The sequence below is a fragment of the Syngnathus scovelli genome, chromosome 8 (assembly GCF_024217435.2).
Source record: "Syngnathus scovelli strain Florida chromosome 8, RoL_Ssco_1.2, whole genome shotgun sequence".
Lineage (NCBI taxonomy): Eukaryota > Metazoa > Chordata > Actinopteri > Syngnathiformes > Syngnathidae > Syngnathus > Syngnathus scovelli.
This window is the reverse complement of record NC_090854.1, coordinates 9,938,601-10,010,472: the sequence shown is the minus strand read 5'-3', so window position 1 is coordinate 10,010,472 and position 71,872 is coordinate 9,938,601. Positions and strand designations below refer to the sequence as shown.

At 40.6% G+C, this 71,872-nt stretch overlaps 3 protein-coding genes across 7 annotated transcripts; 2 read left to right on the top strand and 1 right to left on the bottom strand.

The window, feature by feature from the left end:
• The first annotated feature begins 43,026 nt into the window (after positions 1 to 43,026).
• Positions 43,027 to 48,623, top strand: LOC125973674 (indian hedgehog B protein-like). The gene is made up of 4 exons (XM_049728116.2): positions 43,027 to 43,904; positions 44,803 to 44,960; positions 45,054 to 45,157; positions 46,786 to 48,623. The coding sequence occupies exons 1-4, from the start codon at positions 43,599 to 43,601 to the stop codon at positions 47,448 to 47,450; spliced, it is 1,233 nt and encodes a 410-aa protein (XP_049584073.1). The 5' UTR covers positions 43,027 to 43,598; the 3' UTR covers positions 47,451 to 48,623.
• Positions 48,624 to 48,625: 2 nt separating this feature from the next.
• On the bottom strand, positions 48,626 to 57,554 carry LOC125973662 (myc box-dependent-interacting protein 1). 4 transcript variants are annotated; one of them, XM_049728096.2, is made up of 19 exons: positions 57,213 to 57,554; positions 56,333 to 56,413; positions 56,168 to 56,222; positions 55,967 to 56,061; positions 55,370 to 55,465; positions 55,192 to 55,302; positions 55,026 to 55,118; positions 54,825 to 54,910; positions 54,670 to 54,745; positions 54,479 to 54,534; positions 54,283 to 54,327; positions 53,601 to 53,670; positions 53,412 to 53,534; positions 53,208 to 53,228; positions 51,705 to 52,061; positions 51,267 to 51,332; positions 51,116 to 51,190; positions 50,602 to 50,703; positions 48,626 to 50,525 (listed from the first exon to the last, which is right to left on the bottom strand). In XM_049728096.2, the coding sequence occupies exons 1-19, from the start codon at positions 57,297 to 57,299 to the stop codon at positions 50,424 to 50,426; spliced, it is 1,797 nt and encodes a 598-aa protein (XP_049584053.1). In that variant the 5' UTR covers positions 57,300 to 57,554; the 3' UTR covers positions 48,626 to 50,423. The 4 variants fall into 4 exon arrangements, with proteins under 4 accessions (XP_049584053.1, XP_049584054.1, XP_049584055.1 ...); XM_049728097.2 differs by lacking the exon at positions 53,208 to 53,228; XM_049728098.2 differs by lacking the exon at positions 54,283 to 54,327.
• Positions 57,555 to 58,593: 1,039 nt separating this feature from the next.
• Positions 58,594 to 71,360, top strand: tmem198aa (transmembrane protein 198aa). 2 transcript variants are annotated; one of them, XM_049728126.2, is made up of 7 exons: positions 58,594 to 58,981; positions 64,345 to 64,616; positions 65,801 to 66,039; positions 66,330 to 66,542; positions 67,161 to 67,284; positions 68,785 to 69,077; positions 70,162 to 71,360. In XM_049728126.2, exons 2-7 carry the CDS (start codon positions 64,478 to 64,480, stop codon positions 70,312 to 70,314), a joined length of 1,161 nt encoding a protein of 386 aa, XP_049584083.1. In that variant the 5' UTR covers positions 58,594 to 58,981; positions 64,345 to 64,477; the 3' UTR covers positions 70,315 to 71,360. The 2 variants fall into 2 exon arrangements, with proteins under 2 accessions (XP_049584083.1, XP_049584084.1); XM_049728127.2 differs by lacking the exons at positions 58,594 to 58,981; positions 64,345 to 64,616 and adding an exon at positions 64,648 to 65,100.
• Positions 71,361 to 71,872: the final 512 nt, after the last annotated feature.

Here is a 71,872-nt window from a genome sequence, read left to right as displayed (position 1 = left end):
TTGGATGCCTGTATTCTTGAGGTTGTCAGAGATTCATCTCCAACGTGACCAAGCTGGAATTTTCTGATACGTTCAAGAGGTGAGAAAGACTTGACTCACTTGAGTTGAGTTTGCTCTTCTTGGGTGCATATACTAAGTCTTTGACGAATGCCGTCCATTTCAATGTTTGTAGTGTAACTTTTTTTTTTTTTTTTGAGAGGCTGCTCTTGGACCTTTGAGCCTCAATACTTCTTTTGCAGCTCTTCCCGGAGCGATCACATTTCCTTTTCCCATTGCAGATTCCATTTCAGGGCTTGTTGGGTGATTTGTGGCAGGTTTTTTGAGAGTGTGACCAATCCAACCCTGCATTCTCTTTCTAATTTATGCTGTATGTACTTTTTTATGGGTGCACATTGTTCACTTTGTTCTTTTGAGGCAAGTGTTGATGAATGGTTGCAGCCCTTGTGTTCTCCAAGTTTTGCATCCGTACGGGAATCAGCGTATTTCCCTTGGTATTCAAGATGCGGAGAGATTTTCCACTTCCATCTTTTGAAGTGTTTTAATTTGAGTGACTGTTGGAAATTTCACATAAAGTTCATAAAACTCCCTTTTACGTTTTAAACTCTGATTATAATTCTAATCTCCGAAAAACACATTTGTAGAATACACAATGTGTCAATTGTGTTGCCAGACAAGCCTCATAATCTTCTTTTTATCATTTCTATGCGCTGTATCATGGAATCTGCTAATTGCAGTTCCGTACTGGTTGTTCTGGTTGCATATTTGGCTATTCTTCTCGTGTTTTTGCTTACTCTGACTTTTCCTTCCAAACCAGAAAATTAAATCCTGAGTCCATCGTTTATCCCCTAACGCTGTCTTCTTCAAACACAGAATTTGTGTCTCTATGCTCGTGCAAGGAAAATACACACAAATGGAGTGTGCAAAAGTAATAAGAGGTAATGAGTTTGGGGTCCGGCATGCTGAGGGTCATTGTCGGGGGATTGTGGCAAGCAAATATGATATTGACTTGCGCAAGGAGATTAAGACTGAGGAAGAGGAGTGGGTGTGAGAGATAAAGCGGGCTGGCGGCAGCAGATGAGTTTGCTTGAACCTGGAGGTTAATCTTAAAAGGCAGATACAAAGCACTGGAGGGTGATTAGAAAACAAAGCATGGAGGAAGAAGATGGTTGCCTGATATTTGCTGATGTTCAACCACAAAATATGTCATAGTTTATTCATCAAAAATTGACTGCCTCGTTCGTCAATAGAGAGCTTTAATAGCCTATTAAATGAGGAAGTCAATGTGTAAGAATGAAAGATATAATCAAAAAAAGAACCAAAATTTCATTCTCATTTAGTTTTTACTGCAATTAAAAGGTTAGCTGGATGTCAAAGATAAACCAAAATAGTACTGCGACACTTAGCCCAAGTGCCTCATGGCAAAAAGATCCCGAGTTTGATTCTGCCTGAAGAAAGACAATCATGACTAATATTAAATATAGTTGGCAGATTTTTGGCGGGTCCAAAAGTCAGACTCAGTTCAAAATCAAGAAAAATGTGATAGAACCAAAAGCTGCCTTGTCTATTTAAAACCACACATCATATCGACGAACCCTTAGATTGCACCTCAAATACCGTCACGGTGACATGACGGTGAACTGTGCCACATCTTCTCACAGCTCATAATTGCTCCCCACTTGCCTTTAATTAAAATACATAATCCCATTAACAAGCAGAAATAGGATTAATACCGCCTCTGACTCCAGCTGCTGCTCTGTGATGAGTGTGCATGCGGGAGCGTGTGAGAGGTCTTTCGAGAACCCCGACGTGTCTACTCCCCTGACTCCGAGATATCAGCAGCACCAGAGGCTTGATGTGGGTGAGAAGGAGAGAGCATGGGAGACGGTAAAGGACGCAAACACAGACAGAACAAATGTCTCGTAGTAAAGGACGGGTCATTAGATCAATAATGTTATCGAACATGTTTCTCCAGTTGTAACGAATATTATCACCGTCAACATTCTTTCAATGAAGAGTTATTTTCTTCTCTTGTGATATGATGAAGTCACAAAGTATTGCGCAGCACTCCACTTAAGCACAAGTGTATGGATTATTTAATGATGATTGCCACTCTATTTCGAGAACGACTACTCCATTCAACAAAATGTAAGTCTCGCATCTAACCCAGCCAAACCCGCTTTGTGCTTATAATAGCACAGAGTAGAGGTGGTCGCCTCACTTCAAAACGTTTGTTCACATCTCGCTTTGGGGCCTTTCTGGGAGTTGTATTTGGCTGGATTCCAAGCATTTTCTTTGACTAAAGCTTGGATTCCATATCTGGAGTTGGCTGCCAGATGCTGCATTGTAGACGACTAACCTTTGACGTTTGGTTATATTCGAAAAAAATCAGATACCCAAACAGCCCGTCATTAGTTCTGTGCACCTCAAACCGATCTACTTTGCTCAAGGACACTTTTGTCCAAATTTCCAACGAGCTATTCTCAGATCCCGAGGTCATTAAGGCCTGGAATACTGCTATCCACCCTGACATATATAATGAGAGACACGTGATTTAAAAAAAAAAATATATATACGATTTCTTTTCCCGTGAGGCATCTTCCCTCAGCGCCAAGCTAAAGGTGAGAAACAATGACCGTGAAAGGATGACATGCCAACACAACACCTCTATTGTAGCGGCAACAAAAGCTGCCGCTGAGCCACAAGGATAAGAGGACACGGCAACCGGGGAGCGTTCAATGTTCCGGAGTCGATTAGGTTGTTGTTGCCTCACAGCGGAGACTCCCGACATCTGTTTTTGTCCTTCAACATACATACCTTGCACAAGCCGCCATCCATCCGTTTCCTCATCTCTGCTTTGTCATTGTCAAATCAACTACCAGTATAAATAAAAATGGCCACGTAAGTTCTTGTTTTTGGTCATTGCAATTTTCAGGTCATCCTCAGTTTATTGTTGTCTTAACCTGAAACGTTTCATGGTGAGAAATGAACGATAAAGTTTCTGATGCTTATTTTATATTCATTCCTGCTAATATAACATCCATCCATCCATCCATTTTCTGAACCGCTTAGTCCCCACGGGGGTCGCGGGCGTGCCGGAGCCTATCCCAGCCGTCATCGGGCAGTAGGCGGGGGACACCCTGAACTGGTTGCCAGCCAATCGCAGGGCACACAGAGACAGACAACCAATCGCACTCACACTCACACCTAGGGACAATTTGGAGTCGTCAATCAGCCTACCAAGCATGTTTTTGGAATGTGGGAGGAAACCGGAGTGCCCGGAGAAAACCCACGCGGGCCCGGGGAGAACATGCAAACTCCACACAGGGAGGGCCGGAGGTGGAATCGAACCCGCACCCTCCTAACTGTGAGGCGGACGTGCTACCCAGTGCGCCACCGAGCCGCCCTAATATAACATGAAATGCATAATTTGATGGCACCTATGTTGACATTCCTGAAATGTAGAAAAGATTGAAGTGATCTTGCGTTCTTCTGGTCAGTATTCCAGCAGTGCACTCTAGCTGCCTGTCACACGCGTGTATGTGCATGTGTGTGTGTGTGTATATGTGTCAGGGTTTGAGCCAGTGAGTGTTGGGTTCAGAGGACTTGTCTCTGTTGGCCTCCCTCCACCAAGACAATGAAGTGACAAGGCCAAAGCGTGGAGCCGCACATCGCATTTATTCAGGTTTAATTTGAAAACAAAATGCGCAGGTTTTTCACCATCAATACTATAATTGTAATTTTTCTGAATTTGAGAGACATGCATCATTTTCTCAATTCTAGTAGTTTAAGATTCCATTCAGAAGGGAAAGGAAAGCTGATAAATTGCATCACCTTGTTTCCATCTCTCTTGGCTTTTATACACAGCACAATCCATGTCTACAATAAAAAATATTGTAGCCCAATGTAATAAATAGTTTTTGGGTGTTAGTTTTCCAATTGATGTTGGAAATAATCACACTGAGATTACATTTAGCCGAAACTGCTTACTCTGCTTGGAACGTTTGGCAAAATATTGTATTTTGATTTCACAACATTTTTAGCGAAGCATCTCTGCAGGATGTCTGGAAAAGTGTGTTGCAACACGACTCTTCATTACTTTTTTTGGAAGCTTACTTTGGAAGGAACTCACAAAAGTGTTGTAGCAAAAGAGGGGGCGGGCGACTAATGATGTCATTTTTGCTTGACTTTTTGTATAAAATGCCAGTCAGTTCTCCAGAGTCTCATTGAAATTGCATTAGTAGTGTGCCCCCCCCCCCCCCCCCCCCATTTACAGATGTGGAATAAAGATAAATCAAATGAGTTTTCACTGTAGTACTGTTCACCAAAGCCATACATTAATTATGCTTTTATCGTATGAAGATTGATCTCACCCATAAACTGGAGAACAAACAGACCAGTGTTTTTTCACTCCCTAAACTTGCACTTCAACAGCCCTACTCAACGCCATTTTGGCTAACTATATTTCTCTGCTGTGAGCAAGATAACGGACATAAAGCAAATGTTTGGATGTGGAGCAGAAAATGAAATGTATACGGCCTTAGCATAGAAACACGAGCGGCTACAGACTGCATTGCATAACAGCTCATGCATAACACATAAGTTTTGCATATGCACAGCACAAACAATCAGGCAGGCGCATATACTGAAGCTTCCAATTTCCATTTTCTTGACAACACAACAAACAGGCTATACCGTATATGTTATACGTGTCTAAGCTTTTACGTTCAAATGTTCATGTCAGAACGACTGCCCCGTACAGTGACAAGCTTAATTTCAGCCATCTCGTCTCTCGATGGACAAAAGCGCAAGTCCACAGATTCAATTCAGCACATGCTTGTCAAATTGACGTATGCTGACGTGTCATCAGAGGGAGGATTAGGATTTAGTAGACTCAAGCCTGAGGGTTCTCGCACCATGGCAAGCGCATCATATGGGACTTGATTAAAAAAAAAGATGGAAAATGGTTAATCATATAAAAAAAGCTCGTCGAAAGTATTTTTGCGACTCACTCTAAGAAACAACGATAATGACGACACACAGAGGCCATAAAGAGGTCACCTGGGCCCAGTAGAGTTTAAGTTTGTGTGAGAGGACACACAAACTGCTTGACAGTCATTAAAAGTGAGGAAACTTCAAAGAGAAAGTTTGAAAAAAAAAAAAAGATAATTATGAAACTTTGAGCTAAATTTTGTCCCATTTTCCCGCGATCCAGAACCGTCCTCCCCCGCCTCCCTGTCCTCGGGTTCACCTCGGCGGCTTGTTTTTGCCAAGCTGTCCTCCTCGTTACCTAGCTAATCCCAACCACTGTCAAGATTTAAATGCTGCTTTCAGCGTGTGCCATATTTTCTGCATTCAGCATCATTTCCCTGAGCCTGAGAGACAAGGAGAGAGTGGGAGGAACATCAGACGAGATAAAGAGACACACTCCACGGATTACACACACATATACACATCTATCTGCCAATACAAATGCAGGAACACATTGTATTAGCCTCTGTTTAATTAGCCCGGTGATTTTATCAGGGTGATCAGGAGTTCAACACTGTAAAGTTTCTTGGAGATAAAACAGAGTTTGTGTGTACCAGAACTAATGAATACCGAGTAGTGTTCAAAAGAGAAGGAGGAAGAAGAATTGAAGGCGAGGAAAAGAGCAAGACGAGAGGGTGCTTTGGTTTAATTGCTCACCTGATACTTTGACTTCCTTCCTTATCATTCTCTTTCATCTATTACAGCCGATGAGAAAATTGCCTCTGACACCTACATCCTACCGAGACATACTTTATTTGCTACGATGCAGTTGAGTGTTGAGAGCTTGACAGTTGACAGTTTATATTTGTCTGTACAAAAAAAAAACATGTCCACCTCTGCAGTGTCCGGAAATTATCAAGTAAAACGGAACACGCAATCAATGATTCAGTTTAAAAAGAAGCAGAAATACTTTTTAAACCGTACCATGCAGGGTAAAAGTGTAAAGTAAAAGTGTACTAGTGTAGAAGAAAAACTATCCCAAGCCAGAAAAGGCTCTTAATTATGTAAGCAATCAATCTCATCACCGAGCTACGGTTGCAGACTTTGGGTGGAAACCAAAAGAGTGAGCTCAGTGCTTCAAGAGGCCTAAATCCTTCATCAGCTGACACATCTGGAGGCAGTCGAGTGCTCACTGTTTAAAAACTGAAAGGAACCAGCCGCCATATACGGAGTTCGTTACAGGTTAGATCAAGATGCTGCTCTGCTCTATTCAGTTGACATACTCAGTACTTGCCAACAAATGGAAATTCAGTTCAGGGCATTTATGGGACAATGAACACCCTGACTGGCCTGCAAGTTGGATCATTCCCTGTAAAGTAATCATTTCCAATTAAGGTAATGTCAAGGGAGTGTCTTCATCCTACACGTGAACCCGTCTGTATTGTTCTTCATCATCACCACTTAAAAATGCATTGCTGTCCCACGTCAGAAGTGTATTGAAGATTCCTCGATTGTATTTTGAAGGAATTTCCATGGATCGTATTTTATGGGATGTTTCGGGTAATGTCTTGGCTATGCAATTGGATTATACCCTTGATTCTTGCAGAAGTTCTGACACAAGAGGTAAGCTGGAGATATGGCTTGGAAATGATAAGCAACTGAAATCGTCTCAACAATAATTTGCTACCCAGGAAGGTGGTGACGTAGCAGCAGATTTAAGTCAATAAGACGGAAAACTTTGTCTTTAAATGAGAGCAAGGACTGGTCCATTTCACAATATCAATTTACTACTCTAAGACTTCACCGTTCTTTTTCTTGGCCTCTTCCAATCAGCTCTTTACCAGATGGATTTATGAAACACGCAATGTGGTGCATAAAGTTAGTACAATGTCATCCCCAACTAGAATTACTGCAATGGATAAGCCTCTCCAGTAAAACTTTCCATGATGTGAGTCAGTTTGTTCAACATACGGAGGTAAAAAGACGTCAGGAAAGTTGAAACCTGAGAGGAACAAAGGAGTGGGCCATTTTGAATAAATATTTTCACAATAAGCTAATTTACATTGGAAACTGTGCATGGGTGTCTTTTAAAGTGCAATAGACCGTAGAGAAAAGATGGGAGATGATTTTAAGTTTAAAAAAAAAAAAAAACATTTGGGAAAACCTTGATTAGCAGTTCACAAAAAGACTCCTGAAAGCTTGAGATTCAATTCAGAGGGGGAACTGGCACAAGAAGAGAGATGGAGAAGTAGGAGAGCATCAGCCAACATGCACCATCTGCTTCCAGCATTCATGCAACACACACACACAGGCGTGTTTCTACTTTTCTTATTTTTACATGTTGTGATTGTGAGCTTTTGTCGAATGCCATATGTACATAACGTCCAACTACGTATACATATATGGATGAGGAGATAGCTGACACCATGACTCTGTTGTGTGTCAAGAAAGGTTGTTTGAAGGTAGAGGATAGATTAACAAACTTCAAAGCAACACTTATTTCTAAGCTGTCTGATGCAAAATCCGCTTCATATAAATGGACAGCTAGCACTCAAAGAAATGCGAGCCCAACGCTGAGGACAATTGACTGCACTCAGTGTGCTGATTTTATTTAGGGAAGTGTCAACTTCAATGCATCCGACGCAGTCTTGCACAGCCTTGTGGGATGTAATTGAAGTCTTTATTTGTAGTGAATGTTGTTATTTTCCCCTATGATGTCACCATTTTACTTTTGATTGTGTTCAAGTTGTGTAGAATACTTAAATAAAACACAATCCTGAGCCTTTTATAAATTATTAAAATATTGATCCTCTGTTGGCTAAGGGTTGAATACTAATGTGATCGTTGTTAAACTTTCCAAATAATTTTTTGCTCAATTTTAAGAGCCTTTATTAAGGGAAAAATCACAGTTTGTGTGTTAGTTAGCAATATTATGCAATTTATGGCAAAATATGGATCTTTTCCTATCATATTGGACTGAATACAAGATCTACACCAGGTCTTAAAAATTTGCTACCACTCATATCAGTCAGTGTCTATAACAATGGGTGGGGCAGGGCGTAAATCTTGACACTGATTTTCTTCTTGGTGCAAAGAAACGTCATGTCATAAAAGTCTTCATATGCATTACAAATTACAACTTGATCTGATGAGATTTGACAGAGATAAAAGTGTCTAAACGTCTTCGATGTACTTTTCTATGTTACATATAAATTGCTGCCAAATGTGAAATCTGGATCACGTCTGAACAAAACTTGGCTTGACATCACAGCTTCTGACCCCGCATACAAAAGACACATTCTTTTCAAAAGACAGATGTACGTAGTATGTTTTCTTCGCCCTTTACGTGAGACAGTTTTTTATCATCCAGATTCAAAATCTGCAAGGTTTGACATTCAGCTTTCATTTTATTTTCTATTAGTGTTAGCATTAGCATGAATCCCTTTTGAAAAGAATAATACTGCAGTTAGCAAATTAAGTATCATTACTTTACAATCTTTATAATGATCCAATTAGACGGCAGATTTAAAAAGTCTACACAGCCAGGGGGGGGGATATTATTCATTCCCATATTTATGCAAGAAAGGGGGAATAAAAGAAATACAGTTTTTTTTAACTTCGTTGGGGCTTAATTATAATTACATAATTATTAGAGTGGAATTTAAGACAGCACAAGGAAACCTACGTGTCTGTTTTGCTTAAATATGGCCTGGTGAATTAATTTAATATTTAACTTAAGTGCTGAAAAAGACATGAACACAAAATGGCACACAGAACTGCACTCATTTACTTAAAAAAAAAAAAAGTACTCATCTGGTTAATGTGAGAAAGTGTTGTGGTCAGTTGACTGATTCGCTTGCAAGGTGGGCTGCAGCTGTAGCTTCGGTAGCCAAGACAAACCTTCAAAAATCATCTGCAAAAGTAGATTTTTATGTAAATTAGAAACAAGTTAAAGAGATGTGGAAATTTGCTGCGTGTGCTAAATTCCCATCAGCAGAGCCCCAAATTTTGTGTGCATTGGATTTTTATTTAAAAAAAAAAAAAACTTCAATGATAATAAATTAATTAATTTACACAGGGAGTACATTCCTTTTGAAAAGACATGACCTTAACATGAAGTCAGCTGTTCCAAAATGGCCAAGATGAAGCAAGCTTGATGTTGACCAGAACCTCTGAAGTGTGTGTTTTTGCATATGGATTCCATTGGACGGCTTCTTGACATCAATGTTGTGTTTATCCAAATAGATTCAATTTCTGTCAGCTCCTCTCTTCCTGTTTCATGCTTTGCCTTCTTGGCCGCAAGAACTGGAAACTTCTTAGTGGGGTAACCTATCCCGTCTAACTTAGGAAAGCTCCCATAATGACTCTTAAGGCCAAAAAAAAAAAAAAAAACTTCCACAGCACCAGAAAATGATTCTTCCAGTCTGCTCTGAAAGTGAATGATACAGAGGAAGTGAAACCTTAAACCTATTTTGGTGCAGAATTGATTTTTGAATGGAAACATTGGAAACCAAAACAAATTGAAGCCACATTCAGATGCATCTTTTTTTTGTTCACATTTTTTTATTTCTTTGTATTTACCGTGAGAACAAAGACTTAGCGTTCTACATAAAAGTACCATCTTCTTCGTGCCAAATAATTTCTGTCGGGTATGTGTGTGTGTTTCTAAAAGTAAAGTGGTGCTTCCCCATATTCCGGATGTAAGATGCTGCAAAGGGCTTTTTACCATCCTTGCCTCAGCTCCGCTATCCGCTCAGATGATTACAGAGTAAGACCAACGCATAACTTTCAAAGCACACAAATATACACAAATATAGAACTGCAGAGATTCACTATTTCCTATATGGGCAAGTTTGATCATATACTTGTCGAGGGGTTTATCCTTTAAAGCTGCACCTGCCTTCAGTTCACACAGGAAATTAAAAAAAAAACACATCAAACTTACTTCTCAAATTTATTAAAGTTATATTGTACAGCATGGCTCATATTTAATGAATGAGCAACAATGTTCTCTCAAAGTTGCTGGTATAAACAGGACAAATGGTAGATTAAAAGACAGGCAACGTCAACAGTGGCAATTTATCCACAGTAGTTTTACGATGCATATGTTCAATTTTACACATCTGGGTTTTGTTATGGCAAATGTACCAGAGGGTGGAACCTGGAATTTTTGGTGCAACAGTAAAAATACTTGATTTGCTTTGAAAATATGTCGATATTATTGTGAAAGCGCACTTCTAAGGAAGAGAGCAAGTGAAAAAAATGAAAAGAAACAGCTCTGTAAATGATCAGGTAATGAAAAAGCAAATATGCATTAAAAGCTAAATAAACAAATACATTTTGTAAATATAAAAAGCATTCAATAAAATCAGTAATTACTTTAAAAAGCAGCCAATAATGAAATGTTTTAAAAAGAGATTTTTTCTATTTATTATTGACTGGCTCTGCGGATCCGATTTTCTTGGGCAGCTCATTTGCAAAGGTTGGGGCTGTGACTGCAAACGTTGTGACACCTCTTGTTTTCAGTCACGCCTCTGGAAAAGACCTTCACTGTGGGTCACTGGTGACAAAGAACTCAGAATTATTTCTTCGAGGGAGGCCGTGGATGAAGTGCTTAAGAAGTCAGCAACTGATCATGGCATCAGTTCGAAAGACTTAGGAGAAAATACTAAGAGTTTGTTTCCACTAGGTTGACTTTAAATAAAAACACGCAAGCTGCCGTTTTGTACGACCAGTTGAATTTTTTTTTATTTTTTTTTTGGATTCTGGCACGTAAACGTATTTCTTAATGAGGTGACGTGCAAGCGTGCCTTATTCATGTCAGTACACAGCATTCACAAAATGAACTTGATCAATCAAAATGACACACATCTTTAAAAAATAAGACAAATTATTTCCAATTCATCTTACAGAAATGTTTTAAAATATTTCTCTGTATTCTTTTCAGTTGAACGTTTATGTACTGTATTTTAATTGAATTTAAGTACTAGTACCTTAAAAAATAAATTCAAATAAGCAGAGTGCTAATGTTAGAACGGCTTAGATCTGAGTCGCTTAATTAATATCCCCAGAGTGGAAGTCACTCAAAACACATTTTTGAAATGCCACGTGTCATGTTGATGACAACATATCAAAGAATAATTATACAAAATGTGATTTAAAATGGTTGCAGATGTCACTTTGTATGATATTGATCCACGGGTCTGCATGGTGCCCAGCGTCTGGACCAGCAGGTAAGCAGCACCAGGCTTCCCCTCAGTTAGAATCTGCATGGCTGGACTGATTCAGTGTGACTATTCGGGTCAAGGGCCAATTCGGGGTCAACCCAGTGTCAAGCGTGTTGTCCAATAAAACAGCGGGACTTCAAAACTGGATCCGGCCAGTATCCTGGCAACAGAGAACGCACCCCCCCTTCCAGCCCGGATCCATGAGAGCAGTGGGCTGGTGTTGATTGAGACCACGGGGCTCCGTTCTCTTTATCAGCTTCCATTCATGTGTTCCTCTAACTTGGCCCAGATGAATTAACTTGGACAATAGAAGCAGGGGGTACTAAAGCATTCACAATGTCCACACAATGAGCAATTAAACAAGATGTTCAGTTTGCACCATTTTGGCTGTTGAAACAATTCTAATCACAATCTAATTTTATAGCACTTCTGTGACGATCTAGGAATGGGGGGAAAAATAGATCCTACTCAATAGTGTGCTTTGTCATCATAAACACATTTCTTAAAACTGACTTTGCTTATAGCGCTTCATAAAGCAGAAGTAATTTAAAAGTTAAAAAAACATTTGTTTGTTTATTTATTACGCACCAAATAAATAACAATGCTTGAGTTTTCCATTTTCTCTGGCTTTCATTCAAACATTAAAATGTATTCCGTATGACTGACATGATGATGTGTTTTGTGTCTTATAATTAAAACAGAAATATACACCCAGTTTAAAATTTAGGCTTTCCCTTTTCACCCAACATATACGTAGAGCAAAAGTATAAACAGTATATGAGTTTGTACGTTTGGGAAAACCAAGAATTCTGATGACAAGAGAAGATCAATCAGCACACAAACATTGACCAAAAAGAATAAAACCGTTCTTTTCCTGAAGAAGAAAGAAACCACCACTGTGTTAAATGACAGATGTGGAATAGGCAGATGAAGGAAAAGTGCAGTAGCTGACATCAAGTGACATCACTAACCTCTACAGGACGAAGAAGTCTTTGTGAACAAAAGCAGAGAGGCTACACCAAAAGTTCTGAATCATACTAATAAGAAATTATAAGAAAGTTTAATGGTCGGATGAAACGAAGCGTAACCTTTACCAAAATGTGGGGAAGACTAAAGGTTTGAGAACATACTAGCTGACTTAGGTTGATATGGTTTCTTCTGGAAGCATCTTTTTCGTCATCATTGATAAATAGCAAGATGGTAGAAGCAAGAAGAACTCACAAATCCACAGAAACAGTTTGTCTTCTGGTCAAACTGAAACATGTTCAGAGGTGAGCAAACATTCTTTTAAAGAGAACTGTACGGTAGACGTGCGGTTATTAAAAAAAGAAATGTGACGGAATTTATTGTAATCATCTCATCAAGTGTATTTTTTCACCTCAGTGACTATATTACAACAACACATGACTTGTTCGCCATTAAATCCAAACGAATAACAAAGTGGTCTGAAACGAAGAGGAGTTGCCGACTGTGCTGGATTACATGCATAGTTTAATTTAATAAAGCTGTGTGTACTGTAATGGGAGCCCATAGGAAAATCCACACCTACCACATCATCGAATTGAAATGTCTGCTTGCAGCATGGTGGGCTCTATGAAATCTATAGATTCTTGTACTACTAAAAAAAAAAACTGCCGCGGCAATTAGATAATAGTCAAGGGGACCAAACAATGTTGTACCTATCAAAGATTTATAAGTGCACATTATGTGTAAGTTTCTTTTGCATGTCTATTTCATTTTGTGACGCTTGTAACTGAGTCGGCAGCATGGCGATACTTCGTAATGTCTACATTCATGCATCGTAGGCTCACTACACGTGTTCTTGCAGGTTGCTTAACAGACAGTCTGCACTTGGAAGATACTGTATGTATTCCCAGGAGCCCCAAAGAAGGCCCCTGAGCATTGCACTCTGCCTCCTTGACTCCACTCATCCATCATGTGGACAATGACCCAAATGACTGTCATGTGTGTCAAGCCCGTGAGCTTCAAGGTGCAAGTACAAAATATAGGTTTAGTAAAATACAGTTATGTATACGTAAGTATATATGTATTCATATATATATGTATATATACCAATGGAACGTATATATGCCGTCAACTTGCATTCCAAAACAACAGGTGGCGCTGTAACCCCAAATTATAAAATCATTCATCCAGAAAAGTCAATAACAAAAATGCTAAACTGCGGAACTTTAGATTTATATTAACACAATTGGAACATCTGGCTCACAGTTCTTTGTTGGATTTTCCTTCCACATTCCAAAAACACGCACAGCTTCAGTGAAGACTTTGACAACCCCTATCCTTTAGATGTGACTGGCTCTTTGTTTGACTACTATATGTGCCGTGTGATTTGTTTTTCCATTGCCCTGACTAGACATGCATCCTTTTCCTCATCCCTTTTGATCGATTCATCATTCATGCTTTCTTCTTTGCACCTGACTTTGAATTGCTAACATGGGAATGCACATGCATGTTCATCACTTGAGATTTTCCACACAAGTGTGTGCGCATGTCTTTGGTGTTGGTGTGTTTGTCATAATGAAGCCATATGGCCTGTCTGTTAGGCTGCCAGCATTGGGAGCTGTGACGCTGGCAGAGAGTTGTGATGAGACGTGGATGGCATACTTCTTTCTTCTCTTTTGTTGTCTCCTAAACTTCTTTCATTTGGTCTTCTTCTCCTTGTTCTTATTCCTCTCAGGTTCTCTTTCTCTGCCCGTCCTCCTTGTTCACCATACGTACCAAGTATTTCACTCCATTACCCATCATGCTCTTTTTTTCTTTTAAACTTTTTCACTTGATTCTCTCATTCACGAGTCCTTGTTATTTTTACATTTCTCTCCATCCCTCCCAATAAGATTAACTAGTGTGAAGCGATCCATTTCCACATTTTCCTGCGAAGCCTGGAGAGAAGACTGTGGCCTGACCTAAATTTACATGTTAGGGAGGGAATCTAGATGACAGCGCACGGAGGAGGAAGAGAGACAGAGCCAGGGATGGATGGGGGGGGGGGGGGAAGCTCTGTGTGTCCATCCAAGGCTGTTTACAGAGAGTAAGAACAGATCATCTGTGTTTATGTTCAGAGAAAATTATATTTCACAGTCACACTCACTGGCCACACCATTGAATAAAAGAAAAAAAAAAATTGAAAAAAAAGATTAGCTGGGGTTTTTCTTATTTTTTTTACAAAAATGATAATATTGATTTTTATTGAGGTGTTCAGGTAAATAAATTCACCGTATTGCAGTTATAGTTTGCAATAATGTAGAAGTGAAATGTATCGAGGTATTTCTGGTAATTTAATCCCTTTACATAGCTAAATAACATAACTAAAGTGTATTTGTCATGATGTGAGTTTTTTTATTTGTCAATTTAAGGTATTCATTTTCATATCTTGGCATGTTATTATTCAGACATCTATTCAGCTGTAATTTTCTCCAAATGGCTTACTCCAACCTACAATTTTTCATTTACATTTTACAGACTATTACGGGTGTTTTGAGAATTTGGGATTATTTATTTATTTAGTTTGGGGGTTATTTGGGTTATTTAAATAGTTACTTTACAGTATTGTATTGAATTGACTTGACTTACAAAAACAGCAAAAGCAACTGCTGACAAAAATTAGAAGACTGTGAATTCAAAATCTGCTTTACATTATGTGAGTGGATGTGATCATATTTTGGGGTCTTTAAAATTGTTTTTCTTATGCATAAGAGACTGACATAATTACTGTTTGAGTTTAAAATGATTGGTTTCTTGTGTTTGCTGTGAAATCAATAGAAATGTTCACTGTGGGAGTCTTCTCAAAGCATCTTCGCTTGCCAAAACCAAAATGTTAAAATATTTGAAATATGAACTAAATAACTAAAGATGAGAATAAACAAGAAGTTATTTCAAACTTTGTCTAGGAATTATCTCCATTATTTTTTAACCTTAATGTTTACCTGGTTGTCTATTTTTGCCTGCCATGTGTCCTCCACGGGGAGCAAATGAAGTCGACTCCTTCCGCATGCATGGGCGTGTGAGAAAGACTCGATATTCCTTCACTTGCTGATACACACACACGAGAGCTACTCAATTTTGGGAGTGTTTGTGTGAAAACACTCACGCAACTGCAGCCTCCTCACTCGCCGAGACCCACACGAACAGCAGGCACCATTTTGGGCGCCTGATGCGTCAGATACACACGCAACCGTAGTCTCGCTCCTTGCTGAAAGACTTTGTCTCTTCCATTTAGCGTGTGTTTGTGTTCTTGTGACACGTGCCAACGACATCTGCATGTGTAGGTTGCTGTGATGTAGGTGGCGGGGAGTTAAAGGCCTCTATGTTTGTTCCCATTTGTGGGATGGCAGCAGCTTGCGTGATCAGAACAAAGCAAGAGAGCATGACAGAAAATCCCTCAATACCCGGCCTTTAAAAATGCAGGAGGCCAACGCACGCAGAAGCAAGTAAGGTAAATGTATAAATTATGGACCAAAAAAGTCTGCTTGAAAAAGGAGAGATCCCACACATGAGGCAGCAAACTTTATTGCACGACAAGAGCCGCTTGCTGGAGTTCCTTTGCTTTTGCTAAATAATGAGGCAGCAGCTTTTTTTTGATACAAGGATCATGTAAAGTGATGTTGGAACATAAAAATGGCATTAGGCCTTTTGAGTGTCCATTGGCCAAGCAAATTGAGGGAATGCTGTACTTTTTAAATGTGCCGTGTCATGTTGTGTAAAGCACAATTATTATTTATTTGAATTAATTCTATTGTAGAAATATGGTGTTGTGTTTAAAATTACATTTATATTGCTATTATATATCATTTTGCCATGATTTTGCATGGGAGGTTAAAATTAATAAATAGCCAGCCACATAGAATAGCTGAAATATGATTTATGCTTTGTATAGTCTTAATTTTTTACAGCATTAATTTTGCTGTTGTTTGGATCATTGTCAGTCAATTGTAAAACGGTTATATAAAATATATTTTGTATTTATTTGGAAGTTTGGAATCACTGAAAATAATATTTTGAGTACATTTTTTGTATTTCTAACAATAGTGCCAAGATGATCTTATAATAAATAGTATATTTTATTTGATAACATAAAAAACATAAATAAAGTGTAACTTAACGGTGTGATCTCATGATAAAATACACATTTTGAATAATGTAATTTGTACTTATTTTGAGAAAATGTGTTTTGTTTGTGCATGATAGATTTTTGCTCTGATTTGCTGAAGTTTGTATGTTTTTTTCTTTGTTTCGTAACTAGTGTAAAAAAAGAAATTCAAAAGTTACTCCACACATTCACACAAAGTTCTGTCAGACTAGCAAATGATGCAGCTGCTTCCCTTTTAGGCACTCAACAGTGATGTGTTGCTTATGAGTGTGTGCGTGACGGTGTGCACGCAGTGAGCATGCACATTCCCAAAACTTCCTGGAGTCCTCTTTAAAATGTGCACCAAAGCAGGACTAATAAGTCAGTGCACGCTCTACTCCGTGCAACGTCATTGCTGGGACTTAGTTGTCACCTGTCAGCACTCAGGCAGCATATGAACAATATAACGGACAATTTGCATGGTAACAGCATAACATCTCGCAGGAGAGAGCAGGCAGGAAAAAAAAAATTACTAATATTTTTTTCCCCAAAAAAATAAATAAAAGAGGAAATATTTAACAGCTTTTTAAGTGAATGAAATAGACATGAAATACAGGATACAAATATCAAATGTAAAATGTTTTACATAGAGAGGTTGATGGATAAATGCAGGGAATATTTTATTCATCTGTGAGGGAAATTAAATGGCAAAAAAAAAAAAATACAGGAGTAAAAGGATATTGGTTTTCAGGCCGCAGGCTGGTGCCGAAAAACAGTGACATGCTCTGTGATGTAGTAACTCCAGATTTAAGCGACATACTGAGTCAATGTGATGATATTGTGTGTCTAAAAAGGGTGTGGTTGGTGCAGCACATGACTCATTGATTCCAACAAGACATATTAAAGTTTGAATTCTGAGTTAATATAGAATAACGACACTTTTACAGGTGCAAGTTGCAAAATATTTGTTTGCTATATGAAAGGTGGTAAATTATTCAGGCATTATTTAATAATGCAGAGAAGTGAAGGCGAGACTCAAAGCGCGGTGCTGAAAAACTGCTAACTCTGCCCGCCTGGAGCTCGCGGCGCGGATACACAACACGCCATATGTATCAGCCTGATTGTTTCTAATTAGCAGGCAAAGCTTTTCTTCCTGCTCTCATTGCGTTCTTCTTAACATCACTCTGAGTTTACATCACCCTGTATAGTCTGTGCATTTCTTTGCTGAGAACAACAGAGGAAAATACAGATAATGTGCATTTATTTGAAGAGGAGCTCTTTCCCATGACACATACATAATAAAAATAAATAGCATGCTAACTGTCTATCTTACTAATTGACTCATTACCCTTTAAAGACATTTAAATGTCATTTTAGAATCCACACAATCAATCTCAGGAACTTATTCATAGATAGATTTTTTTTTTTTTTTCAGGACTTAAAAAGGGTCTGAAAATGGCTCGTATTGAATGAGTTAACGGTGAACCGGAACCCAGCGGAAGACGTACCAGCAGCTTTTAATTTTAGCCTGGTGCTAACCTCATAGCCTCTAGCTATTAGTGACTGTTTATTTGGTGAGCATTTTTTTGACTTTTTTCATTTTGTTCTATTTTGTTCTCTTTTGTGTTTACACTCTAATCTTTTAATCTGTCTTGTTTTTTCTATTATCTTTGTATAGTGTCCTTGAGTGTTTTATAAGGCAATTATAAATTAAATGAATTATTATTATTATTATTATTATTATTATTTAGACAGGAAGCCGCAAGCACGTCACCATCACAAACGCTAACTTCAAAATAAAAGCTTATAATTCATACACTGATGGAATGATGGCTAACCCGACTTACTTTCCCAAGCTCAAGATATTACAGCACAAATTCCAATGCATGCATACACTATGCATGTCTACTTGGGTTGATCTGTTTAGGTGAGTCACCATTTCTAAAGCAGCAGTGGGTGGAGATGGCACCACAGCATGCAGAGTGGGTCTATCTTTAGAGCTTCGCAGACTCCGACAGAAAGCGAGAGGTGAAGAAAATGACGGGAAACACGGGAAAATGAGAACGAAATTGAGCGGGGTTTATTTGTGTTGTGCTGAGTAGGGCGTGCTAAGCTGCGGGGCTCGAATCATCCCACATCCGTCATGGAAGCCGGTTGCAGGGTCAAACTCAGTACTGTGGCGAATGGCTCTGTTATCGCACAGCTTAAAATTCGCTGCACTGTTTTTTGTCAAAGGCGGTGCAAAACAAGGGTTGGAGGACGACCAAAAATAGAGATGCCCAATTAGAAGCGATCCCAAACCTTTGATGAAATTAGCAGGGAAAAGGGGGGTTGCATAACCGACACTCTCAGACAAAATGTGCAGACAGCATATGTGAGACTTGTCCTATTTACAGGAAATGAGTCCGGGGTCAATTTTCTGTGAGACGAAAGAAATACATAAAATGCAAAACGAACCTTCCTCATAAATCTTGCTTCCTTTAGTTAGAGATGCTGTGAACTGCATTAAAGTTGGCCTTATTTTGGATCTGTCAACAAATATGCTTTGTTCTATTTATTCTGACATCACCGTCTGCCATCGTTATTTGCCAGACATATTTGTACAAGTTTGTACTTCACAAGTTATGCAGAGACTGCAAAGCAACTGAAGATAAACTTTGTTGCTATAACAGCTTCCTCTGGTCTGGGATAACTTTTTACAAAACGTTCTCTGAGAATATTTGAGTCAGTTCATCCAGAAGTATATGCTTAAGGTCAGAGGTCATTGATGTTAGATGAAATGGTGCATCTTACAGTTTTGCTTCTAGTTCATTCCAAGTGACTTGCTGGGGTTAAGGTCAGGGCTCTGCCAGTCAAGTCCTGACAAGTCATCCAACCATGCATTTATAGGCTTTGCTTTGTGCCATAGAGCAAAGTTTTGATGAAATAGAAAAGAGCCCTGCCCATTTTCTGAACGATTGATCAAGAGACTTGTCTCAAGACCAGGCCCGAAGTGGGTCTTTTGGGTCATTTCCCGGTTGACCAGAATGACTAATACTCTGTTTGGACCACCGGAAATGGTGTGAATAATCTTCAAATAAGATCACAAACAGGAAGTGGCTGCCATATTTAACTGTCTAAATGTTGCCGACTCAACAGTGTCTTTGACTAAATCACCACCATTGTGAATCTACCTAAACTCACCATGTAGCACACTCCAACTATGTCATCACCTAAAAGATATATTAACAAGTAATCCCCCCCAAAAAAAACATAATCCAGGAAAATATCCAACAAGAATGATATCGGTGTTCTCCTTTGGTACGCCCGGTCCATCAGCAACCAAAGCTATAAGAGAGAAAGCGGATAAGAGAAGAAGACTGCAGCAATTAAAGGCTTTAGTCTATAGGGCAGCCCCCCTCCTGCCCCCATGCAGACAGAAGGATTGGGACATAGAGCCTGGGGATTCTTTGGAGCCTCTTCTCCTTCGCACTGCATAAGTATGATGGGGGCAGCGGGGGTCTGGCAAGTTGGGGAAGAGGGGGTGGAGGCCTTTGAGGGCTCTGTGGAGCCTGCCTAATCAGACAGGACAGTTCCTGCTTATTATAGAACCAAGCCTGGATTTTGAAATCAGAATCAAACTGCCATCTGAGAACTTCCCGCTCTTCAATTAGTAAACTTATGAAGGCATGGAGGTATATCGAGTGACATCAGTTTGAATGCTATTGTTCTCTGGTCAAACATCTCCAAATCTTGTGAATTGAACCTGTAATATAACATTATCAGTGGCTTTACACGATTCAGAAAAATAATCCTGGAGCCCATCGACGGGCTTGGGTTAGTTATAGGAGACAGCCTTACAAATCTGTTCATTTCCGAGAAACCCGTTTGCACAATTTAATCATCCGTGCACATAAACGAGCTTCTCTTCCACTCCATGTCACCCGTAAGCGGCGGTTGCGTCCATACACCTTGTGTTTGTCTGTCAACGTGCACCTGGAGTGTAAGTAAACCATCTGTGCCAAACACCTCCATCTGTAGTGTTTATTTAGGCCCAAAACATATGTTTGGTCACTGTCTCGTGTCTTTGTTTTTCCTTTGTGTATACTCGACACCTTTACCACCATTGGTTTCAATAGTTTCAGACTTCCGGTCGTTAATATTTGCAGTAGACAGATTGCTGTAGTATATGGTTTTTAAAAAGGCCTTCATACATTGTCATCTGCGCTCACCAGTAAATTATGTCTGTCTGATCTGGCAAAGTCGTCCTGACAGTGTAATGGGCGCGTGCCAAGCGGGTCAACAAAATGAACTGGATTCTTCACGAATAAATTTTATCCTTTCAGACTGTCCCTCGTGCACATTCTGAATACCCAATTATGTATGTGTACTTTATCTTTGATGCTGATGGACAAGAAGGTAAATCACCATTATTTATCTTTAGTCTTTAAAATGTACATGTCGAAACGATCGATCTTCATATCGTGACATTTTTCCGATTCAACATTGTGTTTAAACATTATAGAGTTTCTGTCAAGAGAGATTTTGTGAAAACTTTATAGAAAACAAAAGACGAGACTACTAAACGAGATGAAATATGACCATTTAGAAAAGAAGAACCAGAACACAACAACTATCTGTCAGGGTCCCATTTCCTAAAAGCCTTACAATCACTCCTAAATTGACACAATGGGACTAGAAGGGACAAAAAGCTAAATCAAAACAAGATGAGGCTAGACAGTCTACTCCATTGTGCTTCTCAAATAAATACAATGAAAGAAGTTAATACCGCAAAAGGACTTTATACAATAACACTAACGATCCTTGTATCAATAAGATGAAGATAGACAAATCACATTGAACAAAAAAGTGGAATGAGAATGAAAGGTGACGTGTCAAGGTGATGTCCTCAAAATTTAGGACACGGCACAAAAATAAAACCTCAATAATAAACTGAGCTTCCAAGAAGCCTGCAAATCCTTATCGCCAAATAATGTCCTGTCGCTCTAATCACGGCAGATGTGATAACTGAATTATCTGTCTCCTCTGATCTCTCCATCTGATAGGAAAGCTACACTTCCTACTCTCCGGGGCACAATTCAACTCCAGTGGAGCGCTGCCATTTCCCAGCCCTCACATTTGAACCCTAGCAATGATCGTATCTGTACAGTTCAGCTGGAGGAACAAAAAAAGATCACATGGAGTCAATTGGCTGTCGTGATCTGTTGGTTGGGAGCCAGATGCGAAGGGCTGTGGCTGTAATCTATGTCACGGCTCATATTAAACCTAGCTAAACAGTGTTAAATGGAGGGGAGAAGAATTTAAAACCATGCAAACACAGAAACCAAACCTGGAGTTTTACGGTACATTCAAACTTGCATTCCATCTTGCACTCCAAAAAAAATCTTTTGCATGGAAGAATAAGATGAAGAGACATCAGAGCGTCGGTTGACTATAGCAACTTCCCGCTTATGTCTTTCTTTGCCTGTCACCCTCCATTTTTGTCTGCTCCCTTTGATCGAGAGACCTCGGCAAACAGAGGCGGGATTTACATCAGCGACGTCAAGCTGCTCTCATCACTTTTGCTCCTCTAAAGCGTTTTTAACAGCCAAGCTTTTTGAGGCTCCCATCATAGAGGAGCATTACATCAGTTCCTAGGGTGGCGCTTTTCTGTCAGCTCGTCTATGACTGCGTCTCAGGAGCTTGTAAATAATCCCCGAGTGCTCCTTATATGACCCCAGATTGATACGGTGCAAGTAAATCTCACTGCTGTGAGCAAGAAAAGCAAAATCCTCTAATGAAAGTGCGAAAGTAGTTCGTTGCAACTTCAGTTACGCCTCTCGGCTCGTGTCAACAAAGCATAAATTCTTGTAACAAAACAGTTAAATCTGCAATGCAAGGCATTTACAAGGGTGAAGGATGCTTTCAAATAACTTTCATATGCCGTTGTAACTCAAACGCTTCTTAAAGAGCACGCGTGTGCTTGTAAATTAAAAGCTCTCCGTAATATCTTCTTTTATTTGCGTCCAGCACCAGGAGTACTTTTGGTTCTGATACTAAATTATGCTCAGCGCTGTTCACTTTTGTATTTTGATGTCTCCATATCTTGCTTTCTTTGTTCCCTTTTCCTGCTGGATCTGGATTCATCATGCATTATGGATTTGTTGGCCTTTGACTTAAATTTGGGTCACATGATCACTGGCATTTTAGTCCCATCCGTAGGAAGGAGCGGGACGTTTTACAATTTATTACCAAAACCGGGAATTCGTGTCACATGACTTGTGAGAGACTAAATCGCTATGAAACAGATTGAATGATGAATACGCCAGATGTTGATGTGCTTCATTAATTATCGACAGCTAACCCGATAGAGACCCGCTAATATTAATCAAACAGGAACTACAGTCATTTAACAATTAATGCTAATGTTTTTCTTTTCAAAGCAGATGTTTGCAATTCAGTTGGGTCTAATGAGCACAGTGCGATTATGTGGGAAGATATGTTGATTTTCACTTGAAAGCTTATCATTAGACTTGTAATTGAAGTGGTAGGCAGGCTGCGTTAGATCCCTTATGCCTGTGGAGAGGGGAGTGGCTCTCGCCCCTTTTTCTTTCTGCCACAAGGTTTCAATGTATGCCACATGAATTGTCCTTTTCCTTTCGTGTAAGGAGCTTAGCATACGCCGACGACTCAGCTGCGCACACACTCGGGCTAACACATACACACACAGATGGCAGTGTCTGCCGGGGGCCACTAATGTCGCTGTGTGTGGTCGCGTGTCTGGACTAAGTGCATGCCCAGTGGCATTTATGAGAGGACTGCCATTGGAAGTGGCAAGGAGGGAGCTTGGGAATTAATCTTTCACTCATGTTTGGGAACGGGGATAACAGCATTGGCTCTAACAATATTCCCAACATTACAGTTTGGTTACTGTGTAAAATAAAAAAAAATATTGTGTTAATTGTTTGCATTTTAACTGTCAGTGTCTGAGGACATTTATTTAAATGGACAGGAATGTGTTGGGAAAATTCTTAACTGCAAAAATAAATTAACCTAGCTATTTAATTTGCATCAACCACAGATGGTCAGTCTCATTTTATTAAAGCTTCTACCAAATTATACAAATAATGTGCTTATGTTTTTTTGTTTTTTACCAAAATTATGTGTAATTAGGATCATTCGCTGCATTTTGCATTGCTGTAAATAATGTTAATGATATTATCAAGGAATCTAAACAAGGTGAAAACAAAGTATCAAAATAAACAGAGATATAACAGATAATAATAAACAGAGATAATAAATATATATGTGTGTGTGCTTCTCATGACACTTAAATGTTGTTAGTTACCTGAATGTTGTCAGTCACTTGAAAGTTGTACAGAGGCTGAGATCATCCGGAGTCAAATTCCCTGTTTGGTCAATAAAGCTGATTCTGATAAACAGACAAGGTGTGCCATCAACAGCACACTGCACATGTCAAAGGACAGATGATAACAATGAGCCAAAGGAAAGCAGGGAACTAAATACAAACAAAGTGATGAGACAATGAGAAAAACCTGGACAAGACACAAGTGGCTGAGGGAGCTGATTGGAAGACACAAGGGGCAGAGCTGAAAGAGACAAAAGGGACAAGAAAAATAAATCAAAGTCCAAATTAAAACCAAACAAAGACTATGATATATAAGATACTTGGCATATATAGGCTGCTCAACATTTTTGTACAGTGCAGCTTATCCACCACATGCTCCATATACTGCAGGAGGCCTTTACTGGGAAATGGGCTGATAATGCTTTTGTCACATGTCAGCTTGTATTTAATTCAAGGCTTCAAACTGGGTGTCTCATTTTATTAAACGCATATTAACACAACCCCCATCTTGTGTTTTTTTTTTTTTCTTGAGATTCTTCCTATAGCTTAGGTAGGAGGGCCTTGAGATGACAGCAGAGCATGTGTTTCAACACATTTATATGACGGGAAAATCGGTTTAAAAGGGCCTATGCTAATACAAAAACTTGCTTAAAAGGGTAAAAGAGAAGGGTGAAACTCAGTATCAGATAGATATATAATATTTCTACCCATCCTGTTAAATGGAAAGGCATTAATTTGGCTAAACAGCAGGTGTATTATAAAATATGGTAACAATGTATAATATATCATATAATATGGACAATAAGGTAACTCCTAAAATACCTTACTGGGAGGTGCCCCAGTCAAAATATTTCCCCAAAAGCTTCCAACCTTTACATCAATTACAGAAAATGACAACATGAAGTTAACCCAATCCCTTGTTGAAACAAAGTGTGACGGATGGATGTCGTTTCAAAAATCTTGGGTGGGTTCGAGATGGAGAAACGGAGCTATCCAAACACCTTGAGCTGTGTGAAGTAATGCCGCGTTGCACAGCAAACTGGAGGAGAAAATGAAGGTGACCAAGTCAGCTATGAAAAACATTCCATGGTCAAAATACCAACCACTCGCACGGACTGTCATTTCCTCTTTCGTCTCCTTATCCACAATGGACTCAGTGCAAATACAGTAAATAATTGTGAGAGTGTTAAAGCTGACAAGAGCATTAATCCATAATATTGCTCTCCAACATGGACCCCAAAGTGAATATGGAACGTGTAAAATAAACAAAATACCTTCAGAGTTTGAAATCACGCGTCATCGTATGCTAATCCTGCTTTTTTTTCACACTTGAGACAGGTCACGACGACATATGTGGACCTGTTTTGCTTCCTCCTTTGAAATGCAACAGTCGCAATTTCCTGTAATTCCGTTGTCCCTTTCTTCTCCTGCTAGCTCCGCCACGTCGTTTATTAAACAGTTAAAGCGATTTTCATCTGATGGCTAATCATATAAAGTCCAGAGACGTTCCACTGGGTGTGACTCTGGTTTTATAAATTGACCCTGTTATTGCTGTGGTTTTTCATGTATTTGGCAATGTGCCTTACTTTACAGTGCGGGTTCTGCTGGAAAAGAGTAAATATTGTTTTATGGCTTTCTTTATAGCAGGAATAAAAACAGTTATTGTAAGCTTCAAATGCCCCTTTGGATTTTACATGCAGCGGCAAGAGTTGTGTTAAACGTTTTCAGCTTTTGAGAATTAAATCAATTCTCATTAGAATTTATTATTTATTATATATATATATATATATATATATATAATTTTTAATATTTAATATTCATTTGTTCTTTTGTATGGTTATTATTTGTATTTTATTCTATTAAAACAATATTACAAGGATCGTTTTGTAAATTGCTTAGAATTATGTTCGTAAAGTGGATTAATCATTCTACCTCACTAATCCAGTGACATTTGGTGTCACAAATACAGCTCAGTGTCACTCCAGTTATGAGAGGTGCATTGTTTGAAAACAGAAAATAATATCGCACATTGCACTGACAATGCAGTTTGATATAACACGACAATGAAAACCATTTTGCTGACCCATCTGCAGGCGTTGCTGTCAACAGTGACGATGACATATTGACAGAGTCTCAACAGGGACACACCCAGAAAACATGGATTTCTTTTTGGTGGGGAGGGGCCTCAACGTGACGCTTGCCTGCAGGTCTCCAGGATGAAGCCATTTGGATGTCACCATTTGGGAGGCCTATCTGGCTCTGTCAGAAGTCCACAAGGGAGAGGAAACCCGAAAGGCTCCAAGTCTCCGTTGGCAAATGTATCCATCCTTTTGTCACAGCGGCTGGAATTTGTTGTTTTGTCAGAATTTATGATGGCACAAAAGAGCTTTAGCTCAGACAATCCTCACCATCCCTCCCCTGAACTGTTGCTTTGTTAGCAAATCGTGTTTTGTTTTCAGCGAGTGCAAGTACAGGCGTCGAGGGAACCCCCACAGATGACTGGATAGGACCTCTATGAGGCAGTCATTGATTTCACTGCTATACCTGCTGTCTGTTTTCAAGGCCTGAAGGGTGAAAGTCTGGTATCCTAGAACGAACAGTGGGTTGGCTGGTTAACCATCCACGGCCCAATCCACGGGATGCTTTATAAATCAATATGACCTCCAGAGCGATCATTCTTCCTTTCGTCTTTGTCTACCCTTACCAGCATCTTTGTTCCCTATGGGCTAACGCAGAAATGTAACACCGACAGAGCTGTGGAAAGCACTCATTAAGTGGGTGTCCTTCAAAAAAAGAAAAAAGGATAGCAGCAGATTAATATAATCATGTGTGCCATCATGTCTGGTTAAGGGATAGCAGAGCTGGGAATATGTTTGCAACCTCCTGGCTTCAGTTGTCAAGACACTTTGCGTTGACCCATTAAATTAACTCCTAGAAAACCTGAGCAAGGAGTGAAACAATAAATGGATTTAATAAACGAATACAGGCATCTTGGGACTATAACTCCGGAATGTTTTCATTTTCTCCAACAGGGGCCTGCTACTAATTGGGTTACATGGGTTCAGCAAGGAAGTTGTCAAGCTTCAGGGGTTTTTATTTGTGCCTGGCCTACAAATGAGCGACCAAAGTGTGTGACCCTCAGGTTGATGCCCCCGTGAGGCCTTTTAAGGTACAGCTGTCTTATGAGCCGATCCAGAAACCTTCCCCTCCACAGCAAAATCAACACTCTGGGGGTATTGGGGTGACAGAAGGTAAGAGGCCACACAGACTGTGATTACGGGAGGATTTTAGAGCTCTCTTGGAAGGCTTAGACGGTGAGTGGATGAGGTTGTTGGAGAGAAGTAGGATCCTTAAACTAAAAGCTAATGATAGAGTATGGGTGATAATTAGACTATGGACGGTCATTTTGTGCAAGGACATCTGCAGCAAGCCTCACCATATGTGGAAGTATGTCGTTGGAGTGTCAGACATTGTAATCCGAATTTAGACCGCCTGAATTAACGCACGACGTGGAGTTGTGATGATGCTGAGTCAAAACAACTTTGGCCAGAGTTGCTGAAGTTTATCTGCTACTAATTAGTATATTAGGAAATTGTTTGCACATGATCTTAAAAATGTATTGTGTCAGGGCTAATAATACACTTTGACACTGTCTTTCCCCGGCAATTTCAAACAAAGTCGCTACAATTATGAGGCCACCCTGCCTATCCAGATGTTGGGCTCTAACCAGATGTGGCGCCCCTGCTGGGGTGTCCTAACAGCAATCTCTGCTGTCCTCTGTCTCCAGGGGAAAAGACCAGCCAAGGCGGAAAGGAGAAACACACCTAGCAGCTGATGATGACCTACAAATGGCCAAGTGCTGTGTTGGTATGCGGGCAACTGTCAACATGAAAGTAATTACAATAAGCATGTGTCCTCTATGAACTTGAAGACTTTGCTGACTCACAATTTTTTTTATTTTTTTGGGGGGGTCAAAACTGGTATTGTCTTGTAATTTAGCGTAACCAGGATTAGATTTGCCTGACTAGTATAGGAAATAGCATGTGGATTCTGGGTTACATAATTTAGTATTTTGCATGAATCTACTTCTGCAGTTATTTGAAAATCTAAATCACCATGAAAATATTTAAGATTAGCAAAGTGGCCTAATATGCTGTCACCCCACTTATTTGGAATCATAATGCGTGTAAGCATGCTGAGTGAAAGAAAGGCTGAATGCTATAAATACTTGAGAGTCTTAATATGCAATTATGGCAATATATATAATATATATGTGTGTGTGTGTGCGCGTGTGTGTGTGCGTCTAAAAGCAGCTCCAGTTATGGAGGTGTCCCGGGGAATTGAAATTAATGATTGTAATCAGAAGCAAGCAGCATGCCAGGAAAGGGCAATTAATACAAGCAAAGCAAGCTGAGCTGCTGCTTTTTGCACGGCTGCAGCTGAAGAGATGGAGAGGATTAAGATGCGGCCACAGACAAACTACACAGCCATTGCGCACATAACAGATGCCCGCAGAGGAGAGGTGCTGGGAGCCTGGCACCAATGAGCATCCGCTAACCGGCCACTCGGTCAGCCTGGCCCAATACAAGCTGACAAGCTCCTGGCAGCGTTCAGATAACACCATCTTCTCTGTTTAGTTCCTGAGCCAAAGGAAGGCCCTCACCCGGAGCCTCTGCAGTGAATACAAGAGGGATTCGATGCAAAGCTGCACAGTGGAGCTACTATGTGTGTGAGAGAGACAGGGCAACATCAAGAGATAAAGGGGGAGTGAAGCAGCGGGGGAGGCCATTGTGAGCAGGCTCAGCTCAAGTACATCTCAATGTGAGGGACTTTTTTTCTTTCTCCCTTTTTTTGCTGTGCTTTTTAAGAGTGAACATTCCTTTTGATGCATTCATTTAATGCTGTTCATTTTGGTGAAAATATGTCCTCCAATGTTGGGCAGCGCTGAGGTGGCCATCTGCGACTTTTGGGGCCGATGCGGGGCTATTTATTAATTTCCTCCATTTTACCCCAAGAGATCGATCAACAAGAATTGAGAAAATTAATGATTGTGGATGCAATAGAGGCAAGTGTGGTGAACGCAATAAACACATTGCCCAAAGGTCACGTGAGGTCAAATAGTTAATGGCTCAAATCATTATCTCAATTATACTCAAAGTGTCCTTGATGATACATTATTAATAAAAATGTGTGTGCTAAAAAATATGTTTTTTGTACGTGTCTGTGATTCTACAAGCATTAACTAAAAAGAATAATCCTATTAGTCGAATAAAACATTGTGTGCATGTTATTGAATGACTGGACAAAAGTATCACTTTATGACTTGAGATAATATAATGCCTCAGTGATATCATCCTTATGGACCAAATAGAAAATAACATTCACGAGCCCCCTTTGTAAATCATATAATATAAAAGGAGTGTGGATTCAGACTTCAACACTAATGCCTGTTGGCCTCATGCCCACCTTCTAATAGACTTGCTTCTATGGACTTTTAGTGTGAACTAGGTCATAAAGCTGTCGGCTTGGACGGCAGCGTATTGAGAGGGAAATTTGATTGAATTCTCCACCATATTTTGTTGGTTTGAGAAATACCCTCACCTATTGACTGTTACCATACCAATCATAAATCCAGACAGCAGAAAGCGTTGAAGCCGTCTGGGCCTGCTTTCATGGTACCGATAAATTAGAGTCTCTTCTCCAATTCAACTTTTTCAATTTGTTCTCTCCCGCCATGAGAGCAACGACTCAGTTAAATGTGATTCGCTTTAACAAACCCATTACTTTAATGAAGGACAATGCAAAAATATGACAAATTTATTGTTTTCTCCGCGGCTGTGTCCGGATAAAAATTGCTGGGTAAGATCAGCTCGTATTGCCTGCAGGACTCGATGAGTTTCCTCACATAATATAAAAAGGAACTCCCACATTTTTTTGCTTAGGCAGGGATCAAAGTGAATGCAATATTGCTTTTTCTTGCGAAGCTCGTCTGCCCTCTTCTGGATCCATCTGGTCATGTCGCAAAAATAAAAAAATCCATCCATCTCCTACAATTCATACTGCACAGGGTCAAGGGTGAGCTGTAGCTTATGGCTGCTGACTTTGCCAGAGATGGGGTACAACCTCATTTTGTTACCTGCAGGGCATCTTTAAATAGACAAAAAATGCAAACACTGACTTCCACATCCATGAACAGTTGGAGTGTTTATTAGTTTAAACATGCATGCATGTATGCAAAAATTCTAAATATTTCATACCTATGTATCTAACATGCTTGCTATTGTTACAAAAATAATGAAATAGAAATAAATATTTATTCTGCCTATAACAGCGTGCAATCTTTAACATGCTCAGTTTCCAAGCAACACTTTGACACATCCAATATGGTCGGTCTATCGACGTACAGTTCAGTGCTCAACCATGATGGTTCTGAAACCTTGCTTTTTGCCCTTACAACAGCTGACCAATGGGTGGCAGTATAAGGAATGTTTTTAAATGGAAGAACATGGTTAGGTCAGATGTATACATTGAACCTAAAATAGTTTTTTTTATATCTATGGAGGTTTATGATCCTCCCAATAATCTGGAGTGATTATTTATTATTGTATTGTATCGTATTGTATTGTATCGTATCGTATCGTATCGTATCGTATCGTATCGTATCGTATCGTATCGTATCGTATCGTATCGTATTTATTTATTTATTTATTTATTTATTTATTTGTTTATTTATTTATTTATTTATTTATTTATTTATTTATTTATTTATTTAGGGCTACTGGTTTACTGCATTTTTTTTAAATAAAAATAAATTCTCAAATCCCGTATTCAGTTATATATTGATACTGAATAATTAATGAGACATTGAGCATATTAATGAGTATCGACAATCATTTTCATGTTTGCCCTTTGCGGTAAACTATTATACTATATATACTATATACTATTTGACCTATAGTCTTTTCTACTGTATGTTAACCTAAACACGTCACACCCATGCAATAAGCAGATTGGCAACACCAGATATGTAATATCATGAAAAAGCGCTTCAGACAAATCTGAATCAAGGGAACTGTAATGATGAATTTCCTCTTTGTGGTGACATCACTGCCCCTTTCGCTTTGGAAATGGTTGAAAGCCCAGATGTGAATAAGAGGGATGTGGTGTCCCACAGGCCAGTAAACAGCGCAGAAACACGGCCTTTTAGTTCCTGTGGTCAAACTGTTGTGCAGCATTTAATGTTTAAAGAGAAGGGTGGAGCAGCAGAAAGAAAGAAAGCGGTTTATATTTAAGTGTGTCTCTGCGGGACAAAAGGAAAAGCTGGTGTGATGTGTCGATATTAGATGTAAACCTTCTTCGAGCAGGTACGGTTAAGAACTGATGGCAATTTGTGGCCACGGGTATCGCAAACCCAAAGACCCGACGGAGCGGCCATCGTCACAGCAGTCGCAGTAGTTACTATTCTTTCCTGCCACTAACCTCAAACCAGTTTCCACCACTTCCTGTCTGGACACATGGCAGACAAATACACAGGCGTGTATACACACGCACGACAAAACTCTCAATACACAATTATGGAACTTTTAGTTGACTGTAATGGATCCAAGACAGTCTTTTAGAACTTTTGTGACCATCTTCTGGACAATGAGCATAAATAGGTGTGTGCATGCAACAGAGAGAGACCTTTGAAAGTGTGCCATGGCACAGAGACTGCTGTTCAAATGGGTTGTGGAGTTTGCACACACAGCCGCAGCAGTGACATGAACCCGAAGGCACTTTTAAATTTTAGGAATTGTAAGAAAAAAATTAATGAGATTAAGGAGCCTGTCTTAAGATAATTGTGTCAGAACAATCATGTTTTTGTTTGTTTTCAAATGTTGTTCCTGATTTCTGAATTCTGCACAGCAGAGGGCAGCAACAATTCATTGTTCACAGCACAGCATGTCGCCCGTCATGCCTGCGACTTAGAAAATATTTTATTAATTACAAAATGCAGTTCGAATCAGTGAGATTGTTTTGGTTCTTCAAGTGACCATTGTGGGGTTTTTTTTTTATCTCTTTAAGGGAGTGATACTAAAAATGTTATGTTCATCAATTTCTTATTTCTTCCTCCATACTGCTTCTTAAGGACACAGATGTACCCTCTAAAAGGCATTTCAGTTATGTGGTGTCTTTGTGTAAACACTAGATGGCACAACTTAAAAAGAGTACACAGCACAAGAGATGAAGAATTTACAGTATGGGCATAAGACAGACTGGTGGTATTGGTGTGTAGTATCGGAGCATTTTAATGAGTGACATGATGCTATTGCTCAAATGACTTCGACATCACCTTAGTCAAAGCTACTAGAGCGAGATACCGGTGCTAAATCTGTTAGTGAGAAGTTTTGAGATCGGTTTCTATGAGAAGAAGCCTGTAAAGTTGCGACTGTTTTGTTCTTAGGGTCTTAACTTTTATTGGCAAAGGACAGAAGAAGGACTTTGGGACAATGTACATATAAACATAGCATTATATAAACAAGATTGTAGCCTTAAATTAATTCTAATTTTTTAAAATCTAACTAATAATGCTATCAATTAGATATATTCATTGTTCCAATTATTTTGAAATCATCATGCTTGTATAAAATCAATTCCCTCCCTCCTGTCCATCAGAGCGGTGTTGACAAATTAAGATGTGCAAGGCTGACTGAGTGCTCTGCCTGACAGATGTTGCTCTCCAGCGAACACTGACACACACACACACATAGACATGTGAGCATGCACGCAGAGTGTGAGCAACGCAGTTTAACAAGCAGCACGGCAGTGATGTGGTCAGCTTTTGCTTTATGCGCATTCGTCGAGAAGCCACATGAAGACCTCTGGGTATTAAAGGACAAGCCTCACTTGGCGCGGAGAGAATCTGTCATGCGAGGAAACTGTTCCTCTTCCTCACCGTTGCAATATTTCTTGCTTTACCAAGTTCTTTCTTTTAACCAATTTTCTTTCTCCGCCCTCCGTCAGTGTTCCCTCATCCGTTTCGTTCATTCCGTGGCTTATTAGTCTCTTGTATAATACTCCGCATCTTAAAAATCTGAAACCACTGGAATGTTCCATGTAAGAGGTGGGCGGACTTGGGGGCAATCTAACCAATTAAGGAGGAGATTGGGGTAAGACGGACAGCTTCTAAATGGTGTAATAACAACCTACTAAAATGTAATTATAATGCCATAGCAATAGACACTTCTAATGACAGGATATATGCCAATGTCATTTCCTAATTATGGTTTTGGCGTAATGGCTGACTGTTAACATGGCGTGGAGATTATAGAGAGGTGTCTGAACGCAGAAATCCAACCACAAGATCTTGTAAAGCGTTAAGGCCCTTACGTGGATCGATCTGAGTTTAAGTTAAGAATGACCTAACCGAATCCGTGTAAACCGGAGTGAGTGATGTAACAAGGTTATTTAATATTCGCAAAGCTGTTTTCTATACACATTTCATTTTTTTGTTTATTTGTGTATCTGAAGTGAGTCTGTCAGCCGAATCAAGCTCAGCTTATTGTTTGCCCCCTGCCCTCCTCATACTAGTGCCATACAAGCATATGTCCATCCCTTGCCATCCCTCCATTCATCATTCCATCTCTAACAAGAGGAGTGGATGGTGGCGTCCATTATTACAGAGCATCCCAGAATAGAGTTTCGTTTTATTACAAGTCCCTCTGGTCGCCGTGGCTATCCAAATTACAGGCCAGCCTTCTCACACATGAAAAAAAAAAAAGTTGCCCAGCCGAAAACCAGCCACCTCAATAAAGGACGGATTAGAAAATCCTTTGCTTTTTTCCCCTCCTTTCCTTTTTGAAAGATTTTTCTGTACATTTTTCTCCCTCTGGAGTTTTGTTGGAGCACTGCGGTCTTCTCTCCAATGGTTTTACTCCCCGACCCTGCGGCGGGAAAATGCGCTCACTTGTGGGTTTCTGGGAAGGCAGTGGCGGATGAAACATCTGCTGGGAGCAAGATGGAAGTGTGTGCGCGTGTGTGTGTGTGTGTGTGTGTGCGTGTGTGCGTGTGTGTGATTGTATACGTACCAAAACACACTCTTATGTTCTGCTTGACAGATGTGTTTTGGCGATAGCAAAACAGGGTGAGGAAAAAATATTTCACATTGCATTTAGTACGTCATTTCTGGAGGGTAAGCAAAAAAAAAAATCACCTTGGGACTATATTACAACACAGCAAATCATCACAGATTAAAAGCAAAAAAAGAAAAAGGAAATACACCCATTTTTATCCATTTCTGGTGCGGCCATTTTTTACTTCTGTCGACTGAAAATGACATCACAGTTAGTCAGGAACTCATGTAATGACCAATCACGGCTCATCTTGCAAATGTCGCATGACCAAACTCAAAAAAAACAGTATTGGACTTTTGATGTATATTTCTCAAGAAAGTGTTTATTGAAGTCTAAATTATACAACTTCGGAGGAGTTTCACTTTGGGGGTTTCACTTTATTGTGGTGAAAGCTCATTATATGCTTCATCCTGTTTTTAAAATCATCCACCAGTGTTTTCAATTTAGCCAGGGCATGGAACGATTACTTACAATGGAGACAGTTGTGGAACATAACAAAAGATCACCTTTGGGCTTTAATAAATTATAAACAAGAAATTTAACAATGAATCATGTCTTGTGTTTCTCATTTTAAGGTGTTGCATTTTGCTTCACATAACGTTTTTGCTTTACATAACTGAAATCTGCTCGTCCCAACCTTGTCTATGGTAACATATCATGATAAATTATAATCCCATCACAAAAACAGGATGTGGAAATAATATAGGAGATTATATACATCAGCAGGAAGTATTTTGACCTAAAATTCCTTGTTTGGGGAAAGGAGTAACGGTGATAAAACTAAAATGGTATATTTTGGGACTTTCACCAAAATTTAGCCTTTTAAAACCAAAATGAGAACTACAGCTCAGGATGCTTGCTCATTAAATGACACGAGGACTCTTTATCACGTGGCAGCCCACAAGAAGAAGGTCTGCGAGCCATCGTTTAGGAAGCCAGGATTTTACAGGAAGTGTGAATGTGGTGTGCGATGAAAGGATGGCATGAGGTGTGTGCGTGGAGGTCTGTTTGCGTGTGCGAATGTCTAAAGCGCACTCTATTATTTGGTCTCTGCGGTTGTAATGATGTCAGACTTTCACAAAGGAGTAAACAACAGCAGCACGCTAGTTACTGACATGAAAACATGTTGAGGAAATGTGTTTTATGGATTCAAGGTAAAAACATTAACCAGATCAATTTGGGAGATATTCTTAACATACAGATGTTGACACGCCACAAATGTGTCATGAGGACTTCAGACATCCGCAAGCTGGAGCCGATCCCGGGCGCTGACTCAGTGTCAATCCTTGTAATGATGGTCAGTCGGAAGCACACCATCTTGGCGGTTGACACTAAATTATATTCTTTCAAGATTTATGTCCTAGCGTGCAGAAATGAAATGACACCGGGTCTATACGTTATATCGGTGTAAACACGTGATCAGAAACATCTAATTGTACAAATACTGAATAGTGTTATTTATGGCGAAGCTATTTCAAGCGATTGAATTAATGTATGCAGCAGATATGTACGGTCCAAACAGCCTTACGTCAAACTGTGGAATGTTTTGACTTGCCAAGTTTGTCCAACATTGGCTTTTTCACAACTTGAAGACTGGACATGTGATGGTGATGAAAACCAGGATTGGTTAATCTCAAAATGCATCATATAAATGCTGAGAGATAAATGCCATGGCATTTATTGCTAATAATGATAGCGGTCATGAAAGATACAAATAAAATAGCTGTCGCAAGAGATTTGAAAGAAAATTATAGAAAATCACATTCAAGGTAAAGATAACAAGAGCATCAAATAGCTTAATGATCCCATGATGGCAGCTGCACATATTCAGAATTTAAGAATGTAGCCGACCTCCCGGAATGTGATGAAGGAAAACTAATGATAAAAAGGGGCAGATAATACAAATAGTAATAAAAGAGCCCATTCAATGTGAACTCCAAGGTCAAGGTGCGTCGGGTTGCACCAAGCAGGACACACATTTTGAAAAGAAAACTACATGTTAGCATTATTTATGCAATTGGTTTCACCTGAGGTGTGGCATGTCCGATTCCTGCATTCCCAATATCCCATCAGTTCATTCATTATATCAAATCTCGGAAGACCGGTTTAGCCTTTGCTTCAGTTTGAATAAGTATCAATCATTTACAGTAATTCCTGCCAGCCGGCTACTTAGTTTCTGCATTTCCGTCCACCTGCCTTCACTCAACGTCACAAAATCTCTCTTTTGCCCAAATATATAATTACAGTCTGCCTGTATGTAGCTAAATACGCCCCGGCGCACGTCTGGTCTCCCTGGTCATGTTTTTTCCTCCCACCGGTCGTGTTTGAAGCGTTTATAATTGGCAGAGGCATCGTGTCAGGATTAGAGGCTGCCGGTTTGAACACTCCGACACCCCCGGCTGCCGATCCCACCCCTCGTTCAGACGACCACAGCTTCAAACCCCAAACCCCTCTTAATGTTCCTCATATTGTGGGGGAATAAGTATGGCACAATGTTAGAATGTACTAAACACAAAATTCGATTCCTGCAGATGCACACACATTATATTACGTAGCCTAATTTTTAAACCGGATTTGGGGTTAGGGTTCTAGTTGAATTTCAAACTTAAATCAGGTTTTCAAACTAGTTAGGGTTTCAAAGTAGCCTTTTAGGCTAACATTTGGGTTTCCCCAATGTTTTTGTATGCAGTGATGATTCGAGTCAAAACATGTTTTTGATGGAACCTACCCTCCCAATTGTTCTGGTTTTCTGACGCGTCCGCCTTTATGTGGGTTTATACAAATAAAGGTTGTTTGGGTAAATCAAAGCTTTTCAAGCTCAAACGTTAGACTTGATGGTTAGTGATGTCATCGAACATGTTGACTTTGTCTGAGTCACCTCGTTTCTGGTTAGCGGAGCCCCTAATGCTCAGTGTGTCGCTCTTTCTCAGTGTTTCCGTTACGTTTGTAACCTTCCCACTCCTCACGCTCACTCTTAGGTTGGTAATACCTACTAACAGGTTGAATTCTCCTTCCAGATATACAACTCAGCACATTTAAAAAGACTCGCATGTTCTTCCTTTGCTTATATGGGTTTGTACACTTCTTCCCACAATTCAAATATCCTGAAAATTACATTAACTGAAGACGACAAATCCGAGGGCCGTGTTCAAACACCTACACACCACTTAAAAGGGTTTTTTTTTTTTTTTTAAACAATTATGATTTAAATACACCGCTCTAAGCCTTTGAGCGATGCCAGAATTGTTTTCATCCTTTGTGTCAGCTAAATAATCGATGTTTCGTCCTCTCATTAGTTGAACTTAATCTGGGCACCAAAGACTTTGTTTTTATTCCAAGTGTTTCCTTGGAGGTCACTTAAGTTTATTTTTGCAGCAATATTGTTGTGAGTTACAGTAATTCTGCGGTAATTATTTCTGTAATTCTTCATCGAAATGACTCACAGCACACTTGTAGCCTTCCAATTACTTAAAGCAATAATATGTAGCAATTTACTCTTAAAATAAAAGCTTCAAAGTCATTTTGATGGTACAGTGGCTTATAATAAGGAGAATAGTGTCTCTGTCATTGTCATGGTAACGTACTTTGTGGTCTTCTATGCTATTGCCTTGACTGCTCTCACGTAGCGTTAGCGCAAATGTCTGCGCCAAAGTTACTCCTCGGAATTGTATGTCGTGCTTGCCACACACAAACACGATCGTTTATTTTAAGACATGCTGTTATAACACTGAGAAATGGTGTTACTGCTATAGCTTCTGTTACCTTTTTACCCATGTCACCTGTAGAGGGAGCCTGGGAGCAAAAAAAAAAAAAAGCTGCACTATTCCTCATTGATTTCACCGTACTTCACATTTAATTCTATGGATGTTTTTTTTTTGTTTTTTTTTACCTCCTTAATTTTTCACTTGTTTTCAGTTTATTTTTACATAGATAACCTGAGAGTCCGGTGCCCTAAATAACACTCGTGTGAAATATTTTCAAATCAATGTGTAATGAATTTATTGATATGTTGCTCATGCCAGCCGGCATTTGTGGGAGCCACAGAGTGGTGAACCAGTGCGGTGGCATTGAAGTGGCGTTGAGGGATTGTGGCAATGCATGTTCCGAGTTATGCAGTTGACCAATCGCTGGGCTGGAAACTGGCAGCGGCATCACAGAGAGAGCCACTGATCAGTACCAGTCTTTGAGCAGGCCATCTCTCTTATTTGCTCTGTCTCGCCTTCTCGCCACTTTCTTGTGGTCTTTATCTGTTTTCTTTTCCTCTGTGTTTCTTTCTTCCTAGCACGTAATTGTGTTGGTAGGAAATTTTATTCTTCCTCATTTCCTCCCTCCTTTTTCAATTCATAAACATAAAATCTTTTTGCTTGCTTTGTCACTGGATGTCGAGATGTTTTTTGATACCTTGGAAATGGAACGGAACGGTACGAGAGAGTCTGAAAGTCTCGACTGCCCGATTCGTGCGGCCCCTTACCAACTGAACTAGAGAAGTAAAAGACCAGATAAAAAACGTTTTATAAAAACTAGATTCAGATGGATTATTTATTTTTGTGTTCAGCCTTTACTTAACCATGTAGATCCCTCTAATTTGAAAATCAATCTTAACTCAAAAGGAACCACATCAACTGTGTTTTGGAGTCTTATGAGTAACAACAACGATGACTGTTCAAATGTTTGCCGTGTTCCATAGTATTCGGTAAACAACGCCGATGTACTATTCACGATTAGAATTACACGTAGTAATAATTCTGCGTGTTTGTTGTCGGTCATGTCCGCCATTCACAATTTAACGTCAGTCATGGTTTCAGAGTGGGGCAACATTGGTTGAGTCGAAAATTATGAACTGCGTTAGTATCCAACAGTTTTCATAAGAATCCATTGCCTTTTTGTCGCCTCTACCTTCATTCCCTATCCGTCTATCCACTCTTTCTATTTTGCTTGTTGTTTCTATCCCTCCACTCATCTTCCCCCTGCTTGTCAATTGTCCCACCCCCACTTTTCTCTCTCCTTGTTTTCTGCCCAAGGTTCCTTAGCCCAGCTGGCATGGCTTTCCTCGCGGTGTAGTAAAATATAAATATAATAAGGACGTTTTTGAGCTGGTGAATCCATTCTGAGCGGAGAAACATCACCACAGAGCCCACAGATGTGGCACACACTCAGGAGAGCGAAAAAGAGCAAGAGGGAATGAGGGAGAATGAAACCTCAGTTGACATGAAAAGAACATTGACTGCATTATTGTTGGCCTTATACCAAACTGTTGTTGTTATTAATGAACCTCATCCAAACTTGACCAATTAATTGTCAAATATGCTTGCAGAATCAAAAGCTTTTTCTCGTACCCAACCCCAAAGTCTCCTATTTTGGGACTTTTCGCATGTAATTATTAATATGGGATTCAAGTGCATTAAGAAGTAGTAATTTGTGTGCAGCTGGCTAGTGTTTGTACTTGTAGCAATCCCAACATCAACTCCTTGTGTCCATCTGTACAGCCAGATATTTCCGAGGGAATATTCATGCGTGTATCTTGTGACGACATACATGAATGTTTGAACTCGGAAGAGTGTCTACCTGCATACGCTGGTGTTTCATGTGCACGGTATCACGGCAGTGAACTTTAGTCCCTTGGCCCAGCTCTTTGTTTGCTTTAGCAATGCGGTGGCTAGCCATACCCGCTAACTCTGAGCCACATTTAGCCTGTACTCTACTTTTATATCATCCTGCTTTTACTTTGCCTTGACCCAAATGCCCTGCAGTGAGTTCGCCTTTACAAGAATGGCGGTGATTCCTCGCTTTATTGTCGGTAGTAAGATTTTGTGGCTTCCGACGGCTTTCTCCGAAATATCTCGTTCACCCGTTAGGATTTGCGCTTCCCCAGCAGACACCCAGTCAAATTTTATCCACATGTCTTGGAAGATTAAGATTTCCCAGATCTCTGGTCTGAACCCCTCTAAATACTTGAGGCCCTGTGTATAAAGAAGTAGTTTTAGGTGTTTATTGTGGTCAGGGGTTGGGCTCTGGAGTGTGTGTGGAGGGACAGAAAGGGAAGGAGGAGGAGGAAGAGGGATGGCGGTTTTAGCCACCAGCTGCCGTTACCTTGAGCATAACGTCCTTTAACCCCCATTACGACAATATGCCACAAGCCACAAACACGCTAGCTACTACTGGCTGCAAAACAACACAAACTCACTTGTTTACCAAATAATGTGCCATGTAGTCACTCTCACCCCACCCCCCCACGCCCCCCCACCCCCCTCTCGAATCCTCCTCGCTTACACCCCAGTTTTCCGACGTGTTCCACATTGCCCGTTTTAATTCAGTTTAGTTTTCTTTAGCACCCCATCTGGCTTGCTTTGACTTCTTCCTCAACATTTCCTTTCATTTCTCTTCCTGCCTTTTTCTTCAGTCAAAATCTATGTCGGTTACAGCCCTGGGTATGCGTGGGTAACCCGAGTGCCCATGTAAAGGCCCTCTTCGGTGTTTCATTGGGCTCCAGTGTTAGTAGATAAAAGTCAAAAGAGATTACGGGCCTGGCACCCATCTTCCTCTGTCCTGCCACTGTGGCCTCTTATTTCCCGGAGAAAATTAATAACTTTAACAAACATCAATGAGAAAGCAGAGTGGTGCCGGTTGGGTTTTTCTTGTGCGTGTGAGTGTGAGCATGTGAATGTACGCTGTGAACACATGCCTTGGATATGCGTGGCTTCGCTCATGCGTTTGTGGGCCTGCGTGTGTGCCGGAGCTCATACCTTAAAGGACACCATCCATAGTAATAGTGTCCGTCAAGAAAGGCGCACGGAAAAGGAAACTGAGCCAGGAAGGGGGCCACGGTTTTGGTTTGGTCTGATGGGATTGTTTCCTCTTTGAAAGACTACGGCGTCCTTTCTTGAGGCCAAGACGAGCTGGGAGACAGACGGATGAAAGGAAGGAAGGATGGATGAGAAAATGTGACCACTTCTGAAGCATTGTCGACAGCCACGCCGAATAGGCAGCGTGCCGGGCTGGAGCCACGCCCGTATTTATGATCTTCAAAGGAAGGATGGCACACACACAAACACACACACTCACGCACAGCCACTAAATGTGATAGTCGCAGGAAAACATGTGGTCGAGCAAATGTGGATACTCACAAATTTGCATACGGTTGCCGCTGTTGCATGCGTGCGGTTGAACGCATGAGCGGACAAGCGCGGGAATGCTCGAGAATCTGTGCCTCTGCAGTTGTGCATGTCGTTTGAAATGGCACAGTTGGAAGAACGTTTACTGGATATAAAGCACGAGAAACCAAAAGTCAACTTGGGCCAAGGAACCATATTTGAATTTTATGATTATCTGTCAGAGCCTGTACACTGACAGATCTGATCACTGGAACACATTGATCAATAACATTTACACACGACACACTTACGGTGAAAACCAAGTCTCACTTCCAAGGAATCTGCTGGCTACCAACAAAAACAAACCCCCTACATTTATTTACAAGTCTTACACAAAACTGAAACAGATCTGAGACATTCAAGGTCTAATTTAGATTCGGAAATTCCACAATCCAAAACAAACACTTTTTTTCATGCTGTCACACAAGAATAACACTTAGCAACATTGTATTTTATTTCAACATGATTCAATAGGCCTGCAGTGAGTAATTATTTTTTTTTTGGGTGGGGTCATAAATCATCAAATTCTTTTTAATATTTCATTGTGTCATTTATTTGATTCATTTCAAGTGCTCTATACTATCCCAATAGGAATCCCAACTTGGGCTCTGCTGCCATTTGGTGCAGTTTAACGCCCACAATGTGATTTACAAGCCGTAATCTTAACAACAGCAGGAATGCAATTTGTCCTCATGGATCACTGATTGAGTGGAGTTGAATGAGTTTATGATTGTGCTTCTTGCAACGGAGCAGCAAAAGTGTTTCTTTGTCTGCAGTGACTTCTGCAGCTAGACCCCGGGTCTCCAAAGCAATAATTACTTCTCAGATTTTACATATATATGGGAGCCTTTTCCCTCACAAAGCTGGAAGCAACTCAAAAGAAACACTAACACCTTTATGACAAACTTTGATTTCCTCGGAAAGTTCTACACAAGTGCCGGTTGATGTTCTATTTCAGCTCAAAAAGTCAACACGGTTATGTTTGGCTGTTTGCCGTTCATGTGAATCTCTCTTTGTTGTCTGCCTTCCATCGAGCGACATGAAACGTAGCAGCGCTGCTAAAATACTTTACGGTGTTTACGCTCGCAAATAATAAAACATAAAGTGTGTGGACATTCAGTCCTGTGCACAGTTCAGCTCATTCAAAGGAGGTGGCCGGAGAAACTGGGGGGAGACCACTGAATTTCGGCAGGCAAATATTTGAGGAGCTAATTTAGAGGGGCTGTGTTTGCTGGTGTTAAAAACAAGTGTGTTAGAATGTGTCATTTGTGTGTGCAGCCACTCGTGTGTGCGTGTGCACGTGTGTGTGTGTATATTCAATTAATCGAGATTATTACTTAGAATAATTGCCAGGGCTACTTGAACTAATGTGTTTAGGAAAAGACGATCAGTTAGGTATTTGGATAGCCAGCCAGTGACCAGATGACATATTCCACCCAATATTCCGATTCAGACTGTCTACCATATATATATATATATATATATATATATATATATATATATATATATATATATATATATATATATATATATATTCATTCAAACGATTGACATTCGACCGTCTGGTATTTTATAATAAAGTCTTTAATGATTGTTTTAATCACTTAACTATATCCTCTGTGCTTCATGACAAACTGGAGCAGGAGCCAATTTAGGGCAATCAAGGAGCAGTTTCTTGGTGTGCCTTGCTCAAGAGCACCAAACCTTTTGGGTCGGATTAGCCCCCTTCGTGCACTCTAAGTTGTAATTATTTTTGTCAAGACATTTTGGACAATTCAACCATTAAGTGAAAATATTTTTAAGTGAAGGTCTTTTCTCTCCAAGGATGACTCACTTCACTGCACGGTCCACAAATGCAAGATTCAAACTCCGAACCGTGGAATTATGAAGCAGACGTGTTTTACCTCTAGTGCACTGTGCTCCTCCTCCAAGAATCTAATGGTGACAGATCATAACAAGGGCACAAAGACAAAGCTGACAGTGATAAGTGGCGGCATCGAAGGCCAAAGCTGATATTTGTTACATGGCTGCAATGCTGTGCAGTGTTCGTGTGTGCGTGCGTCTATGTGCAAGCGTGTGGACAGGATTCTCCCGTGCGCACTGTGCCCACGTCGAGGGGCGGGGTGGGTGGCAAAGCGGGGACAGATGAGGGAGAGAGGGAGAGGAGGGCAGGACTGGCAGGGTGCGGTCTGAAATGGCAACAGCTCGTCGTGGATCACTCAAGTGGAGTGGATTCAAGTGGAAAGCTGCAGCCTGTTGCGCGCAGTCCTCTCACTGCAGGGAGCATCAAAAACCTCACAATCCACGGGGGATGGTGTGACACTTTTTGTGGAGCAAAAGAAGAGACAGAGGGGACGCCACATTAAAAACGTGGACGCGCAGTTACTGCTGCTTTCTCTCTCTCTCTCTCTTTCTCGCTCTCTCTCTCACCCACCTCATCGACTTTGAACCTGTTTGTTTAAATCCACGGACTTTACAGCTTGCGCAGTGCGCACTCAACGTCGATTCTCCAGGGCAGAGCCTGCGAACATTCCAATTTAAGTGGACTTTTGTGGTGCCCTGATGCTGAGGTGCCAGCTGGAGTAGCGCGATTTGGGGGACAAACTGCAATCGGATGTCCCGGACCATGGACTCGACAGGTGAACCGGAGACGCACTGAAGACGCAAATCTCCCTCGGGAGAGTGCTCCCTCCTCCCGGGGCGATGCGGACCCCTTTCCTCCTTCTCACCGCCTCTCTGTGGGCCATGGTGCTCCTCCTCGCACCTGCCTCGGAGGGCTGCGGACCGGGGAGGGGTTACGGCAAGAGGCGGCTTCCGAAGAAGCTCATCCCGCTGGCCTATAAGCAATTCAGCCCGAATGTGGCCGAGAAGACGCTTGGGGCGAGCGGGCGCCCCGAGGGGAAAATTACGCGCAACTCGGAGCGCTTCAAGGAGCTGACACCCAACTACAACACTGATATCATCTTCAAGGATGAGGAGGACACGGGCGCCGACAGGCTCATGACCCAGGTGAGAAAGAGGAAGATCGTGAAGAGGAAGACGAGGAGGAGGAAGAGAAGCGCTGGGAACACTTTGCAATGCTCGTGTGCGGACAGAGACACGCATTTGTCCCATGCAAGTGATTTAGGTCATGTATGGTTAACCGTGTCTATGAATCACTTCAAAAGGCGCAAACCTCACAGTTGCATCAAACTATGCGCTCCATGTTTGCTGTCAGTTAAATATTTAAACCAAAATGATTGATTTCTTTGATTCATAGCTTCACCCCCGGTGTTTTGGTTCCGGAGTAAGGCAGCTGGGATTTTAACCGAATGATGAACAGCTTTTCTGGCACGTACTATTTTAAATGTTTACGCCGCATGTGCACAAAAGAAACAGGAATCAAGTGGCATAGCAGAAACAGGGTGCAGGCATGCGTGTGTCGAAGCAGAAAAATACAGAGCATCGGTATAAACAGCGTTTATACGCACCCCCTAAATAGCGGGTGACAGGTGGCGGTAATCAGCGCCGATTAGCGCGCGCAGTTCCGCATTGGCGCATCAGCCGCCAGTAGGGCGAGTGCAGAGGGAAGACGTGAAAGAAGTAGTTTTTTCCTTGCTTCTGTGCTTTAATTTGCCCAGTTGTCCTCATACATGGGCACACAAATATTATTTTTAACAATATTAGGAGAATACATTATGTGTGCATGCAATAGCTTTTCAGTGACCAGTTTCCGTCAAACTGTTTATTTTATTTTACTTTTCTGGCGCATCCCCCTACCACATATTACATTGTAAATTAAGTCGCCTTCTATTGTGAATTAGAAGGTGATGACAAAAACTGATTGCTACAACGTTTCACTTTGCCTTGCCGAACATTGCTCTGCTTTGAATGACTTTCCTAATTTCCTGTGTCCACCTCCCCTCAGCGCTGTAAAGACAAGTTGAACTCCCTGGCCATTTCTGTGATGAACATGTGGCCTGGTGTGAAGCTGAGAGTGACAGAGGGCTGGGATGAGGACGGCCATCACTCGGAGGACTCCCTGCACTATGAGGGACGTGCTGTGGATATCACCACCTCAGACAGGTGTGCATTGCACAAGACAAGAACAATTTATTAAAAGCAATGGGTGAATTCAAACATGAAGTCTTGAGTTCGATGCTATGTTCATTTTCACAGAGACAGAAACAAGTACGCCATGTTGGCTCGGCTCGCTGTCGAAGCTGGATTTGACTGGGTCTACTATGAATCCAAAGCCCATATTCATTGTAGCGTCAAGTCAGGTGAGCAAGCAAACTATTGTGCATTATTTTTTGAAACAGTAATGAGGGTAATGATACTTGCAAGGTCAAAGTTACAATTTTAATAATATCTGATTCAAAAGGAGTTGGTCCAGTTGAATAGAATTGTTGCCTTTCATCTGAGTCGGGAGGGGCCTTGCTGCAAGGGCTTTGCATGTTGTCTGTGGCTACTTTGGCTTCCTCCCACAAGCCCAAAACATGCACAGCATGATAGGTTAATAGAAGTCTTAATGTCTTTTCAGTGTGTACAGAAATAATCAGGTTGGGTTTTAGGGTTAAGATGTATATGGGGTTGAGTTTAACCCTAATGGCTATTTATGGTTGCGATCAGTCCAAGATGTGCATTTTTGTCACTGCAAATGAATTGCTAGTTTGATAGTTGTATGTTATTTAGAAGCGTATCTGATAAGGTACCGATTGTAACATTGAAGCAAGTCCCTTGATGAAACACAAATCATGGAGTGGCTTGAGCGCTAACAATAGTTGAACACATTCCATTGTGAGCTATTCTAACTGTTAAGACATTTTGGAGGCCCATGTCTGGTACCACCAGTTATTTGATGCCAAGCTACATTCTAGCAGTCCATTGAGGTTAGTAGGCTGTGAGATGATTAACTCTCTCTTTGTTTTGCCGTTGCTTTTCCCTCGGTAGGTTTCTCTCAGATCTCTTATCTGAACCTTATCACCTCCTGGTTGCAGACCTCCTTTTCTGCAAGCCACATACTTAGAGACATACACACCTTTGACAAATATTTGTCCGCCTTGAGACATACTTAAGACACCCACATGCATCAATCAAATATGAGGTTGGGTTGGATTTAAATCAGTCAAGCAAATTTATTTGATTCCAGTGACTGGTGTTGAAAGTTAATTTATTCTATTTTCTATAATTTTCTACCTCAGCTGTGCTAACCTTTCACTTGCTTTTCTTTTTTTTTTTTTTTTTTCTTTCCCAAACGTACTTTCCCGTCTATTTGACCCCAGGCCATGCTAAGATACAATCTGCTGGTTATCCATTACCTCTGGCTGACTACCTTCTCTTGCCACCTCGTCTCACTGTGTCTTAAAGAGCCACTTTACTCCAAAGTATTCGGCGACAGGGAAGTAAACACCATTTTACCGTCTATGACAGCTTTCACGAGTCACTCGAGAACAAAAATGCATGGAAAATGCATCGGTTTATTTGTGAGACTTAACATTTTTGTTAGTGCGCTATGCTAACTTTTAGTATTATATAAGCATCTCTACTATCATTTAACCTTTTAGATATGAATGACTGGAATGATTTGAAGTGAGCACAAGCCACTTTTTTGATCATTTTGATGGAGACGTGATGGTATATATGTCCGCAAGAATGCTAACTAAAAAGACGCTGAAGACGTTATAAACAGTCAGTCGCTGATCCGCTGAGATAACATTGGCCTTTAGTCAGTGTCAAAGTCTAACTTGATTTATGGAGCACAGACGGATCAGATTACCATATGAGGAAGTTCAAGTGTGGCTCTTTTGAGAAGGTTTTATTTTAGTTTTGTCTTGTTTACAGTAACAAAGTAAATGCATCCGTACGATCGCATCCACATCTTGATTTTTCTCCCATCTCAATTTTACAGAACATTCTGTCGCAGCCAAAACTGGCGGTTGTTTCCCAGGCGATGCTCAAGTTACCCTCGAGGGCGGAGTCACCAAACAGATGCGTGACCTTCATCCCGGTGACCGCGTTTTAGCTTCCTCCACAACCGACGGCTTTGGCTCACTTCTCTACAGTCCGGTACTCTCCTTTTTGGATCTCCAGACTAACGTCACAAAGATCTTCACCCTCATCGGAACCAACACTGGACTTAATATAACGCTCACGGCAGCGCACCTCATCTTTGTCACTGACTGTGTGGATGGACTCAACAAAGATGACGTAAGGACAACTTTTGCCAGTGAGGTGAAGCCGGGTCAGTGTATTCTGACCTCGCAAGGAACCAAGACGACTCAAGCTGTCGTGACTTTTGTAGAGGAGAGGCAAAGCACTGGCTTGTATGCCCCACTGACCCAGCACGGGTCTATAGTAGTGAACAGTGTTTTGGCATCCTGTTACGCCGCTGTGGACAATCATCATTTGGCCCACTGGGTTCTAGCCCCGCTGCGTCTCGTCCGCACCCTCATGGGCCCTGCTGAACAACAAACTGCTGGAGTGCATTGGTACGCCTGGCTTCTACAGAGAGTTGGGGAAACGCTACTGGGCCCCAAATACTTCCACCCTTTGGGAACTGAGCGAGGACTCTGACAGAAGAAATAGTATGTTGACGTCAGCTTGTATTTAAGAACCAAAATAGTGGATGTATTGGGAAACACCTTGAGCAACTAACTAATAATTGTGTAAAGCAGTATAATGGTGGTCTCTCTGCACTCCAAAATCTTGTGTTACTCCATATGGTGTCAGAATTCAGTTTTCGTTCTGTCATTCAGTTTTACCTTCGAGCACCTTAGCATTTAAAACGACTGACGTGTTAATGTTGCGTTTTGAAATCAGAACAGTCAAGAGGTTTGGGAATGGGAAGACAAAGCTAGATTAACACGTTCTGAGTCTCAGTTTTCCGGTCAGTAGTATCTAACCAAAATACATTTGACTCAGGCTGTATTAAACTACTGTATAATTTGAGCTGTTTATATATTATGCTCCATAGCCGTTATTTCCTTGTAGTTCCTTGTACTTGATAACTTTCCTTTGCATGACCGTTTTCATTGCATCCATAGATTCCAAACCATCTCCAGGCAACCATGTATCGAATCCATGTTTTAATTGAATGACATGTTCTAACTAGCTTTTGATGCAAATGCTTCATGGAGAAAATTTTTTTTTTTTTTTTTTTTTTTTTGTTTAGTATTTTCATGAAGACACTCTGCGGTATAGTGTTTACCGATACGCAAAGATTTGTCAAATGTGTATATTAAGCTATTTTCTGAGAAATTATTTAAAGATCTATTTTTAAGAATGTAAATGTATTTTGGGGAAGGGGATAACATCGTGCATTCATTTGTTTTATATTTAACATAAAATTATTACAAACAAGAATATGTTTTCTTTACAAGCAAAATGAGATTTAAGTGATAAAGCATGACGAAAATCACTATGAGTAACTCCATGTAATGCTGCAGGTAAACTGCTTGTTAATAGAATGTCTTGACACTTTAAGCACAACGGGTAAATAAACGAGCAGGTGATAATGAGACTGAGTTGGTGTCAGGGTGGGCTGATGCTTGCTTTCAGTACCACGGACAGCAATTCAGATTGTGTTTTCATCTTCTTCTACATTCTGTACTCTTTGACACAGTACATCCTGCTGGTGGCAGCGATAACTGCATATATTACAGATTATTATATGTATCAAAGCAACCAGCAAAGGGTGCTACCAAATCAAAGCTTTCTACAAATAAAAGACAAGAGAGTCAAAACTGATGGAGGTTTGAAGTCTTTTTTTTTATATTGGGTCGGGTAGGTAAGGAAGATATTTGAATATTTTTAAGATGTTTATCCCAAACATAGGAGACTTGTCTTAAGACAAATAGAGAACCAAAGTCATGAAAAATAAACAAAAATTAAAACACAGTGCTGTGACGCCATTGTTGGAAACTGAGGCAAATCTCACTCAAATCACTGAACAATAAATAAATAAATAAATACAAATTTAAAAAGTCAGTCTCTATATGTCTTGCCTCCATATATTATCACAATTGAATCTCTTTGGGCCACAATACACTGGCAACATTTTGAGGCAAGATTGATGGAAAACCACTAGGGAAGGGGGTGATGTGTGAATATCCAAAATAAATCTGCTCAAGAGTCCCCTTGTAAAAAAAGAGAATAAATAAATAAACACAATTTTCGGTGGGAAAACATACCTCAAAAATAATCCCAGTAGCATTGTATTAAACGAAAGGTTTTCACACAACAACACCTGGGAAGTCAGCATGCTCACATTAACTCACATACACATATGAATGTCTTTATAGAATATGTAGCTGTCATCACTTGGCAAAATTACACTTATACACAACAAATGCACAATTACATCTGGAACCTGTAATACCAGCCAGCGCAAATACCGTTTGTCCAGTTTGAAAAGCTCCTTGTCAAATGGGCGCACTTACTTCCGGGATTTTATCCCCATAACATTACTCTAGAAATCAAGAATTTCTTTTCAAAAACACACATACACACACCTCACTCTCACTTGAATACGGTAATACCAAATATGAATCTACGTGGAGTTTGCGAATGTGTTTGGGCTATGTAAGAGCGAAGAACCTGACATAAGTACAAAACACTCTGTAGCATTCTCAGTTGGCAAATATGGTGACCGCTATACATATCATCATTTGCTTGGCAGCATACAAAAATAAAACAAGTAGCTCTGGTGCATATTTGGAAACATTTGCATTTGTGAGCAAAGTCGTGTTGATGAAAGTAGGAGGACGTCGGCACGTCTTTTAAAAGTGAATGAAGCTGGCTCAGTTAGAATATGATTGATCCCAGTGTGATTAAATCTGCCTAACTATTTTAGTACCAGTTGCAGCTTCTCATTCGTGCAGATTGCTGGAAAGCTTTCAGGCAAGCCTAACTTTGTTGCGTCGATTTGTTGAATGCATAATGACTTGCCTCTCAACACTGTTCATCACCGTGAAAAAAAATACAACACCCAGTGGCCCATGTTTAAGTGGAAAGTAGGATTTAAGATGTAACGATCGTTACAGCTGCCCAAGACTAATGACATTGATTTCTGATCGGTAAACAACGTCTCCTTGACACCTGATCTTAACAGGTCGCCCTACCTGAATATTTAAAAATCACTTGCTACATGTGACCAAAACAGACCAAACCACAGATTTGTTTCAGAAATAAACTGATTTTGTGTTCTCTGATTATGAGAGTTTAGCGATGAGAGGTTGTTTGTAATGAAATATAATGATTGAATTATGCTAAGTCATTACAGAGGGAGCCACGTTTGCGCTAATCCCACATAAGGTCAGGATTCTCTTTTCAGTCCAGTCAACGATCGCACTGCAAGTCTGAAATTTGGCCCCTTGGTAATGGCTGTCATTTCTTTTTTGTAGGAATTCCTCAGTAGTGGAACTGCAATTTCAGTTCTGCTTTTATGGACAAAGTCCGAGTAATTAGACAGGGCAAGAATAGGACAGGGAGTGGGGATGATAGAAGGGAATGAGTGAAAGAAAAAAGTTGGCGTGACAATGAAACCTTTTACAGCCTCTGGGTGAAGTTTTCCGGGAATACACCTTTGGTGCCATTTTCTTTTTTCTGCTTCCAGTCATCCTCTTTCATTCCCATCAGCCAGCCATCATCCTAAAGATACAAATTGAGACATGACATGATGTTTTATCTTTGTGACGCAAGCATTCGTGAATGGGCGCGTATGTACCTGTTCATCTGGGTTGTCAAAGGTCATGACTAGCACCACGTCACCTGCCTTCATTTCAAGTTCGTCCGTGTCATTTGCGGCATAGTCATGCATCACTTGGACCTTCGACACACACGAGCAGAAACAGAAAATGAAAACTTTCTCCTCCAAGGGCCGCATACAGAAAGATAGAAAGACGCAAGGGCCAGTTTAATAAACATGGTAAAATCAGTTAAGCAAGCAATAATACAGTATTTAGAAAATGGTAGTGATTGGAAAATGAAGCTTCAAATTTGCTTCATGGTCCAGTTGTACCCTTTAAGTCCTTTAAATATCAGTTTGTGTTTATCATTGGGTTGAAAGTTCACCGATTTGCCATTTTGTAAACCTTTTTTATTCAAACCAACAGTGCCATCTAGAGGGGTCAAAATAATACGAATGGTTCATGAAGCAAATGTGAACCTTCATTTAGTTTTTCCGTACTTTGGACACCACTGGGTTAGAGGAATATTGCACTCAGTTAGTCAGGTGTTACCTTAAACAGGAAACCAGGAGGCATGTCAGGTGACTCTGCCTTTTCTTCAACGGGTTCTTCATTTACTGCAGATGTCTAGATGGGAAAACACAAATTAACTTCACAATCATTATCTTTTTCAAAACGAAAATATTTGTCTGTTTGTACTTACGTCATTTGTTGGTGTTTCCTCTGCTGCTTCCACCGCTTCTGCTTCAGGAGTTGTTTCAGATTCGCCCTGAGACAACAAACGCACCAATAGAAAAGATGAAGCAGACACTGCACATGATTTAAAAGCATAAATAATTGAGAGGGTGTGAGAGTGACACACTACGAGACAGACGACAACAAAAGCAGTGTTGTGACAACACAGACAATAAAGTTGAATAAACGCAGTAGATATGTGAGCACCTTATTCACCTTTTGTACGTCTAGACTGCAGTTACTAATTTATTTCTAGGCTCCACAAGTTGACCTAAAAACACTGATGCATCCATTCTGTTGGTCATGATGCATCACTCCTTCTTTCAGACTCTTAATTCACAATTTTCAAACCTCCTTAAGAGCTGATGCATCCACCCTTTTCATCCAGATGCATCTTCTTGGTTACCTGATCCTCTTCATTAGCAGCATTAGGAGGAGCTTCTTCTTCACAAGCGTCAACCGGAGCCTCAGTTGGACTGGTGGCGTCCTCTGCGTCCGGCTGCTTGTCGTTCTCCACCGGACCTTCCTCAGCTTCCACAACAGATTCGTCATAAGCCTGCTGGGTTCCATCGTCCTCCCAATCGTCGTTTGCGTCATAGTGAACCGCTTGGGTATCGTCGTCCCCCCAGCCCTCTGTGGCAGCGGCTATGGGGTCATAGCGTGCAGGCGGCGTATCATCGTCATCGCCCCAGGCCTCCGCAGCAGCCGCTACAGGGTCATACAGCCTTTTGGGGGGCTCTTCTTGGGCGTCGCCGTCCTCTGGCTGAGGGGCAGGGGGGTTAAGTTTCAAGGGGTCAGAGTTCATAAGACATGTCTTACCTTATGACTGGGTTTGTAAATCATTGGGGGACAATTAAGTAAATTTTGTGGGGTTAGGGTGAGGGTTGCAACATACGTTCAACAACAAAGCTAAGAGTTGCAAAATGATAGGTTGTTTCAAAGGGTTAAATTAAGGAAGTTAGGGAAAAGTATTGTTTGATGAAACATTTTAAATCAAACTGCAACATATTAACTGTTGCAGCATCTTCATCAACAACATCATATTAAGAAACTGAAGGCATTGGGGGGGGATAAGTCTTTGCTGGGAATAAAAAAAGATATAACTTGAAAAAAAAAGGAAGTTAAAGAGGGATGGCTGGCGAAGGGATCAAGGAAGCCTTTTCCACCAGAAGATCGATGTGAGTTCTGTGTTTACTTGGCAAGCATGGCTTCGAAATCACAGAGCAAATGGTCACATGGCAAAGGGAGAGGGTTGGCTGGGTATCTTTGTAAGAGCAGAAGTGTCATTCCATTCTGAAGTATTGCCCTTTGCCTCAAGTTGTAATTGCAGTTGTCTTGGAGACACATCTCTCTTACAGCGATGAACCAAAAGGTTAGTTCACACTGTGCAAGCAAGACCTTGTGAAGTTGCCCATTTGATTTGATACCCCCGGCAGAAGCCTTCACCAACGGTAAAGACCGCATTCAAGATGAGCAACTTCACTTGTTTCTTCCCTGTGTGTTACATGGCAGGTGGACTGGACACGTGTTCTGTCAGTGTAACATACAGGGATACATGAAGCAACTAAAACATGGAGGTCAATTCACTTTCAAAGGTTATTTTCTAACCAATCAAGGGTGTTACATTCCATTTAAATGCAACATACATTTTTGAAAATGAATTGACTGAAGTTTAATTTTCTGCTATGTAACACTAGTTAAAAGTAGTGCAGACAACACACAAAGGGACGGATGTAACATTTATGGAGTAATGCCTTTAGATACACAAAGTAGCCATTAAAAAAGTCTCGTAATGGCTACGTGACACGATGGTTCACATTTACACAATGGGATGTGAACATCGAGTATGATCATAATTGTTTTTCTGTATTAAATTTAATAAAGTAGCTCTGGGGGTTGCTTATCTTACCCAGGAGTCCGAGTTTGCTGGCTGTAATATGAGAAGAGGTGAAAAAGATCATGGAAGATAGAAAATAAAGAACAGGTTAATAGAAAGAAAATCAAAAAAATACAAAATAATTAAATTAAACGAAATAATTAAAAATAATAAATAATAAAAAAGTTCATTAAAAAAAAGTATTCCACTGTTTGTGAATGACGGTTATCCACAAACCTCTGTCGGGGAAGTGACATTAATATCAGGATTTGCTGCAGAATCAAACAGATTGATGATATTTTCCGTTTTCATCTCTTTGGATGGTGTCACCTTGGGTGGAGGAGGCACTGCTGGTCTGAGCTGTGACAAAGACACCAACCATTAAAAACCTTGGTTGCATTTGAAACAATGAGATAACCTACCTACCTTGGATGGGGATTTTGGAATTGGCGGCGGTCCTCCTGGCTTGAGGGTGTGGTTAGACTCATCGATGCCACTGAGTCAGTTAGAAGAAATAGAGGGTGGAATAAAAAAAAGAATCCATATTACTCAGAGTGAGTATACATAACATAAGAGGATAGCGGAGAAAGAAAAGTTGCAATTCATGCAAAGTTTTCATGCAAGAAAAGTGAGTCTCCATCTCTTCCTTTTACATCACTCTAGCATCCCATGCAAGCAGGCTGTGCCCGGGCCTCAGTTAAACCTCACGAGAGCCGTAGTTGTGACATCATTCTTATATACATATTTACATACATATATTTTTTACTTGTATACTTTAGAAGCTGACAGAAGCCTCAGAACTGAAGATATTTAAAGAGATGGACGTAAAGAAAATTAAGTACACCAGCATGGGAAATAAAAAAAAATCCATAATTCTCTATGCAATATAAAGAAGATTCTTAACACTCAAAGAGTAGTTTGGTTACGTAACACACTTGTGCCACATTAAACCATTAATATCTTGCCCATCTCATTCCTATCTGCAGCTCTGAGAGCACAACGCTCTTTCCAGACAAGCACTGTGAATTCTCTCAAACCTGCAAACTGGCTGACAAACAGACAAGTGGACAGACAGAGCAACAGTTGCGTCACCGTCCTTGCTGATTACCTCCTATTTGCTCCTGACGATAAGGCGCTGCGGTTACCTGTCTTTCTGTAATGGAGGTTCAGGGGTGGCTTCAGATTAATGAAGGTTTATTCTTTGCTTCATATGTAAACCCTTCATTCATTCACTTGCTATAATATCATTGGGATTTAAATGAATGGCAGAATTTAAAATGATATAATGAAACTTGCTCACTGACCTGCTTGTGTCCGTCTGTTCCAGTTTTACCAAGACATCGTATAAATCTTGATCCAACTGTAGGGAGAGTGAAAAGCAGAAGACATTAGATTTTTTTTTAAACTTTATCCTTAATATCCCGGTGTAAAATATAACATCCCACAATCAATTTTATGGTTGCCCTAGTGATGTGTCCCAATTCTTGACACTCACCCGACTAATTTCTTTGTGAAACTTTTCCTCAAAACCAGCCAAACTCTGGAAGGTGCTGACATAAAAACCAACACGACTGCAAAAGGGAGAAAAAGTGGACGAGTGACAAATATTCACGACATAGCGACACATAGCTATGCACAATAAGAGTTCACCTGTTCCACAGTGAAGGTAACTCCTCCTGTAAGTCAATATTGATTTCCTCAAACACCTTCTGAGCTCTCTCCAATTCCTCCTCTGCCTAAAATAATCACAGCTGGGGTTGGTTTCTTATTTTTGCTGTATGATAGCGACAATAAACAGGTTGACACTCCCAAGGAAAGATCTAAGTGTCTATCATTAGCAGTGTGGTGTACCTGGCTTCTGGACAAGCTACTCTGGGCCACATTGTGTGCTGACAGAATCCCTTGAGCCCAGCCGGGTGTTGCCCTCTCCAACAAAGAGGATGGCTAAAAAGGGAGAGAGCACATTTGGATGCCCTCCTCATCTTAAATAGAATCGAGGTTAGAGTTTACACTTTACCTTGGTGATTTTAATCCCGCCGTCCTTTTTCTTGGTCTTATGCGTGGTGGAATAGTTATGTCTGGCACTGTCGTAATCCACCAACTTTCTGTCCCTCTTGGCAATACGAGCCTGAGTAACAATGTCATAAAGTTTGTGCCGTTCATATTAAGGGGTCTACGATAGCACGGCGGCTAACCTTAATGTCAGGAAACTGTCCCAAGTAGGTATCCATGGAGATGAGGGCATGATCGACCAACTTTTGATGGTAGTCAGTCCAGAGCACATCACAATCCTTGAAGATACATACAGATGTTAAGAAGAAATATGGAGTTATGTTTGGAAAAATGTGTTAAAACAATTATTATTATTATTATTATTATTATTATTATTATTATTATTATTATTATTATTATTATTATTATATCAAACGGATGAAGTACCGTACTTTCCGGACTATAAGCTACTACTTTTTGCACAAGCTTTGAACCCTGCGTCCAGTGCGGCTTATATAAGGATTTTTAATGATTTTTATGATATTTTATAATGTGTGCATATTCTCTTATATTTGGAAAAGAAACATTAAAACACCTGCAGTTTATAATCCAGTGTGGCTTATTTATGAACAAAACAGGAGTTTCCTTGAATTTTAGCTGGTGCGGTTTATATTCAGAAATTATAGTAGTCATATAGTCCTAGACTCAAACATGTTTTTAAGAATATGAAATACTCCCTGGCCACAACATTAGGATTACAAGAACACATTATAAGACATTATAAGAATAACATATCTGACCTCCACAATGGAATCAACTTCATTCTTGCCGTACCAGTCGGGCTCATACATGTCAGCAAGGCATGCCTGCACGTTTTTGGAGGACTCGTGCATGGCTTTGAAGAAACATATACACATCACGGTGTACATTTGCAAAAACTGGAACATGTACATTGATGTATGATATGCATCCGATTATTTAACCATCAGTGTCTTTCTAACCTTTCACGGCCTCCAGGTATGCTCTCAGGTCGCGCTGGAGTTTGCTCCCTTCAGCCTGAAGAGATGATACATTCAAGAAGACACATATATGAGATGACCACAATAGTCGTATATTAAATAATAAAATTCTGTTGTGGTGGCTCTGATCAAAACGGCGACTCTCACATATTGTTTGTTGAAGTTTATGACTCCCTCCTCGAAAGCAACATCTTTGGTCTCATCTGCTTTTCCAAGCTTCTGTAGGACCTGCCAATCAATAAAAGCAACAATGCTATCAATAATGGTATATTTAGATTTTCCGCTGTTACCAATCACCAATAAACGGAAGAAAATAATAATTAGGATAATGTTAAATAATCAAATCAATGAGAATTCATTATTTGACATTTATGTCACAGAAATCATTTAAATAACAGTCACACTCAATATGCAATAATACAAGAACTCCAACAATAAATCTTTATACAAGACTTTCCCATACAGCTAATTAAGGCAACCAAAACATTAGGAACGCCTCCTCCAGATGTACCACATACTATTGATTGCCGAAGAGTGCACATGACGCTCACGGACGGTGTACATATAGCTTTAACTAAGATAGCGCCCTCTGTCATTCATTCATCGCATCCCAAACGTGCAATTACCGAGGCCTCCCTATGCATAGGAAATGTACAGTAAACGAAGCAGCAGCGTTTGGCTTGGCACTATTACTACTATTGTGCACGATTTAAATGTGACAGGATTTGAGGTTGTGAGACGCACGCATGGATGGCCATGATTGTCTAAGAAGTGCCAAATTGACGCTTCTAAGTGGGCCCATCTGCTTCTCCTTCAACATTCTCTTCAATGACATTGGCTTAAATACACGGAAACAGGGGGGGTGCACCGGCCGATCCCCAAATGCACCATCTCAGCTCCCAGCTGTGAGGCTGTCGTGATGCGACATTACCCCCTCGATGGGGGGGATGCGCAACTTGGTGCCTCGCTTCTTGTCCAGGCCTCGCATCTCTTCATTTCCCACATTTGCTTAGTCCGCGGCTCTTACCTTCTCTTGGGCTCGTGTTAGCTTCTTCTGAACGTTGCTGGCCACTTTCCCTGCAGTCAAACCCTTCCCCAAATTGAGCTCAGCCATCTTATCGCGTGGATCAGCCTGGGGGACGCGCACGGGTAGGAAGTAAGAGCAAAAAACAACGGCTGGACCGCTAGGGTGACCGTGTAGGAAAATGCATCAATGTCCCGATGAGAAATACAAGCGTTGAATATGCGTGTCGCGTGAAGCTGATGAGGTATCAGTTGGATGATGCAAAGCCAGGCTGGCTGGTATTCTCGAATATTGAGCTGTTAAGCGTGCGCGTCCACGACACGGGAGGAGGATGCTGACAGAGATGCTCTTAAAGGCGCAGAACCTGCTGCGCGTACACGTCACGTGTAGTTGCGTACTAGCTAAGCCGAAGTATATTACGGTAGTGGTTCTCAAATTCGAACACAAAGTCCCACCTAAAAAAATGGATATATAAATGTCAACATTACAACCAACAATACATTAGAGAAACGTAAGGCTTAATTAGAAGCACTTTTAGATAAATAAATCAATCAATAAATACATACATCAATACATAAATACATAAATAAATAAACATAGACATTTATACTTCCACTAGTTAGATCTCTGGCAGTGTTCTTCAAAAAATATTTTATGTGAATAACAAGTAACGGAACAGTATTCTACATATAATAAAATAAACGGATATATAGTTGTACAGGGCAGTAGCAACGCAATTATAAAAACAAGCCTGTACAATTGTAAGAAAATGGTTCTCATCCAGACATTTAAAAAATTGAAAATAAATTCTGGCTTATTTCATTAACATTTTTACACAGTGATAAATTGTTCTCCTGGAGATGGCGCCAAAAGCACACTACTTGTAAATGTTTAATTCTTTCATAATCCTTAACGCATCCTCACCCATCAGACAACAGTGTATAAGGGGGTTCAATATTGTGTGTTGTTTATTTACGTTTGGCTGTAAGAGCGCGTCAATTATCTTGCCAATTTACAGACGAAAATAGAGTCAATCATCGCATTACGTACAAGATACTGTGCATTGCCACGTATATATTGGTCTGGTTTTCAAACAATATCCTATAATTGGATTTATTGCCATTGATCGAATTTAAGGGAATATTAGCTTTTCTCCGCGTTGTTTAGAACTCTCCGTGGTGCTGAAACAGAACACTTGCTCTTTTTACCCTCACATATCTTCCGCGCGTGAGCCCACTGTTTTTCTTGCCTCCTCCCCCTATTCACTCACTTGTGCCCCTCACCCCTAACCCTCCCCCAGCCTTTTATTCTGCACAATAACAACATTTGGCCACGAGTCACCAAGCCTATTCGTTGCTGCCGTAATGAAATGGATCTCTCCCCCCTCTAATGCCGTGGAATGGTATGGCCCGACCTGCACGATGAGACGCTGACAACAAAGAAAGCACATAGAGAGTGCTCTAAGGGGAAGGGAGTGTGATGTAAACACAGAAAAACGGCTCACTTGCGGTTTTTTATTTCATTTCCTGGACTATCATGGGCTCTCAATATTGCATGAGGCGGACACAGCGTTTTTGCGTGGACAGACTCAATTATTACACGCGTGGATGAGAGCAAGGAGTTGAGAGCCGTGTGGCGTGTTGCTGGAGTTCTTCTCCAGGTTGGCACCATGCAATGAAATTGAAATGTGGTCTTTTTTTAAGCAGACCAAGAGGAGAAGAGATCCTTGTGGTTGTCTTTTCATGGAAACAGTCGACTATGTTTTTTATTAGGTGAGTTTTCTTTGTTCTGACCTGCAGCATGGCGCACGCAACACCGAGATTTCTACTAAGGCTGCATTTTGTAATTATTAAAAAACAAAAAGATTAACATATTAACATGCTGATTAGCATCCTTCTTTATTGAATGTTTTTTTAACGTGCGTTTGAAGATGATACCAAACGCACTGATCATCTATGTGCTATTGTTTGTCTCCTATTGTTTTCATTAGGGAACGTTTGGTTGTTTGTCAAACATATTTACCTCCACTCTTGCCAAGCGTCTGGCGTCTATATGATTCCTGATGGTATCTGAAAATAATAATTAAAATCACTAAACTCAGGATTTGATAATAATACATAAACCATAATTAGGTCTATCGAGCTATGTTTTCTTTTCTTTTGTCTTTTGGTTGAAGCAAATGACTATGTCTAATAATGACAAGACTAAGAATATACTGTATTTTGTATGCATCATACTCAGAATATATTTTTTCAAAAATGCATTGATGCATTATATTAGGTGGGGAACAGCACGATGGATGAGTGGTTACCACCTTACATTTCTCATGTTTGGGGTTCAAATCCAGGCTCAGGGTCTTCCCAGCCCGTCTGTTTCCTGCCACAATCCAAAACATGCTTCTTGAAGACCCCAAATTGTCCTGAGCTGTGAAAATAAGTGCAAATTGTTGTTCATCCGTACAGTCTGTGCTTCATGATTGGTTGGTGACCAGCCAGGGGTGTAATTTGAAAGCTAATGTTGATTTGTTGTTGTCAGTGAGGCAAAACTCAAATACTTTGTCAGACACTTGTTGAAGGTAGTGAAGTGTGTTGTGTGTGTGTTTGTGGGTGTTTATTTTACATTTAATACCATGGCAAAACGAACTCTTACAACGTATTTCTAGCTGCTTTTGAATTGTGACATCAAGAAGAAAAGATGTTAAACCTAACAATGGGTGGTACGTTATTTGCATAAAGCACACTGAAAAAAAAGCCCGACGGGAATACAATATGTAGATGTAACACAAGATACTTTTCCTTAGTAGAGAACACAAAGAGTAAAATAGTAAGATTGAATCATAGTGTTTGAATAGACCTTAGTGTCTGAATGAGGTTTTATATTCATGTAATGTAATAAAAGGGGTTGTGAATAGCAGGTATGCAAAAAATTGGCTGTTCAAATGAGATCACGGGAGATATTGGAAGGCATAGTGCGCATTACATTGTATTTAAAGATCCATTATTTTTAAAAGCCTTTTGAGTGATGCCCCATATGGTGCAGTGCTCTTATATAACTGTAATCAACATCCAAGCAGTCTTCCTCAAACCTTCGCCTAAGCGCCAAGCTCCGAATTGATGAACAGTTTGGCCACAAGTCAAATATTCTATCTCTAGCAGACATTTTTCATTTCAGCCGCTAAAAAAAAATGTGTTCCTCATCTTGTATCCTCATCTTGAGAGGATTCAGCCGTTTTCAGAAATTGTACTGACACAAGAAAATATGAGTCAAGGGAAAACTCAAAATGGTTGGCTCATTCAATTCCAAATTGCAATGGAAGATAGTTGAGTGATGAAACAGAAAAAAAAAAAATAACAGTAGTGTCATGTAGCGCACAGTTCAAAGGAAAGCAAGACAAAGCAAGGGCTACACTGGGAATTAAGCAAACTAGGCGAGGGACACAAAGGATAACCGTGACAGAGAAAGTCAATCCTAATCCCATTAATAGACACCTGAGACGTCTTTGGCATACAGCCGCACGCAAGTCACCCACACAAACGTCACAGTCTGTCCCACCATATGGAATCGACGGCGACGTAACCACGGTTAGTGTAATGAGGACAGCATCAGATGTGACTCACAGCGTGCATGCAGCCTCAGGCGCTGCGGCCCGTGTGGACATTTGTTTGCCATCTAGATGCTTTGATACGAGGCCCATCTCCATATTAGAATCTGTCAGATCCAAACATTATCTGCCAGTGCAAATTGTAGATTCCATTCAATTTAATTGTGTTGAATCAGTGCATTAGCGACTTTAGGAGAGAGGAATATCGATCTGCTTTGAACCAGAGACAAATTACACAATCTGGTCCGGCGTTGTTGTGTGTGAAGGAGCAAAGCGCTCGAAAGCAGCCGTAAGAGATGACGTTGAAAGATAGAGAATGAACTGTAAGCTGATGAAAGCCTATTTAGCCCCCCGCTAGCTCACCTTCATCCTTCTAGCAATGACCAGAGCTTATGGAGGGATCACCGTTGAGACCACCAACACTACACAATAAACTGCCTGTACTGTGTTTTGGGTTTGTGCGCTTTGAGTTGGCTGGATGATGCCATAGGTCACTAGCAATCTCAATAAATTTGTCGCACAAAAAAAGGGAGAACAGAGAGAGAGTGTGAGGAGAAAGTTAATGGTTGTTGTAGCGTCCATACAAATCACTCTGCTGCGTTTAAACTTAATGACCTCAACAGACACATGACTAAAGTTGAGGACGTTCCAATGCGAGTGCTCAGAGGATTAGCTTTGTGTTCCCGTATGCAGTCAACGCACGTATTTCTGACAGCCTAAAGGACGTATAACAATGTTATAGCCTCTAAAGATGTTCTTTCCTGGAGTTTGGACTAAGTGTAAACAAAGAGGTCCAAATACTGATGCAAATAAACACAAAGCTGGAAATAAGCAAAGGTGTTCTTGTTAAGATATTGTGAACTCTAAAAATGAGCGTTTAAATAAAGAGCAACAAATTGAAATTGTACCAAGGACTTCTGGGTCACGATCAAATTTAACACAAACAGTGGTTAGCTGTTAGCTTCCATTTATTCAAAATATTTTTTATATTAACTATTAACTAACCCAGGATTTTTTTATTTTGTTTTTCTTGCATATCTACAGCAATCAGTATGCATTCAGAGCAAGGTGTGAGATGGACCGCAAACATTTATATTATGATGCAAATTAGCCACTAGCAGTAAATAAGCAAAAAAAAAAAAAAATAGTACTGTAATATATTTATTACATATTAGATAACAATAACTCGGATACCATTTGCATATCAATTTCTTCTGTTGTGGACAAGAGAAGAAAAATAAATGGAAAACAGAACTCAGAGTCGCGAGTGTTAAAAGGTTAACAAAACAACAGCGATTACATTATTGGCCTGACTGAGGCATGCAAGCATTGAAACAGCTCTGATTTGTATCCAACAGACTGCACTGCAATTTTGCCTTTCTTCCAGCTGGGAAGAAAAGCGAGGTTAAAAAAAAAAAAAAAAAAGCCTTTGAAAAGCTGGTTTCTTCGCAGTTTCTCTGTACAAGAGCTCTTAAGTAGGACGGCCAGGAAAGCAGTAGGAAACCCGTTTAGCCATAAAGAGAACATTTCCATTTCTTTTTCTGCAGTAGCCTCGGTGAGTGATTGTTTACATGTTGTTGAAACGAGGTCGATTTAGCTTTGTTTTGCTTATGGCAACAGTATTTTTGGAGATTTTTTTTCAACAGGGGATTTTAGATCACATATATTATTTTTTTAATTTAACAGAGATGTGTAAACTTATGGGGAACAAATGTTAAAGCTTGATGAAGCTCCCTGCTCCTGCTGGATGGTGTGATGTCTCCGCCCACATGTCTTTAGGCTAAGCACATCCCATGATAACTTTGGCAGCTCTCCAAAGGAATGAGGAGGCTGAAGGAATACTGAGTTGAGCCCACAGCAAATCTGGTTCCACCTTAGTGGATGCTTTAGCTTGTTTGCTGTGGTTGATTCTAGCACAAATGGATTATGTTTACATTTTGGTAAATGATCAAAAATTAGATCAGAGGTCATCGGCTACCAGGGTTCTCAAAGCGCACCTAGTACAAGCGTGTTCCCTTAGAAACAACACTTGCCGCTTTTACATTAGCAGAGTTCTTATATTGCTGCAGGTTGTTATGGCAACAGGGAGGATGTGACATAATCCAATGAAGTGTTGTTTAATCAGGTCCCTGGCTCTGGCCTGAAGCGAAGTCTTTTTCGTTTAATTGTGTCTTCGTCTTCATGAGAACGGTGCATGTGAATATATCAGGCTGTCGTGTCGATAAATGGTCGAGAGAACTCGACCGCATTTGTTGTCACGCTGGGCAGCATATGTGGAAAAGGTCAAGCTAAATAGTGTGAAGCTCTTTTTAACCAGGCCATACTCTGCTTGACAAGAATTGTTCATCGGAGCGCAAAAAAAAAAAAAAAAAAAAAAGAGGTACAAAACTTTTGGAGACTTGGTGACTTTGAATGAGTTTCAGTTCCTGTTCTTCAGCGCAAGAGACTCCTTTGTTGCGACATCAAAATCAAACAGGACTGCAAGCTAAGCACTACTCATGATGCATATTGTGTGCTCACCAGTCACTTAAATGAGTAACCCATTTTTTCCTTGCTCAAGGGCACCTTTAGGAGTAAACCAGCATCTACTGTTTCAGATCTGGCCAATCCACTATCTGGTCTTAAAGCAAACCAACGTGCAGCCTCACTGACCGAGCTTCTGCCAACTCTGTATTAATACTAATCGGCTTTAGCTCTGAGTCATGTGCACCGCCCACAGAAGCTACTGATAACACCCTTACATTAATATTCTTCATCTTAACCTATATAGTTAGTTCCATTTGATATAGGGACGATGTGTGATGGCACAATTGCATTTTCAGTTTTAAAAGCAATAAAAGTTTGTCATTGGTACATTGTTGGTAGAGTTGCCATAAAGCTTTTGTAAAACCCTTGCAATTGCACCAAACTCAGTGGAAAATAATAAAGAAAGAAAGATGGAGGATTGTTGACACACCACTCACTGCAACCACTACTACTGCTGCTGCTGCTGCAGTATGCAGGAGGGCTCTTTATATAACACGCCAACTTAATTAACACAGGTATCTTCACTTAGACCAGGGACGTCAAATTGTGGCCAGTGGGCCAATTCTGGCCCGCAATGTAATTATATTTGGCCCACGAAGACAAATTGTGCATTGACTATGTGTCAGTATTACAACATTTCAATCAATCAACATTTTCCGTGTTACCAAGAAATAATAAATACAATTAATCAAAACATAAGAAACTGTATATAAGTCATTGTTATTGTAAAATATTGCATTGATAACTGATTGATGTATTTTTTAGCATTCTTCAATAACATTGATCCTAAGTTGATAGAACATTACAAAAGTTAGGTCTTTGTCTCGAGCTCAGGTTTGTTTTTGCTTCACTGGATGATTTTGTTGCAGTCATTTCACCTGGGAATGTTATTGTAGTGCTAAAATGTTTTTTGCTCAAATCAGAGCATGCTGTTATGCTCTCTAGCTGAGCACTTTCAGTTTGTGATCAATAATCTCTTGCTTCTCTCTCTCCTTCCTCTTTTTGAAGCTTCCCATAACTCAATGGGTGAGGCCCACTAATTTAGAACCCCCCCGTCCCCACCCCACAGCCCCGAACAACCGCTTCATACCTGACCCGCAGACGCCTCCCATCAACACTGGCTCCCTTCACGTCTGCCGACATGGCCTCCACCGGCCGGCTGCTGGGTCTGGCCGAGCTGGGGCTGAAATGTGACCAGGAGATAGAGAGGAGATATGAAATTGTGCCGTCGGTGGTCTGCTCCATGAGCTGCCTTTTCGGAATCATCTACTGCTTCTTTGGTACGTGATGCGACAGGGTTCTGCTCATATTCAACAAAATAATTACCGACTTCTCAGAGAAACCCAGTGAAGGAACTCACATTTGTGTGTAAAAAGGTCATTTCAGTTTGTAATTCCTCAATCCTGTGCAAAACGGTAAAAGGTTGAGAGCATGTACCGTGTAAGATCACCCAACTCTTTGAAAGAGCATTGCTTACGTGAAGCCAAAAGCTTTTTTTCTCCCCCAGATCATATTGTGTTTCTCATTATACAATTATGTTCAAACTGCCATCCATGCTTAAATATTTACAATACATGACAGTTCTGTGCAGTCACCGAGGTAATGCAAATGAATCAGGTGGTACATTTCTTTAATTCAGCCCAACAAAGCAGAATGTTGCAGGGAGACAAAAGGCCAGCACAAAAGCAGGAGAACTAAAAGGGCAGAAGCTGACAGGAACAGATGGGATGGAGGCCTCAATTGCTCGAGGGATATTAAGTGAAGGTGAGGAAACAATGAGAGGGAGTGTCTGCAAGACAAATACAATGTAAGGATTTGTCCGGGAGAAGACAAGAAAATCCCGGTTTTATACCCATTACAATATGAAAGAACAATTACGGATTAAAAATCCGTCAAATCTAAAATTGGGTTTAGGTCTGCAGAATGTTGACACTTTTCGATCAAGCTGACAGGAGATGAGGAAAGCCAGTATGTATCAAATGAATGCGGTTCGGCGACCAGAGCTTGTTCTCTAGTCTGGACAGGAAAAGGAGTTGCGCAATGCCCGGCTACACAAATATCAGAAAATACAATGTTGATTCCTCTTGAGTCGAGTGGAGTCCATTTTAATAAGCACAAACACAAAGCTGAATAGCTTTCATTACAACACAGCACATTGAAATGATGCCGTGCATAGAGCAAAAAAGAAATACTGAAGATGCCGTGCAAAGAGACTAAGGAAACGGAAATTAAAAGGTCGTGCTTGCCCTTATGACATGATACAAAGATTAGCACATTTGGACACAACCGCTAACAATGCTATCGGATTTTCCACCATATTCTAATAAGCAATACGTGAAGGCCTCTTGAGCCGATCCGACAAAGCTCTATGCTCACTGTGGCATGGTTATATTATCATCCATAAAAAATAATTTATGAGCGGTAATTTGCTTGCATGCTGAGTGTGCTTTCTACCTCCTCTCAGGCTACAGATGCTTCAAGGCCGTTCTGTTCCTCACCGGCCTCATGTTTGGCTCTGTGGTCATCTTCATGCTGTGCTACAAGGAGAGGGTGATGGACACTCAGCTCAGCATAGAGGCGTCGGTGGGCATCGGCCTCGGGATTGGGACTTTGTGCGGCTTGGTGACGATGTTGGTCCGCAGTGTCGGACTGTTCATGGTGGGCCTGCTTTTGGGACTGTTGGTTGGAGTGGCTTCATTGGTGGTGAGGAAACAAATTGTTTACTACCGGTTGAGTTCCTAGCTCAAATTTCCAAACGTTTTTCGGAGGGATGTTCGATACCACATTAAAATAAAAATGTTTAACTTTAGTTCCCGACATAAGTGGGTTTACCGGTAGTAGTATTGGCGAGTAACGATACCTAGAAAAAAAATACCATGTATCGGTCCGATACCTGGTATCGGTACTCGCCCCTCCCATGATCGAAAATGCCATAAAGCAACATTTTCCATTCCTGACAAAGAATCTCTGAATTTACCGTCATTCTCTTCAAGGTCATGGAGGAATTTTACCACCCCAAAACAGTTTGGGTTCCTCTGGGAATTCTTCTGGGTTCCGGGACCCTGTTTGCCGTCCTCACTCTTCAGTGGCAGCGTTGCTTCGTGACCTCCTCCACCGCCACTTTCGGTTCTGCCATCATTACCATCACCGTGGATTACTTCATAGAGCTTTTTGCGATGGTGCAATACGTCTACGAGAGACTCAAGGTTCTTCTTCTACTTTCTTTGTGCTTCTGGTGGAACTTTTAATTGCACACGCAGACAGAAATACGATTTAGCCCTTCCTGAATGGGAGTAAATTGCTTGGCTGCGAAGTAAAGATAACGCTGTTATTTGGGGTTGGAGCAATGCAGCTCTGCAAACTCCATTTCCAAATCTGTCAAGCAATGAGCAGATCAAGAACCAGATATGGAAAATAACTATTTATCAAGCACTTGCACAGTGCATGCACAACATACTCCTTGATGACTCATTGGTAATGTGCAGCCGAGCGTTTCATCTTTTCTTACTGGCGATGCAGTGAGACACATTTGCAGAAGGCCAAGGGGTCATACACGCTTCCCGTCATGAATCATTCCGTCTTGTACAGGCCCGTCAGACGGCGCTTTTTCCAGAAAATCGTTATACCCGCCCTCTGTCCATATGCGCAAGAGAGGTAGCCTAAATCTTTCTCCAGGGTATATTTACACCTGCCGATGCTAAACTCTTAGCTATCCCTTTTAATCTTGCTAATAAATTAAAATCAACAAATTTGATTTCAGCTTTTGTAGGCTTAATACAGCAACAGTTTTTTCAGACCACTCATGATCTCTGTTTACAATATAGGTGGCACCCAAGAAGCCAATGTGCTGGTTCACGTGGATCATCATGGGGGTGTGGCCTGTCCTGGCACTGCTTGGAGTGCTGATTCAGTGGAAAGTCACAGCAGAGGGTTTTTCTCACACAGAGGGTGAGGGCACAATCACTGTTATTTCAATTGACATGCAAATGTCAGTATGTTGAAAATGAAATTAAAAAAGAAATAAATAAATTAAATAAAGGAACTCCGTGTTCCAATTCTTTTGGAGATCATCTTACAGTATAACGCACCAAATACACTCGCTAATGAAGTAGCAATCTTAGTATACTCTACTAAGGATGAAACAGTTTTCAGCGGCAATTCAATACTTTTTTTTTTTGTCTCCTTGATTTACCCTCCAAATTTTATGTTCCATGTTTACAAACCAATTTTTGTACATGGAATTACTCGAGAAAATCTTGTTAAGTATCAACATGAGTTCACCGCAAGCTGCTGCAATGATTAGGAGCTCTACATTTGTCACAAGTTCATTGAACGGTTTAATTGCTTGGGGTATAACTATAATGAGAGAGAACGTAATGTGTGCCGTTTGTGTGTTATTAAGGCAAATAGCTTGTGTGTTTGTTTGCCCATGTGAAGGGATGGATTAGGCAAAAGAAAGTATGACTTTGCGTTACTATGACAACTATGGTCGGTTGTACTCAAGCCCAGAATCTGACGACTCAAACAAAAAAATCTGTGAATCTTGGTAAATATTTATTAACAAATATATTTACAGTGATGTATTCCTTTATAATGTTTATTTCAATTATATAACGTTCTGTGTGATTTGAAAAAGCTTATTGCCTGTTTGGAGTCCTTTCATGCTCTCAATTAATGTGGGTAGTGGGTGGGTGGATGTGAGGAGGGGGTGGGGTGTTGCAGGGGTCTAAACTGGTGCAGACTGGGTAAACGGGGCACTCAAGTGGGCCAGTGAGGAAAGTCACGTGGGCGTTATTGAATTGCATGCAGCACACTAGTGATCTGTTTGAACATAATTGGCTCGTCTTCCTCTTCACTTTGTTTTGTTTCGTTCTCCATCTGAGCACCCTCATCGACATTATATTCTCCTATTAAGACACAGAGACACAATAAGTGGCATTTGGCCAGGGGGTCCAGAGAGAGTTAGCTGAGGAAAAGAAAATGGGGGTTTCATGAAGCAATTCTCTGACAGATGGTGCCTTGTTATCCAGGCGCTCGCACAAAAGAAAGCAAAACAATGGACAAGATGAACGCACACGCTATAAATTTTCATGCTGTGAGGCTGCTTTGACATTATTGCATCATCATTGCATCGCAGCCCCACCTAACATTAAGCAACATTTAAGTGCAGAATAGGATGATAGCAGTGAAATGAAAATTTTAAGGTCACTTTCGAGACATTTTTGTTGTTTTGTTTTAATGAGGGTTACAAATGCAGACACGTTCGCAAATCATTAACCGTAAAACCGCAATGGGGAGAAGTAGCCAGTTGCAGATTTGCTTTTCTTTCTCCGATGGGATCATTAACAATCTTAAAGATGAAATGTTATTAAAGTGTGTTATTATTGTTTTCGCATTCTCAGGAAATTAATAACATGGTTGTTCCTAATTATCTTCCCTTGCCTCTAGTGGTTTTGAGTCGGCAACAAAGGCGAGTGCAGCTCATGCGAATCCGGCAGCGAGAGGAGAAGCTCAAAAAGGAGAATGAGAACAAGAAGAAGAAAAAACAACAGAGCCAGAAGAGCGGCCCAAAACAGAAAACTAACAGTCACCACCAGCAGTACCACCACCCGGGGACATCCCACCCGCATCACCCATCCCGAAGCACGCAACCCCCCAAAGTCCCTCCCCCTCAGACTGACCCAGGATTCCATCGCAAGCCCAAACCCAAAAAGCGCTTTGAAGGGGATGTGCTCTCACCGGTAAGAGATTTATTTACTTCATCTGTTGAGGGGGAAAAAAAAATCTGTTTACACTTTTAGAACAGTGAGGTAATTGTTTGTTTTTGTCGTGATGTTGCCTGGCAACCAAAATAGAAATGCTACCTTGCTTGTGAAGTGGTAAATTTGAATTTAGGTTGTACCCACACCTTGTGATTTATCGTTCATTTTAACAACAAACTGAAATAAACATTGGCTTCACTTTTAAGTTCCATCCATCCATTTTCTGAACCGCTTAGTCCCCACGGGGGTCGCGGGCGTGCTGGAGCCTATCCCAGCCGTCATCGGGCAGTAGGCGGGGGACACCCTGAACCGGTTGCCAGCCAATCGCAGGGCACACAGAGACAAACAACCATTCGCACTCGCACTCACACCTAGGGACAATTTGGAGTGATCAATCGGCCTACCAAGCATGTTTTTGGGATGTGGGAGGAAACCGGAGTGCCCGGAGAAAACCCACGCGGGCTCGGGGAGAACATGCAAACTCCGCACAGGGAGGGCCAGAGGTGGAATCGAACCCGCACCCTCCTAACTGTGAGGCGGACGTGCTACCCAGTGCCCCACCGAGCCGCCCCCACTTTTAAGTTAAAAACTAAAAATAATGTCAACACGGTCGTGTTTTTCTCCCAAGTCAACCCAGCAACATGCCTTTTAGAATGGATTCTCATATTGCTTTTCAAATGCTCCTCGGGAGCAAATTAAATTAAGTTTGGGGTGCCCCAAGGGTCAATTTTGGGTCTCCTAGTTTTTAGTCTTTACATGCTTCAGGAGCTACATACAGTATCATCTTCAACACTCATGCAGATGACACACCATGCATTTGAGCATGTGTGTGTGAGTGAGTGTCTTTGCATGGTGGGATCTTTCACATTTTCTGTTTTTTTTAATTTTTTTTATTTTTGGGGTGAAACACTGTTAGATTTGTCTGTATAATAGGTGACAGCAGCCATTAATACACTGATGTTTGGCCTTGGGTAAAAAGCTTTGAGTGCTGTCATTTTATTTATTTTATTTTATCTTTACGTGGCTGTTGTGTCCTCACTCCACTATTTGTATCTGTCCACAGAGCTACATCCGCAGTTTCAGGGACAGGCAAACAGACAGACGAGCGTATTCCCACAGTCGAATGATGAGCCGCTCCCGGATGGCTGAACTCGACTACGACTGTGGCTCTCAAGTGCCCCTCACAGCACCTTCTGGAGCTCCAGTTCGGATCTGATGCCTCAAAATGTGCAGATCCTTCCCAAATTACAAAATTACAAAAACGTGTTGCGCATGGTTTGGCACGCCAAAGGTTGTGTCCATCAAATTAAAGCTGCAGGAACACCAGAACTACAGGCATGTTAAATCGGCTTGTTATTTGTTTTCAATAGCAAACAAATGCAAGAAAAAACTCATGTTATCAGAGAAAAGCACATACTAGCTGCAGTTGTTACAATATAAACTGGCCCCAAAAGGAAACTGACTGTGCTAATCATGTTGTGTTGTCAAGGCAGGCAACACACAACAGTGAACATGTAATGAAATCATGTGCTACAGTTTTGGTGCAGACACACAAGCCCTTTGGCAAGTGATGGATTGTACCAAATTTTGGCGAAAGTGAGGGTGGTTGTCTCCCAATGTATGTAAATGTAATCATGTGATGGTTTTTGTCGTCGTTTTGTTTTGTTTTGTTTTTTTAGGAAAACACACAATACTATAATTTTTATCAATTCCACGAATCCCATCATGATGGCAGCGAAGACATTCAAATGTGGGTTCTTGATGTACTTTTGATGGAATCAGTTGCAAGGGCGCCCTCTACCGTTTACAACTGGACTGGACAGAAAGCAGCATTTTTACGGTCTTAACTTTGTATTCGTTTTATAATTGTTACTTTAATTGTTGGGCCATGAAACAAAGCAGCCATTGCTTAACTTTACATATAAATATATATATATATATTCAAATGGCACCAAAAGCAAATTTTTACCTATTTTTGTGTGTACATCTTGTAGATGTTTAAATAGGAAAAAATAAAGGGTTGCGATGACTTTAATAGTGAAGTGCCACAACAAATGTTGTGCTTGTGTTAAATTTGGCAGGCCTTGCACTTGTTTAAGGGGTACACGTGCACTGTTACCCCTTTCATGCACGTGTGTCCTTGTCGAACTGTTTTGTGTTTTCATTGTGTCAATGTGTCTGTGACATGTGTTCTCGTGTCAAGTTAGAAGTAAGTCACATTATTATTTTCTAATTGTATTGGCATTAAATGCTTTGAATGGATTGACGGATATGTTCGACTTTTGTGACGTTGGATTCATTGTCTTCCCTTAGCCTTTGTCTTTTCTCCTTCCTGTCTCCTCTTTTTATAGTGTCTTGTTTAAACCGTGCAAAAAAAAGGGCTCATCTTACCATGCGCAATGTGTTGTCATCAATTTGCATTTGAGTCTAATTTTGCCACATTTGTTATTTGACATGATTTTTTGTTATACAATTGCAGGCAAATTAACTGTTCGCATCTCAACAGCTAACAGTTGAATTACTCCACGTTGAATATTGAATTGCTCCAGTGAAAAATGTGTAGATATCATAACGCAAGTACTTCTTAAATGTAATGAACGTTCGCTGTTGTCACGTTTGCGCCATGGTTTTGTAAATATTTTTGTTTTCCTGCAATTATTTTTTCTGGTGCAGTAGATATTTTTAATTGTGTTCTTGAATGCTCAAGTGATTTTTTTTTTTTATTTGAGCGACAGACATGAGCCAGTGAAGAGATACTGATTCACCTTATTGCC

Bases quoted from the DNA above. Each gene is read 5' to 3' on its own strand.
- LOC125973674 (XM_049728116.2), top strand. From the start codon at position 43,599: ATGCGGACCCCTTTCCTCCTTCTCACCGCCTCTCTGTGGGCCATGGTG. The intron at 43,905-44,802 runs GTGAGAAAGAGG...ACCTCCCCTCAG, and splicing joins CCGACAGGCTCATGACCCAG to CGCTGTAAAGACAAGTTGAA. The intron at 44,961-45,053 runs GTGTGCATTGCA...TCATTTTCACAG, and splicing joins GATATCACCACCTCAGACAG to AGACAGAAACAAGTACGCCA.
- LOC125973662 (XM_049728096.2), bottom strand. From the start codon at position 57,299: ATGGCTGAGCTCAATTTGGGGAAGGGTTTGACTGCAGGGAAAGTGGCC. The intron at 56,223-56,332 runs GTGAGAGTCGCC...TCATCTCTTCAG, and splicing joins TAAACTTCAACAAACAATAT to GCTGAAGGGAGCAAACTCCA. The intron at 55,119-55,191 runs GTAAAGTGTAAA...CTCCCTTTTTAG, and splicing joins GCGGGATTAAAATCACCAAG to CCATCCTCTTTGTTGGAGAG.
- tmem198aa (XM_049728126.2), top strand. From the start codon at position 64,478: ATGGCCTCCACCGGCCGGCTGCTGGGTCTGGCCGAGCTGGGGCTGAAA. The intron at 66,040-66,329 runs GTGAGGAAACAA...ATTCTCTTCAAG, and splicing joins TTGGAGTGGCTTCATTGGTG to GTCATGGAGGAATTTTACCA. The intron at 69,078-70,161 runs GTAAGAGATTTA...ATCTGTCCACAG, and splicing joins AAGGGGATGTGCTCTCACCG to AGCTACATCCGCAGTTTCAG.